At 43.7% G+C, this 72089-nt stretch overlaps 3 protein-coding genes across 11 annotated transcripts in view; 1 reads left to right on the top strand and 2 right to left on the bottom strand.

The window, feature by feature from the left end:
- The window catches only part of LOC125728232 (interleukin-13 receptor subunit alpha-2-like), a 9670-nt gene extending 4383 nt beyond the window's left edge, over nt 1-5287 (bottom strand). Inside the window, exons 1-6 of one of the 2 annotated variants that reach the window (XM_049005275.1) lie at nt 5138-5287; nt 4397-4508; nt 3868-4019; nt 2294-2447; nt 792-909; nt 1-20 (exon numbers count right to left, since the gene is read on the bottom strand). The exon at nt 1-20 is cut by the window's left edge and continues 165 nt beyond it. In XM_049005275.1, the coding sequence (XP_048861232.1) occupies nt 1-20; nt 792-909; nt 2294-2447; nt 3868-4019; nt 4397-4490 (538 nt within the window). In that variant the 5' untranslated portion in view covers nt 4491-4508; nt 5138-5287. The remainder of the gene's footprint in view (nt 21-791; nt 910-2293; nt 2448-3867; nt 4020-4396; nt 4509-5137) is intronic. The other variant, XM_049005276.1, reaches the window with a different exon arrangement.
- A 9786-nt stretch (nt 5288-15073) lies between these two features.
- Nucleotides 15074-25320, bottom strand: LOC125728231 (CMP-N-acetylneuraminate-beta-galactosamide-alpha-2,3-sialyltransferase 4-like). Of its 4 annotated transcripts, none has more exons than XM_049005272.1 (10): nt 25063-25320; nt 22796-22856; nt 21983-22060; nt 20891-20988; nt 20573-20636; nt 18655-18750; nt 17396-17585; nt 17157-17294; nt 15891-16043; nt 15074-15341 (listed from the first exon to the last, which is right to left on the bottom strand). In XM_049005272.1, the coding sequence occupies exons 1-10, from the start codon at nt 25133-25135 to the stop codon at nt 15255-15257; spliced, it is 1038 nt and encodes a 345-aa protein (XP_048861229.1). In that variant the 5' UTR covers nt 25136-25320; the 3' UTR covers nt 15074-15254. The 4 variants fall into 4 exon arrangements, with proteins under 4 accessions (XP_048861229.1, XP_048861228.1, XP_048861230.1 ...); XM_049005271.1 differs by having other exon boundaries at nt 22796-22859; nt 25063-25319; XM_049005273.1 differs by having other exon boundaries at nt 22796-22859; nt 25068-25101.
- A 22003-nt stretch (nt 25321-47323) lies between these two features.
- On the top strand, nt 47324-66455 carry LOC125728227 (CMP-N-acetylneuraminate-beta-galactosamide-alpha-2,3-sialyltransferase 4-like). 5 transcript variants are annotated; one of them, XM_049005265.1, is made up of 11 exons: nt 47324-47413; nt 47709-47777; nt 48864-48933; nt 49642-49722; nt 51867-51964; nt 52335-52398; nt 54649-54744; nt 57887-58079; nt 58185-58313; nt 65218-65364; nt 65931-66455. In XM_049005265.1, the coding sequence occupies exons 2-11, from the start codon at nt 47714-47716 to the stop codon at nt 66015-66017; spliced, it is 1029 nt and encodes a 342-aa protein (XP_048861222.1). In that variant the 5' UTR covers nt 47324-47413; nt 47709-47713; the 3' UTR covers nt 66018-66455. The 5 variants fall into 5 exon arrangements, with proteins under 5 accessions (XP_048861222.1, XP_048861221.1, XP_048861223.1 ...); XM_049005264.1 differs by having other exon boundaries at nt 47325-47413; nt 47654-47777; XM_049005263.1 differs by having other exon boundaries at nt 47347-47413; nt 47593-47777.
- Nucleotides 66456-72089: the final 5634 nt, after the last annotated feature.

The following is a 72089-nucleotide window of genomic DNA, read 5'->3' as shown; positions in this document are numbered from 1 at the left end:
CGCGTTCCATATTCTTGTGCCTGCGGGTGGGAAATTAATTGACGTCACATTTACTGTAAATCGTCATGTACGACATAGCTGATGAACACCACCAAAGTACTACAAACATTGCAAAAGTATCTTCCCAAAACTCTAAACAAGTGCCCAGTGAAAAATGATTGGTCCAGAGTTATAACCAATCAGATTGTAGAGGAGGTGGGTCCGAGCAACTAGAGGAGGCGGGACCAGTCAATCAGATGTCTCCTGCCTCCTCTAGTTGCATGGACCTACATCCTATACAATCTGATTGGTTACCGCTCTGAACCAATAATTTTTTTCTCTGCCTTCAGAACATTTCTAAGTAAGTAAAACGCTTGTGAGCTATAATTCATGGATAATGCTTTACTTCAGTTGTGGCCCACCAGTCAATTGTGATTGGCAAGGTCGATTGTAGCAAAAAACGGTTGGCCACTACTGCGATAAACTTTCAGGGAATTTTTCCACCTGAACTAGCCAGACGGTTTAGGAATATGTGAGGGTGTAAGGCTACTGTGCTGTTTATAGTATTCTATTTGCTTGGCAGCAAGTTGGGGGGTCACAGCGACGGGCAGCCACCTTGCAGCGCCCAGGGAGCTGGAGGCTAAGGGTCTTGCTCAAGGGCCTATGGACATACGACTATTCTGCAAAGACCCGGTTCAAAGCAGCGACCTTGCTATCATTGCCCGCTGAGTCACACTGCAACCGAAATTTGAGATTAAATCTTGCGAAGATTAGAAAAACAAGGGAAAATTGAACTGGCCAACAGTCCATACCAGTAGAAGAGAGACGTTTGGGTGGGTCCTGGCTGCTCTCCAGTCTCATTCCAGGTACATTCCATGAACTCTTTACGATGAAAGATACAGCCAAAGCCAGCGATCTTTGGCCCGTTGCCTGTGAAGTCCAAACGAACACAGGAAAATGGAGAGTAACCCAAACCATATTACACACGGACAGCTGCCTGCCTCTCAACTTTCCGCTGCCTTTGTTTTGAGAGCGATATTCATCTTCTGTGCACTTTAGTCCATGGCTTGAAAGGCAAAGAATCTGTCTCGCTAAATTTTAACAACCTAACCAAAAGAAACTTTGCACAAGTGGATAATTATTATTATTATTATTATTATTATTATTATTATTATATGGTAATGGTATATTTAAATGGTACTGTACAGGGACGGATTATGTGTTGTGTGGGCCCCTGGGCAAAACATTCGCGAGGGCCCCCCACCACCACAATTCAAGGGCCCTTGGCAGCCAAACGCCCTCCCTATAGGGTCAGAGGCCCTTGTAGGCAGAGGATCAAAGAATGTAGGCCCTCTAAAATAGACAAACGAAAATACCTTGATAAGCATTGCAAATTGTTTTGGGCTAGGGGCCCCACGGGTCCCCTGCACCCCAAGGGCCCCTGGGCAGCGGCCCCGCTGGCCCGGTCCGTAATCCGTCCCTGGTACTGTACTGTGCATTGAGTTGAAAACTGTTGAAACCGTGCAATGTTTTCACCAGTGTCATAAAGCAGTGCATGTATTCCTTGATACAACCTATTGTGTTTAACTTGAATATTTTATATAATAGGCTTTAAAGCAGTCCGTTTGTAAGTGGGTGTTGTCTGTATTGACATATTTAACCCGGGAACTGGTTGCTGTACTGGTTTGAAGAGTATTTGTAATAATATGCTGAATACGCAGTAAATTTAGATCAAAAATGAAATCGCATAAACACCCCCGCACTAGAACATTTCCCCTCTGGCTTCACACAGCCGGTTTCCTCCCTTTTCCTGGGAAAAGCCCTCGGTCAGGGAGAGAGAATCCTTGTGGACGGTGACCCCAGATCTTGGCGCGCATTGTGCTGAGGGTCACCGAGGCTCATTCTGACTCCGCGTGGGTCTGCTTCACTGTACTCTTGAGAGATGCAGCTTCTGCAGAATCTTATCCTCAAACATTTGCATAGATTTGTCACTGTTTCCATGGTGATCCCACCCTGGGATGCACTCCAGGCACACTGAGAGCGCAGATATTGGAGGGGAGGATAAATGGATGGATGTATCTATCTCACTGTCCATACCATAATACTGCTGATGATGGTTACCTGGGTGACGTGCTGTGTTGGCAAATATAACATCTTTATAATCTGAGGACGTTATGTGGCCGTGATTCATGATTCTTACCATGTACTATCCCCGATTATTGAATACTGCAGGTCCTACAGAACTCCCCCTTAGAGGCGTCCCTGATGCCTGACCTCTTTTGTGCAATAGTTCACGCTCAGATCTTGGTCTTACCTCCACCGGGAGGCTGCAGGACTAGCTCTGAAGGTGGGCTTAGGATTTCCGAGTTGTTGGTGCAAGACCCCCTAAGCAACGTGGACACCTTCACTTGCACCTCCTTCCCGAGGTCAAACTGGGCGTGAAAACTCAGCCGAGTCGTCCTGATAGTCTGGAAGAGATGGCAGGGAATCCCTCATTCAGCCACAAAGCGCTTGTCACATAGGCCCGGAGTCTGAATTACGCCCCTTAGCTTAATTCATAACAGCCCGATCAAGCCTAAGTGACCGAAAAGAACAAAGGTGGGACCCAAAGCTCTGGAAGAAAAATCGTACTTTTATGAGTAACTTCATTGTTCAAAGTCCAATAAATGAATACAGTGGGTGACTATGGGTGGAGTGGTTAAAAACAGCTGAAGGAATTCTTTTAATTCTCAGCTTAATGAAAAAACGGCAAAATCCAAAATCCTGACCGAGGGAAGAGAGTTGCACGACATTCCAGAGAAGGCAAGATAGCGGAAAATCAGAGACTGTGCGACACACTCATTCATGAAAAGTACGTTCATTTTTTATTTTAAGGACGTAACAGAAACGGGAATCTTTCTGATACTATGCAATGAATCTAAAGAGCGAGGCAACGCTTCAAAATGAGTGATGCTCTGTTTTTCACCACCTGCACTAGATTTTCTGTTGTTTCTGCGATTTGGAAAAAAAGCCATTAAGCGTAAGTGAAGCCTGGCTGGTTAATGCTTTCGCCAAGTCAGGATGTCCGTAAGCAACATTGTTTCCGTGTTAAAATTGTGAAGAAACCAAGGTCATGTCTGCCAACAGACTTCATTACTCAGTGTTCGCGGCTCTTTATTTATAGCATCAAAATACGCTAGAGGACATCACAGAAGGGGGGAGGCTGAGTCCCACCCCTCGGTGCGGCCTGTGTTCTGTCACACTGATTGGTGGGAGCATTCGAAGGTTTTCTACATGATGTCTCTCCAGCCGCATAAGCTGTTCCAGACCTGAATTCAGGAACGCGCCATGGAATTTCTTGCATTAATCGCCACACTTGCATGGATTCCGGCTGCAGGGTCTTTCATAGGCCATGGCAGCAAGATCACGTGAGTAAGGCGGAGGCAGAGAAACCGCTCATGATTTCGCATCACCACGTTGACCGATTGCCGAGATGATGCCTGACATCTTACGTAAGAGACACTTGTTACTTTTTCCTTTCAAGAAAACGCCAACCAGTCCCTGGAAGCAAGTAAGGCTTAATTTAACTCTGTCGACCATACGACTCAAACCGGAGACGTTTCAATCGGGGTTCTAACCCACGATAGCACAGATTGCTAAGGATGCAGAATGGAGAACCCAGAGAGGAACCGATGTCGTCACACACGCAAGGCGGATATTCTCCTACTCTGCTACGTAGATCCTCAGTGCCCAAAACCATCTCAGCTGAGGTAACCCAAAGGACCATAATTAGATGAATCACATTGCTAAGTACAAGCATGACCAGCTGGGAACAAACAAGGAGAACAAACAAGGAGTGCGAAGAATTAAAAGAATCTGTCCAGGAAAGCGGATGCCAGGTGTGCTTACCGTCCACCTGTCCTGGTAGGTGTTGAAATACTGAAGCTGGAAGCGGACGGAGCAGCGAGTGACGTTCCTCAATGTGGACGGCAGTGCCCATCCTACGCGCAGCCAGCCCAGGTAGCCCGGGTCTGTTATATGCAAGTCAGCTGGAGGATCGACTGCAGGATAACAGCAATGACCATATGGCTTAGCGGTGTCAAAAGGGACCTGGCCCACAGCACCTCGGGTGCACAGTGATGCTACCATTTCATTCAATTCGTTTTATATAGCGCCTTTCACAACACAGTCGCCTCAAGGCAATCTATTACTACATCATTTGCGGCAAAGGACACGAGCAACGGAGCCAGAAATCTGTCATCGGTACTATCTCATGCGCGTCATATGTTTTGGTTGTATATTAAATTGCCTTTATTTCTAGCCCATTCATTTAAAGAATAGCTGGTATGTTATGGGATGACAAGTCATGCTGGAAAAAATCTCTGGATTTCATTATTATTATTAAGAGTAAAAGCAGAACAGGTTAAATGGTTCTTACTTGTGAATCCACTTAATCCCAAGCAGAAGTTCCAGTTTCCAATGAAAAGGAACAAAGGCAGGATGCTTGCAGTCCAGTATCTCACTCTTATCATTTTTTAAAAACCAGTCTGCTAGGAAAGCAGGATAAGATACATACATATACAAATGAGTCAGACATCACTTGGATTAATTCCTCTTAGCCATTGCTATAATTTATTTTTAACAACTAAATATGAATTCAAGGCAACCCTATCTGTCGATCTAGATAAAGTCATGCCATATTAACTTTTATCTGTCCATCACATTGCTTGTTTATTAGAATACTTTCAGTCATAAAAATGTGAAAAAATAAGTGTAACATGTACAAGCAGTAATACCGCCTTTACCGGACCGTTGTATAGATTCATAGATTTGCATCCAGTAGGTTGCAGGTTTGAGTCACAACAATTACAACTGTAAATTTCCCCATTTGTAAATATTAAATATTTAACTTAAATATTTTAAGCATGTAATTCATAACTTTTGTATGAATATTATAATTGTAATAACAAAGCAAAATTTCTAAATACTATGTTATGTTTTGTTTATACATAAAAATTCCAAATTATAAGTATATATAAATTATAAATTATGATAGCCTAGTTATCCCCTTCATGAATAAGACGATGGAAGTAATACCGGAAATGAACAGTTTCTTTATATATATATATATATATATATACTATAAAAAAAACAAAACCGTACAACAGTTAATACTTACATACAGGATCCGAGACGCTGGAGTAGAATAACCCGGTGTAAACTACAGAATGCAGAATCCTTATGACGCGACGTGAAACCGTCCAATATATTTATCCGGTGGTTTGGAACTCGAAGTGCACCGCCACCCTATGGATATATTGGGAACAACTAAATGATCCCAACAAAACAAATTGACGTTCATGTCTCGAACGTGTCTCAACCAGACTGTTTTTTTTGCAACTTGCCATACCCAATTAAATAGACCTAATAAAAATTCCCAATGGCTCATTAAAACCGCACGTTTAGAGTTACAAGATTTTGTTTTTCTTTAATGTCTGCGCCAGTAAACAGATTTTGTAATATATAAACTCCACTGTTTAATGATAGGGAGCAGCATAGTATTGCAGCTGCTGTGTTGCCTCACACGCCCGGGACGGTTTCCTCCCCCACAGTCCAAAAGCATGCTGAGGTGAATCGGAGTTACCAAAATGCCCATATGTGTGGATGTACCCTGCTATGCATTCATGCCTCACCCTGATTGTTCCCTGCCTTGCGCCCTACAACCCCCTGCAACCCTGAATTGGCCAAGCGGTTACAGAAAATGGATGGATGGATGGAAGAATGGATAGATGGATGGATGGATGAATGGATAGATGGATGGATGGATGATGGATGAATGGATGGATGTTCAATGATATTTACAGTTATATTGTCAGGACAGAATCTGAGACATGTGGAGGTTGCCTTTTCCTGGGTTCGAGTAGGTTCTCGTTCATGCAGAATAAGCGAACCACTGGGAATCTGGGAATCTCTTATTCCAATGTTCTCACAAGCATTGCAGAATCAATGTCTTTTGACAGGGCTGTTGGTTACTGCATAGTGTAAGGTGGACTGTTAAAATCAGTCATTTCGGTGCATCAGCAACAGTGCTGGAAAATATTCACACTACTGACATAAAAACGGAAATAAAGCAAAATATTACTCCAAGTAAAAAAATATCCGGGGTTCCATTTATAACCCTTGCGTACGGTGAATTGAAGCTAGATGGTAGGAAAGATGTAAGTGGCATCGTTACACGTGTAATTATGTCTCGTGTTTGTGAATCATAACTCGTACATTTAATTTCACCTCATAGCACCGCATCACATAAATACATCTTTATCATACCTGTTTCATTTGTGATAATGAGCCATAATAATTCCTTAAGGACTTTTCAATAGTCAAATATATAAGCAGACTGAAATCTCGATACAAACTACACTTGTAATATCTCATTAGTGCTGTCTCGCACTACAGATGTCGAAATGTAAATGCACTCAGTGACAAAAAGAAAGTTCCCAGAAGTAATGGTGCGATTTGGATGTAATCTGTAACACGTGCAGACCAGCGATGGGTATGTAAATGGTTCGATTTGCAAGGAGTTACAGACACCAGACACAGAGGACGCCTCGTAGACGCATTACACAGCATTACCAGCTCGATGCAGTTTGACAGGGGTCGCATTGTGGGTCTGCATGAGGCCGGGTGGTTGTATCATGCAAATGCCCGGCCTGTGTGGCATGCGGATGTCACAGTCGCCCGATGTTGGAACCAATGGGCAGGTGAGGGCACCCGTTTACGTCGTGAAGGTTCCGGTCACCCGAGACAGACCACACCAAGGAAGGAACAGAACCCCATGACATCTGTGCCTGCCATCCGGACACAGGTAGCGGACTCTCTACAGCACCCTGTGTCATCCTACACTGTGTCTCGACGGCTGGCATCAGCCGGAGGGGGTTCAACTACAGGTTCACCATCCCATGCGTCGGCTGCTGTTAACACCAGTGCAGAGACGGCTGTGTTTGGAGTGGTGCCATAACCAGGAAGTATAGACTAATGACGAGTGGCGTGGTGTGGGGAGCCATAGGGTATGACATCATGGTGTGGGGCCATAGGGTATGACATCATGGTGTGGGGAGCCATAGGGTATGACATCATGGTGTGGGGCCATAGGGAATGACATCATGGTGTGGGGCCATAGGGTATGACATCATGGTGTGGGAGCCATAGGGTATGACATCATGGTGTGGGAAGCCATAGGGTATGATATCATGGTGTGGGGAGCCATAGGGTATGACATCATGGTGTGGGGAGCCATAGGGTATGACATCATGGTGTGGGGCCATAGGGTATGACATGGTGTGGGAGCCATAGGGTATGACATCATGGTGTGGGGAGCCATAGGGTATGACATCATGGTGTGGGGCCATAGGGTATGACATGGTGTGGGAGCCATAGGGCATGACATCATGGTGTGGGGCCATAGGGTATGACATGGTGTGGGAGCCATAGGGCATGACATCATGGTGTGGGAAGCCATAGGGTATGACATCATGGTGTGGGGAGCTATAGGGTATGACATCAGGGTGTGGGGCCATAGGGTATGACATGGTGTGGGAGCCATAGGGTATGACATCATGGTGTGGGGAGCCATAGGGTGACATCATGGTGTGGGGAGCCATAGGGTATGACATCAGGGTGTGGGGCCATAGGGTATGACATGGTGTGGGAGCCATAGGGTATGACATCATGGTGTGGGGCCATAGGGTATGACATGGTGTGGGAGCCATAGGGTATGACATCATGGTGTGGGGCCATAGGGTATGACATGGTGTGGGAGCCATAGGGTATGACATCATGGTGTGGGGCCATAGGGTATGACATGGTGTGGGAGCCATAGGGTATGACATCATGGTGTGGGGAGCCATAGGGTGACATCAGGGTGTGGGGAGCCATAGGGTGACATCAGGGTGTGGGGGCCATAGGGTATGACATGGTGTGGGAGCCATAGGGTATGACATCATGGTGTGGGGCCATAGGGTATGACATGGTGTGGGGAGCCATAGGGTATGACATCATGGTGTGGGGCCATAGGGTATGACATCATGGTGTGGGGAGCCATAGGGTATGACATCATGGTGTGGGGAGCCATAGGGTATGACATCATGGTGTGGGGAGCCATAGGGTATGACATCATGGTGTGGGGAGCCATAGGGTATGACATCATGGTGTGGGGAGCCATAGGGTATGACATGGTGTGGGAGCCATAGGGTATGACATCATGGTGTGGGGCCATAGGGTATGACATGGTGTGGGAGCCATAGGGTATGACATCATGGTGTGGGGAGCCATAGGGTGACATCAGGGTGTGGGGGCCATAGGGTATGACATGGTGTGGGAGCCATAGGGTATGACATCATGGTGTGGGGCCATAGGGTATGACATGGTGTGGGGAGCCATAGGGTATGACATCATGGTGTGGGGCCATAGGGTATGACATCATGGTGTGGGGAGCCATAGGGTATGACATCATGGTGTGGGAGCCATAGGGTGACATCAGGGTGTGGGGGCCATAGGGTATGACTTCAGGTCATCTCTGGTAGTGATTCCGGGGACGCTGACGGCACAGCGCTACGTCAGTGACATCCTGCATCCACATGTCTTACCCCTCCTGATACAGAATCCTGCTACAGTCTTTCACCAAGACAACACCCGTCCATACAGGGCTTATGTGTCAATGGACTGTCTGCATCATGTTGAGGTCCTCCCATGGCCAGCCAGGTCCCCGATCTTTCCCCAATCAGACGTGTGGGATCAGCTCAGACGTCACCTCAGACCCAGTGCCAATCTGCAGGATCACAAGGGCCAGTTACAACAGCTGTGGGCCGACTTGCCACAGGAGAGGATACAACGGCTGTACCACTCCCTTCTGCTCCATATCGCCACATGTATCCAGGCCCCGGGGGGTGGGGGGGTGCCACACCGTACTGACATGTGACCAGCAGTGTGCCCATACTGCCAACTCTGTTGTCCTTTTGATCTATATATCAGATATATCACTGCGATACAGTCACATGACATTTTACCACATGTAGATTCCTTTCATTTCCACCACTCAGTCTGGGTGCTTAGCTACTTTTTGTAAAGCAGTCAGTCTAATTGCTGGAACAATGCTGCACAATAGACTTTTATTGTTTTTAATGTAACAGGATCTGCAATGTGTTTCCACTGACTGCATCGTTATTTGTTTGACCGTGACAAGTAAATGTTTACCGGGGCTTAATTTGTATACATCGATATTCAACAGTCTTACGCACTGTTTTATAAATAAGACCCCTGGGGCCTCTTGTATAACGCCTTGCGTAGAATTCCCACTAAAACATGGCCTACAGACAAAACCAGAAATGTGCTTACGCAAACAAAAAAAATCACATGCGCCGAACCGCGTGTAAGCAGACGTGTGCGCCTATTTGAATATGCAAATCGGTATAAATAGCCCCAAAAGTCGCACTGTGCCTGAGATTAAAAAGAAGCGGTGAGATATTAAAGTTGATGTGAGACGGTGAGCTGCAGCCCACCCTCAGAGCGAAGGTGGCTTTATGGGACTTGAGCCCACCCACTGGAGGAGGTAGGGGAATGCTGGAGCTCACGCAGTTTGAGCTGCGATTATCGGGGAGACGCTTAGAGCAGGCGTTTTGCTAGTGGGTGAGGGGTATTCCCACATCACCGTGGGTGAGGGGTATTCCCACATCACCGTGGGTGAGGGGTATTCCCACATCGCCGTGGGTGAGGGGGAGGCTTTTCCCCCCACTTATCATTATCCGTACTTGTTTAATAAATATTTTGCATGTTTAATAAGACAAACGAGCAGGTCAGAGATGCAGTGTTACCGTTTATTCTGTTTCAGACAAGATGACCCCCCCGCCATCCGTGAAAGGGACGCGACTCAAGGCGGTGGCGGTGCTGCATCTTCGGCCGCCGGCTCCTGTGCCTCAGAGACCGAGGGGCGACCATCTGGCCGTGTGCTGATGGACGCTGTTCTGGAGTCACAGAATGCAACATGAAATGCGTTCTCTGCATTTTATCCATATATGACATAGCAGGGAGCTGATCAGCAGTGCTTGTGGGGGGGGGGAGGAGATACCTTGTTCAAGTACCTCAGCAGTGGTTGGGGGGATTCAAACCAACAACCTTTTAATCACAATTGCACTTCCCTAACCATTAGGCCACCACTGCCCCAGAAATGACAGGCTGCATAGCAGGGAACAGTTTCAATCCACCGACCTCAATCCACCAGCATTCTTCTGCTGTACCATTCCGCTGTGGATAGTAGATGCTGTAAGAGATGTGGCCAGTGGACTAAGGAGTATTGTGATATTTTGCGACATTGATCGCAAATTAAATGAATTAAATGGCACATCGGTCCGCCTGTTTTTACGTTCTGTCAATTACATTCAAAAGAAGTTCCCACGCTGCCTGATTTTCTGAACATTTGGTGGGTCAGGGCCATACTGCATCTCTTCATGTAAGCCGCAATTATGCAGCACGCTGCATGCTTGCGCAATGCGACTGGCTTTCTGTGGCCCATAGGGCAGCACTCCATCAGTCTTACCCAGGCAGCGCCAACGGACCTTAAGCTGCCCTACAGTAGGTTCTACCAGCGCCCGAGAGTGGAGGTCATTATAATATTAAATTACCGAGAAAGCAGCCGTCACGCACACAGCACCATTTCTGAGTTTTTTTCCCACCACTACTGTTTCTCAGAATAGAGACGCATCACAGATAATTAATAGAAGGGAAGTGCTTTCTATTTACATAAGCAAATTAATTCTATAAAGCTGCCTTTATAACAGCGTGCGTGCAGTCAGCCGCTCCGAATCTATTTGGGAAACCGGACGTTGTCGCGAATTGCACTTTGATGTTTGCCTATTCAACCACAGCGTAAGGAAATCTTGTTACGTGGATGAGGAGGAGATATTACCGTCCCATACGGCTGGCAAGGTGTGACTCAGTGAGGACGGAGAAATACCCGATCGGCCTCCCAGTTTACGTCGAAAAGCTCCTGCAGGCTCCAGTTCGGCACACGGCTCCATGAGGGTAGCTCTTGGAAATCTAAAGAAGCCAGTCATCATTATGGGACACGACATCAGCATATAGATAAATAAATAAATACGCAGCCTCTTCTAATTCTTCCATTTGCGATCTAACAACGCTAAAACAGCCATGGTAGTTGGAATAGTTCAGCCATTCTGTCCACCATTTTATAGCTACAGATTGTGATGTCCTGTTCCGAATTTTGTTGCTATAAATAAAGCGTTGTGAACACTGAGTAATGAAGTCTGTTGGCAGACATGACCTTGGTTTCTTCATAATTTTAACACGGAAACAATGTTGTTTACACACAAACTGACCAGTCAGGCTTCACGTGCGCTCGATGGCTTTTTCAAAATCGCAGAAACGACAGAAAATCAGGTACAATCTGTCCCGGTCCCATTAATTAATTTTAGTGTATTTGATGAACCCTGCATCATGAATGCGAATTTAAAACCGAAAGGGAAACCAGACAACAGTAGCACTGATTTGACCGAGCAGTCATGCATCAATGCGCGTGAGCGTGCATTTTTGTTCATACGCACCATTGATACGTGAGGCCCCTGGTGTCAAAAGTAGGCCTACTTGCCTAGAAAGTATAATACATTTAAATCAAGTGTTATAACAAAATGAAACCCATCCTTTAAAATTCATTGTAAGATATATAGTGCAGTGCAAGAAGGAAATCTGAGTTGCATATTTTCTTTTTATTCAGAAAAAGCAAAGAAACTTCATGGGTTTGATGGCACACATTAGTAAAATCATGCTTTTATCAGTGGGAAATAAAACATCGATTTACAAACATCAAACTATAACAATAATAACAGCAGCAATAACAATCATAGTAATAGTAGTAGTTACTTTACACCGGAGAAACATACAGCCCTAGAGCTCTGGAAAAAAAAACGTACATTTTTAAATCATGGTTTAATTGTGGTTCTGCTGGCTACGCTGAGCAGCAGGATGCTTTCAGGTTCAAAGGCAGCAGTACACAAGAATACGGCGAAGCGGGAGACACTGGGAACGACCAGAAACCCGCCAGGTAAAAGGCGGAGGCGACTTTCTAATGCCAGAGATGACCGTTAATTTATCTACCAGTTTCTTACGAATCGTAGGATGGCATCAAGTAACTTTCCAAATGAATGCGAAACATTAAGTGCAGGTGTGAAGTGCACTGCTGGGACAGTTCGTATCAGGCTGCTAGAAGCAGGACTGAAGTCCCGTAAAGCAACGAAGAAGCCCTTCATTAATGAGAAGCAGGGAAGAGCCAGGTTGGAGTTTACAAAAACAAAGTATATCTTACACAGAAGCATAGCCATAAACTGAGAAATGAGTGAAACTAAATATTTTGCTGTGGTCCTTTTTTCCCACAGCTGTATTTTCAGATACAGTCCCGTTTCCACATCTGTGTGTATTCTGAGAAAGTGAGTAAACGCGTCCCGCTGTCTGCCAGTTTTAAACTATTCCCTGCTATTTTTGATCTGAAGACAGGACAAACATCAGCGCAAGAAGATCCGCCGAGACTAGCGAGTTTCAGCGCGAGCCATCAACAACGTCCATTTTGTCGCCATGGGAACAGCACGCAGCACGGGACGCCCCCTTAATGGGATATGTGTATCCCCTGTTAGACAGTCAGCTAGAACGGGAGATGAAAATCATGACTCTTTTCATTCATTCATTCGCTACGATTTGTTCACTCCTGACACGCCCCGTCATATGTTTACATTTATTTTTTTGACGTTTATGTTGATGCTTATGTTTACACTTGATGTCAATTTAATTATATTAATCATTCTGACTTTCTCATGCGTTCCATTCTAACGTATAACGTTCAATATAAAGCAAAAGTGGGGGCAGGGACAGCACTTTACAGGGGCTCTTGAATACGTAAAATCGTACTAACGGCCCCACAGCAAATTTAACTGTGGGGACACTGGGTGGGGTTCCTTAAGTATTACGTTAAGAGGCCCAAAATTTCCAGCCACGCCCCTGCTTGGAGACTATACCTGTAGCTTAGGTTGTCTTTCGTTTCCCTCTTGTGGCTGCAACTGGAAGCTTCGCATGTGATTCTCGCAGTGAGACAAATTCTAATCATTTACTTCAGTCTACTTCGAAATATATCCATATGTTTATCTAGCTATTCATAATCATAAATACATGCCATCTAAATGCCAGGAAACAGGCAATTAATGTAGCACATGATGGCATTTTCTTATTTTTTAAATGGTTATTCTTAATTTTATTAATAATAATACGAATAACAATAATAGAAACACAACTTAATTTTTTTTTATTCTTAACATTAAGTATAAATAATATGCTATTTTATTTATTCTTAATATCACCACGCCAACACTTTGTTCTTGAACAGAGATCAGATTCCACGCCAATGTACCCGAGTCCACCCAGTTAATTTCACTGAAACCTAACCGAGTAATAAGTTCATTACGGTCAGCTGTAGACACTGGCTTTTCGATCTGAGAGGCGTACCACGAAGCGAGTTTACAGGCTTAACGAGGTTAACACCAAAGCCTTGTATACAGACCGCCACGGCAATGGGTGCCGACGATAAAATTAGCCGAGGGGTGGCATTATACAAATATCAAAGGACGATTCTTAGTTTAGGTGCAGTGATTAGCACTGTTGCCTCACACCTCTGGGATCCAGGTTCGAGTCTCCGCCTGGGTTACATGTATGTGGAGTTTGCATGTTCTCCCCATGTCGTCGTGGGGTTTCCTCCGGGTACTCCGGTTTCCCCCCACAGTCCAAAAACATGCTGAGGCTAATTGGAGTTGCTAAATTGCCCATAGGAGTGCATGCGTGAGTGAATGGTGTGTGAGTGTGCCCTGCGATGGGCTGGCCCCCCGTCCTGGGTTGTTCCCTGCCTTGTGCCCATTGCTTCCGGGATAGGCTCCGGACCCCCCGCGACCCAGTAGGATAAGCGGTTTGGAAAATGAATGGATGGATGGATTCTTAGTTTACAATGCATATATCGCCCCTTTTACGCGAACGAGCAGACTCCCAGCAATCCCGAACCAAGTGATTACACAACCACCATCGCAGCACCATTTAAAGCCGACTGCGGAAAGCAGGTTTAGTTAACCCGGCTGTCCCGTTAACTCCGGTGTAGGAGTTATGTAGGACTCGCGTCATAGTACACCCCAGCACTCATGCAAGAAATTGACTAAACTTGATATTATTTTCATCTAACTTTGTAGAGGACTCCTTATGTGTCATGGTAGACAAATATCTCTATACGACTATACAACTATCTAATAGTAATTTGTGCGCTCGAGTTACTAAACAATGCTCTCGAAAGCACGAATTGGTGACTCGAGAGCACGAAATACTAATTACCATTGCCTAAGGGGCTCCAATTTTTTTATTAAGTTAATTGCATAGAATACCTAAGTGCTTAAAAATTAAGAATAATATAAGAACAAGATATTTTGGCTGAACAAAGCCACGCAGAGGTAAATGACGGGGTTCAGCTACGAACGTTACGTTATCTTGGTATCCGGCTACCGACCAACGAAATTCGTAGCGCTTCACTGAAAACTTTCTTCTCTGATTATGTAAACAGGGGGCCGGCTTTGTATCTAGTGCGAATCTTGTCTCAGTTTTCACTCACATGTCCAAATGACGGATTATGTTGCTTAATCCATTTGTGGAGCTTTGGCAGCTAAATAACTGCTTATGTCTGTAGGATGACAGTTTTTTGTTTTTAGTTTCTAGGAAGGAAACAGCAGATTATTGCAAGCTGGGAATGGAAATAGCTCCATGGATCATAGAAGGGTCCCTCAAGAAAGGTGAAATGAGCCCTAAAAATGTGAAACATAATTGGATTGGTTTGGGTGGGGGATATGATATGCTCAGAATCTCAAACGGCACCTCTAATCGGCCATGTGCTGGCGGTCGAATTCCTGTGCTTATCCCAGTGTAGCCCAGAAGAAATTAAACTGCCATTAGATGAATAGAATAAAGCTTCAACCTGTTTAATAAATGAAATAAAACCAAGTCCATGAGCCCCCCCTCCCCCCCCCCCCCCCCGCTTTGTGTGTCTCAAAGCAGAGCATGATTGGATACACATCCCAATACATCAGCCGTCGTATCCGTGCAAGGAGCAAAAAAAAATTCATTCAAGAAACATGTTCAAAAACATTCAATAAAAGGCATCATCATATTATACGTCTCCTAGTCCGTGGTGGGAGTCTGGGACACATCTATCAGTGAGGATGAAGGTATACGATCGCACCAGAGTCTTCCAGTCTCTTCAAAGCCTTTGCCTCGTAGGAGACGTCATGACCAGAATTCTGGGGAAGAAAAATACACGTCACAAACCACGCATTATCGCAAGATGGATGAACGGAGTGTGGAGATAAACATATCTAATACTGACTACACCAAAAACAGATTCACATGCTCATTTTGATAGTTATATATTTAAATATACATACAATATATACACACACCAATCTAATCTAATCCATTTCAGTGTTTCCGCAACCATTATATTACGGGGGGCACCTCCCACTCCCCCTTGAAGGTCAAGGTCAAGTTATGTTATTTAAATTATTTACACAACAGCTTGTCATTTTTGTCTCTACACGGTCGTGCGTTTACAATTCTACTCTGCTCTCTGTATCACGACCGGCACAGGGGAGCACACTCCCACCAGCGGACAGAGAGCGCGTATCGGAAAACGTCGCATTTACCAGTTAAATTAATTGTCCGTGCCCCCCCCCCCCCTCAAAAAAAAAAAAGCTCTAAAGCTAGGGGAAACACTAATATATATATTACACTAATATATATATATATATATATAAAATAAAATGCCTGGTCTTCATGAAAGAAAGTGTCACCTTCATAGACTTCATAACAGTTTTTCCAAAGTAGTGGGTTGGGGCCGTCAGGTTTTGTATTGGTGGATAGCCGAACCCTGCGACGTGAACCATGTCGCAGTAATTCAAGGCCACGTAGATCGCCAGAATCCCTGTGGTTGGCCGGAGAGAGAACTGCACAGAAAAGGAGGACTGAATGTACCAGCAGATGCGGCACACGTGTCGCACACCAGCCTTGCAAACGACATAGAATTTATCACCCTCCATCTGAAACAACAGCCCTTCAAACTGAATGCATAACAATTGCACAATGCTTTATATCCGATCTCCTCAAACAGTTAAAGAAAATATCGTTAGTATTTTAAGAAGACACAGTAATGTCTGAGGCAGTCTAAAGAAATGTTTAAAGCTATTTATCTGGGTTTTTTTCCGGCAAGTGCAGAGCTGCTCAGAACGAAAAATACCCATTTTAACATGCAAATTAAGAGTTACACTATAATAATCAGTAAAAATTTCTTCTGCTCTTCAAAAAGTTACTGATATCTCGACGGATTGCTAGATGAACACCACGTTGGTTCCCAGACCTCTCCTCGGAAGAACCTCAGCCATTCCATGTATTTATTAAATTTAACCACCAACACATTTAATTACCTTAATTAGTTAAAAAGCCAATGAGATATCGATTAGCTATACGAGGTGTGCTGGTGGTCTAGTCAAAAAAAATATATGGATGTATTGTGTGGTGGCCGGAAATAATGGAGACGTCAGCAGAGGTTTTGAAACGGCTCCTTTAAACATTTTCTTTGGCTGCCTAATAATTTTGCACAGTACTGTATAGGTAGTAATTAAAACAAATCATTGAATTAAAGCGATTATTTTCGTGCCAGACACATAAGGCTGAATGCATTGATTACACAGAGGAGTGGGCTTATGGAAATGGAGGTTAATTACAGCTTTGTCAAACCTATCAATTAGCAACTTAAACTGTTAAGATCTTCCCAACCTATAAATGCTTTAGCTCACGTCAGACATTTGAAAACCTGTGAAGGAGAATTTCAGTTTTACTTTCTTATGAACCCAAAATGGTTAATTATATGGCCACAAAAATCTGGTTTTTGAGTGGCTTTTTGTGTTGGGTGTAACGCTTGAGGGTAAATTCTCTTCATTCAAGAGAGAAGTGGTCACGTTTGTCCGTCACTGGACGCACTTCTGGAGACAGTCGGAAATCTTAGAAAGACAGGGAAATAACTAATAATAATGTCACGGAGCTTGAAGAGGCGCCCTTACATCCTTCGTCTTCGATCGGAACCTGGCCCGGAGCAGCTGAGCGGCTGTGTTGCGCATGAAGAAGGGGTCCAGGATACGCAAATTACTTCTGTTAGCCAGCCACATCAGAGGCGGAGACTTCCAGAAGCCTTTCCTGGACTGAAAAACCAAACATGGACATGTCAGTGGCTCTCCAGCAGCCAAAAAGGATTACATCAGGATTACATCATCATTGTCCCAGTGTATTAAATACTGGGTACCCTCTTCTCGTCAAACAGGATGTTCCTAAGCCAGATCAGGTCCATTGGCTTGAAGGGTATGACCACCATGAGGGTGTCTGCTTCGTTGTCAACACTGGGGTTTTGGGACGCCGACTCGGGGTAGAAGAAGCGCATGGTGGTCTTGTTGCCTACATCCTTCTCGAAGCCTCTCACAGGAGCATCGTTGATCCTGGGAAAAAAAAAAAAGCAGATATGAGGGGGACCATTTTAGGAAAATGTCTCAGCTGTAAAAGGGACAAATAATCCAGTGTGGGACTGTGAGAGTCCCATTCTGTCACAGCAGCTTTGAAGCCACACGGACGAGTCCTACAGCAGACAAAGAGCTCTGTCAAGGGGCTAATATCCATCAATGTGGCTCATTATACAACAAAGTTGCTCAGCCTTTCACCTCATTGTTTAAGGCCTGAAGGATTTTTCAGCAAGATGCGGAGAGCGTTTATCGCACGGTTCAATTCAGCCTGCCCCAAGATTCATTCGCGGGGAACAGAAACTACACACTCACGCTCCCTTCCCTCCAAAGATTTGTGCTTTTCATTCTTCTGCGCTTGTCCTCTGAAATTTTACTCTGGCCAGTAAGAGTCAGTGACACATGTAAGGTCGTGATGTAAGGAAGAATATGATTGGCTGGAAACTAAACCTGGGACTGAAAGTATATGCCTACAGAGAACGAAGGACTGAGAGTCTCTAGTTTAGTTCTGAACGAGAGACCCGAAGGGATGAACCAGTCGTTGAACGAGAGAGAGAGAGAGATACCGAACAAGGGAGCCGTACCTCGATCATGACTGAAATACACCATCTTCTGGTGTAGTGTATAGCCTACATATGCAGTGATTTGATTTTTAGAGATGCATCATTTTCACAATTTAAATGGTTGTTAACCAAGGTTTGTTAGCGTTGCTAGCTGTTAGGGTTGCGTTAAACATGAGTAGGTACAATGTTGAGAGACTATGATTCGATATCACATCCTCCTTTTCTCCCATGACGTATTGGTTGCTGTTTTAGCATTAATCTTTAGCATTTTTTGGGAGTATATTTTGACATATCTTTGTCAAATCTTTTAGGTGAGCTATTGAAAAAGGACCTTTTCTGACAGTGTTTTGTAGTTTTGCAGCATTGAATTGTTAAGAGAACAATGTACGAGTTGTATAACTGACAGATCATGATGTTGACCGACCACCGTGACCCTGCGTACGTACACACACACACACACACACACACACACTCGCTCTCTCTTTTACCTGATCACCACATCATAGTGGTTGATGGTGTCCCCCAGGGAGGTGCCCTTGATTCCATACCCATTCCCAACAACTACGCAGCTTCTGCAGTCCAGTCTGCGGACAGATTAAAAATCCATTCAATCTCCGTCCAATATCCCCCCACAATGCAGAGTGAATACCTGCCGTCAACCTACTGGCCATTTTACTGGACTGTATATAAGAACATTTTCAGAATGAATAAAACCACCAGTACACCAGTACCAGTACATGGAGCTTCTTGCGACGGACTGGTATCCCTGTGCCTGATAGTGGTTTAAAAGCTGGATGGATTGGTAATTACAAGCTTTCACCCAGGTGTAGCCGTACAAAGATTAATGCACAGTGCAGTAATGTTAAAACACAGGCAGGGGCGCAACTACTTATTATTTGGGGGGATATGCAACAACAATTTTGGCGCCCCCCTCCAAAAAGAAGGTATAAAAAATGCCCGTTATACAGTTCACTTAGTGATGTTTAAACAAACTCACATATTGAATATATATATATATATATATAGCCCTAGTTGCAATGTACATTAGTTCATGGTGTCGTCGTGACTCGTCGTATCACTTCCATCCGACTTTCAGTCAGCCATGTGTTAGCCAGCTATCCATGAACGCTGATTACACGACGCTAAAATTAGCCACTGTTTAGAAATGCCAGGATTTCGGGTAAGATAGCATTAGCACACACAAGTGGGGTCGAGCTGTCGGTTTTTTGTCCCTGGCCCAGAGATAACAGGAGTTTGGGGGGCAGGGGCGTACCTACTCACTTTTTGAGGGGTATGCAACAACTATTTTGGTGCCCCCCCCCCAAAAAAAAGATATAAAAAACATGCCCATTTTACAGTTTACTTACTGAAATTTATTTAAACAGATTTCACATTTTTCACCATAAAAAAGGAAAAAAGTAAACAACCAGCTTAATGACTCTGCATACATATTGCACTTGAATCACACGTCTATCTGATGCAGTCTTACCAGTAATCATAACAAATCAGTTAGCTGAGTTTGTATTATGGTCAGAACAGAATACAGTCGTATCACTTCCATACGACTTTCTGTCAGCTATGTGTTAGCCAGCTATCCATGAACGCTGATTACACGATCAGCTGCTAGTCCGAGCGACGTTAACGACACGTTTCATTCACGATGCACGCACCACACTTTAATCAATTTGACAAACGGCTTCTTAATCCTTGCCTATAGCCTGTGTGCATCAGCAAGAAATCGCAATGCAGTTTCTGCTTGCCTAACCCAAGTAAGCTATAGCCAGCAGCAGCACCATATGGCCGAGTTTTCTGTGACGCTCATAGCCTAATCCCTGACGCTGGGCACAAGCTCACACACAAGTGACATTTGTTTCCATCACAGTTCATACCTGTTGCTGTCTTTCACCCGCATCAACATTTTTGGCGCATCCCCCCGCATACCTTCCCCTTTTCTTTTTTTCTCTTTCTGCCTTGAGCACCCGATAACTTTTTTGCTCTCTCCATCCTGCCGCAAGTAGACGCCCCACCACGTCAATGAGCGACAGGCTGCTACCGCTCTGGCTACTACTAAATAGACGCTCAGCAGCGTCCCCCCCCCCCAAGCAGTGAGGAAAGTAACGGAGACGGTGCCCGTCGCAACAAATAACATCGCTGCTCGTAACATCTACTGCCAGTGGCTAAGCCTTACGTTTCTTAAACGTTTTAAAACGTAGATGTCAATGAATTTTTTTTTGTCCTGTCCTGCTCTTGTTTTGGCGCCCCCATATGCACCGCATATACTGCATACCCCATTTTTGCGCCACTGAACACAGGTAACAGTACCAGGACCGCTGCTAATGTCAAATCAGGGGATTAGCCAGTTAACTACTGAGCAGTGAGTCTCAGGTTACGCTTGGTAGGACTTACCTGTTTGAATTTTCAGGCATGTCAAAGCTCGACATGGCGCTCAAAATCATCTTCAGCGTGTCCTCTGGGGGAGTGCAGATAATGGTGCATTGTGAATATATATCATAGAGCATTGATACGTAATCTTTAACTTGTGTTCCTCCAACACCATGGTGCGGATCAGACACGGATAACGTAACTCCACGCGTCAGAGATGTATTCAAATACAGCTCGAGGAACGAGATTTTCGATTAAAAAGGTAATAGGACTGAACGGGGAAGGCATTATGAGTCTTCCTTCAAACCGGCGTGAATTTGACGAAAGGGACGCGGCACGTACGACTGTGCTCCGTGCCGTAAGGCAGCGGTAAACTGGAAGGAATGTACCTCCAGATGAAGTCATTCAGCCTCAAGAAGAGACGCGTGTTTCTGCCTGTTCTGCAAACGCATGCAGGTGAGAGAACAGAATAAAGCGACATCAGTGACTGGCTTGAATCAAAAATCTTTGTCTCTCCCTCAGTTTAGTGACAATTATATTACATTTTGAATCGTGGGAGGATTAGAATTTAATTTCTGAGAAATACGTTATTTAGTTTAGGGACGTTTTTTATTCATGGATGTAAATGCAGTAATACCACCTCATAAAAGTAGTAACTGTACTACAAATTACTGATTTTTTTTTCCAAAGGAAAAAAGCAAAGAAATAACTGAATATTACTGATGCATCAAAATTATTAGAATGTACCCCTTAGCTGTTTCATTTATTAGATCTTATTTTCAAGTTTTTCAAAGGCTATAATTAGGCCTACGTTTACAGATTGTGCTCATTTTTTTTGTAAGACTCTCTAATGTCCATCCATCCATCCATTATCCAAACCGCTTATCCTATTGGGTCGCGGGGGGTCCGGAGCCCATCCCGGAAGCAATGGGCACGAGGCAGGGAACAACCCAGGATGGGGGGCCAGCCCATCGCAGGGCGCACTCACACACCATTCACTCACACATGCACACCTACGGGCAATTTAGCAACTCCAATTAGCCTCAGTTTTTGGACTGTGGGAGGAAACCGGAGTACCCTGAGGAAACCCCACGACGACATGGGGAGAACATGCAAACTCCGCACACATGTCCCAGAGGTGTGAGGCAACAGTGCTAACCACTGTGCTAACCACCCGGAATCTAACAGAGACAGCACATTTAGACCCACTTTCTTTTGTGAGTAGTACTTCTCTTTGCTTCCTCATCTCCTAGGATTTGTTACTGAAATCTTTCAACAACCAATCGCTACACCAGTGCCCCTTGTTGGTCGTAGGCCTGAACTGCAACAAGAATGTACCGATCTCAGGTTAATCACAAGTGTAGCCGCGAAATGTTAGTGTTCAGGCTGAGGAAAAGGACGCCAATCAGGCTAGCCAGCCACATCTGCACTTACTTGAAGCCCGTGCTGTTCCATGAGGTGCTGACACACTTCACAGTTCTGTGGAGGTTCGCATATGCTGTTTCCACATCGCTGAAAGAAAAAGATCAGCACCCAAGCGCCATGTTATTCTTCTGCATCTCCAGATGTCACGCCCCGCTCGTCCGCTCCTCCCGTGTGCCACGCCCCCTCGGTAACCTCGTGTGGAATCCCGCTTGTCATCAGCAGTTTCCTGTCATTTTCATTTAGTCCTGTGTATTTAATTCCGGGTTCAAGTCTGCTTTTCCCAGTCCGGTCATTGACGCTGTGAACAGTATGTACCTTGCCTTGTCGTTCCTCTCGATTAAACCCCGTATATCCTGAATCTCTTCGCGAGCAGGAGGAATTCCGGAGAATCAGGATCCGGGAGACGGATTTTTAATTAACAGCATCAATGACCGGACTGTGGGAACATAAGCCAGTAACCCCACTTCGTAGTACAGGCCCCAGGGGTCTGACAACAAGCAAGCGCAAAAACTGCTAATGAACTATACCACAAGCTTTAAATGTGATTTTAAATGATAATAATTTTGCGATTCCAAACTTGCGGTGCCATCTTAATTTAAAGTAAAAAAAATAAAACATCTATGACAAAGTATATTAATATAAACTAGGTCTACCCAAATCGAAGTAGGTATCACAGTCAAAATTGTATTTATTGCATTCCGTTCCGTTCCGTTAATCGGATGGAACAAAATCTGGTAAATACTGAGATTGTCAGAAAATGTCACTTTTGGTGATCGTGATGCTTTTAGCCCCAAAACAAAGATGAGGGTTGGTATACCTTACCTTTGGAATATGAAGTTAAATGATGTGATGAAGGTAACACAGAGAACCAAAATGGTAAAGCCTGCTGTAGTGGTGTGGTAGAAACAAAGAAATAAAAATCACATACAAGCTGTGAAAATACGACAGTGATCGAACTGCGTAAAACAATTGAATCTCGTTGATGAACTTGCTCCTATGGCCAACTTCCATTTGCTTAGGAAGAATAACAAGCTTACTGTGCTAATTTGAGCCGGGTGAGTTTTTCGAAGCTTATAGAACTTATAGAATAGAATTTTCTAAGGAGCATTAGGAAGGCTGCGGTAAACTAACCCCCGATTTGCATAAATGTAAATACTGCAGCACCTGCACTCATTTGTAGCTGTGCCAGTGGGAATAAAATTGATCATCGATTGCAAAAGCCACCGTTTTCCGAGATACGGAGATTTGCACTGTTGTCGATAGTGTTTTGTTTATAATTGTCATCAAAATAAGTTATGACATAATTTGTATTTTTTTCCATAATAACTGTGGCCATGTCAAGAGTAGTAAAACAGCATTAGACAAGAATACATTTTTTTTTTGTCGCATACTACTCCATAATGAAATTTACAGCCTAATGACACATTCAAGGCCAAAACTTTGAGGAAACAAAGCCCGCCGTGAATGTATTTTTGCAAGTTAAAATGTATTTTCGTCACTCTTCACCAGGTATAGGACAAACCGTATTTGGACGAAGCTGGCAAACTGGCGTGCCGATTTATTTCATTTTCCGCGGATCGAAGAGTTTCAACAGGTGGTAGCAGAACGGCGTTTAATACGATGCATCTAATGAGGCACTTACAGATGCTTCTGAAACATCATAAGGAAGAATACCTGGAAATCGCCAGGCTTCTCCGTTATCGTGAACCAGGTAAACTGGATCCACCAGCACATTCCACAATACTTAAAGCGTGCAGGTGTGGGATTCTTGGAAGGAATCACTGATTCAGTGAAAAGCCGAGTAACCAGACAAGTTATTTCGGCTCAATTGCTTCTGTTCTCAGTAAAGTGATCACTGATTTTTCACAGTGATACTGCTACTGAGATTGGACTAGGTCAGGGGTGGCCAGTCTTATCCTTAAAGGGCCGGTGTGTCTGCAGGTTTTTAGGATAACCTTTAGGTCAGCTGTTCAATCCCAGGTGTGAGGACTCTTCAGCCAATCAGTCCTTTAATTAGTAATCTAATTAGGGAGTTGCAAGGAAAACCCACATACACACCGGCCCTTTACGGATCAGATTGGAAACCACTGGGCTAGGGCAGATCATGAGTCATGTGACCTGGTAATGGGGTGTTTGGGGTCTTTCACACATCAGACCCCCTCACCTAGGCGACCTAGCTGAGGGTGATTGCGTCAGTTGTGTGAACTTGAAAACGCAAGTTCAATTGCTGCTTTAAAGATTTAAATAAATTCTGTTTGGATTTACTAATTATTTTAACTCATCATTTTACGTCTCTTTTAGCTTTCAGTCGCATTATGTAAGTGAATTTTACCGGTAAGAATTTACTTTCTTAATAAGGCTACATTGCACCATCATAAACCCTTCATGACAGCCGACATAACTTTACAAAAGCATTTATGAAGATTCGTTCCAACTTTTGTAGCGGTCATTAATACTGACGTTGGCAACTCCTGTGTCAAATTCACTGCCGGTCAAATTCATACAGCAAAATCAATTGCTCATCAATAACCGTATCTAAGGGATTTTCCTGGTCACGGAACACTCTTTTTGGGATGTGTTCATTTTCGCTGAGGTCTATTGTGCAACCATTGAGGGATTCCTTAAGTATAAGACCAAGATAAGGAGGAAAAACGAAAATACTTAACACAATATTTTAAGGAAACCTTGAGGAGGAGACTTAAATGTTTTTTTTGCAACCGACATTATTTTAAGGAGACCTTAACTCGGACTTCAAGGAAAATTTTAACTTAAGCTGTTTTGTGCAACCAGCCCCTGGATCTTGGTCTTTATCCAGGAGACTCGCAATCCCAGACACTCAGACTCCTCTCTCAGTCTCTCAAGAGCCCCTATCAGAGCCTCCATTCACTCCACGAAGATCACAGTATCATCGGCAAAGTCAAGATCAGTAAAACTTTATTCACCAACGGATGCCCCACAGCCGCTGGAACCCATGACCCTGATCAACACAAGCATTTTACAGAGCAGGAACAAGAACACACCACTGGTGAACCCCAGCATCTACTGGTAAGAACGCAGAGGTTCTCCCTCCATTCTGACAGAGCACTTACCGTACCAGTGTACAGGACGGCCATGGCATCCAGATTCTACTGGGGAATCTCGTGAAATCTCAGGATGTCCCATAGGGCAACTCGATCAAGGATCAAGGAATTTAGTTGCATTTCTTGGTATTTGGCCTGCTATCTCAGTCCATTTATGTTCAGTCAGTGTGCATATCTTTGCTATTTACTATGAAAGCTATTAAGACCCAAAACCAAAAATAACATCTTACTGTCTGCTCGCCAGCATCGCTGTAGCGTTGACAAACACTTTTACTACGTGTTACTTTTGCTACGTAGTTGACATTAAATTGCGGGCCCATCACCCAGGGGGGTGGGGGATTTGGACTGACTAGGTAAAATCTCCGGAGGGTAACTTCAACTTTCTACTTTATTGTCCCCAGAGGCCAATTGTTTTTTTTGTAGCAAGGCAACAAAAACAAACATAAAAGAATGTAAAAACAAGGGACAAAGGGAACTGAACACAACAACCTGAGAAGCGACAGTGTCCCCGACCTCATAACAGCTCTCATTAAAATAAAAAATGCAAAAGAAAGCAATCGTATGCAACATACCAATCATACTATTAATGTAATGATGAAAGGCCCAAGAAAAAAAATGATGTTCTAAAATGACACCAGCATAATCCGCCAAGTTACTGCTGGAAATATTAACAGTAAAGTTAAGTCGAATCATACGGACCACGAGACACATCCGTGACCACATGAAACATAAATCCCACGGTAAACCAACCCAAACTGTCTCCCTCCCTGATCCGAATTCAGCAGAGAAATGGCACTGGAGGCAAAGGAGTGTCTGAACCTGTCGGTCTTAACGGCAGGAAATCTGAAGTGGGAATCGGCAGGTAGTGACTGAGACCCGGAGCGAAGAGGGCGAGCGCTGACTGGCACGATGGGCTTTTTCAGGACACGTCTGCTATGCAGGTCTACGAGGCCTGCTTTGTCGGGCACGTGTGTTAATTTGGGCGAGCGCAGCTTTAGTCTTGACTCAGATTTCCGTCACAGCAGATTACAGAAAAAGTCAGGATGGACTCAATGTAGGATTTATAAAGCAAAGTCAGAATAGTTTTATCCACTTAGAACCTTCTGCTTTAAACAGGCAGGAAAGACGTTGCTGATTTTTCTTGCGGATCATTTCTGTGTTAAAATAAAAGTTCAGTCTGTTGTCAAACAGACTGCCCAGATACTAGTACGGTACGCCATCTGTAAATAGTTGTACTTCTATGAGATGTATTTACTGGTTAATTTATGTCATGTGTGGATTTGAAATGGTGCCTGCCCACACATTTTGGTTGACACAGCTCCCCGGTCTTCAGACGGTTAAATATAACGACTGTGAGGGCTACCCTTACATTAAGGATGACCGAAATTACTCTTCTCATTTTTGGGACACGGGTGGTTTGATTCAGTTCACCTCCAAATATTCGTACTGATTTGTTCACCGACTCGTTCAGTTGTACTTCACATTTTCATGAGACACTTGTGTTCCAATATGGGAAAAATAACCTATTATTTAAGCGAAATAGTGCTAAGGAGTAAGCTAATACCACCAATATAGGTCATGCGAGATAAACTGTATTCATTATTAAATTATAGTCTAAGTGCTGGCAACATTGTACCTGTTAAAAACACAAACCTAACAGCTCATCCCATTAACTAACAAGTCCAAACACGAACGGACTGTAAATTAAGTTCAAATTGTTTTCTAATGACGAATATGTTGCACCCCCTCCTGGAGCATGAACAATTATCCAGGGACCACAGTAGGGAAAAGATGGACCACCCTAGTGCAGCAGCACTCCTGGCCTCCCTGCCAGCTTCACTGTGGTCCACCAGCCCCACTGACGTCGGTGTGGTGCACTGCACTCCCGTGGACTTCCAACTGCGCCCCACAGCAGGACCCCTTTGGGTCAGGCAATAGCAACACAAACCGGCCGCAGAGGAAGGGATATCCGAGACTGTAGACGGTCTCTTACGGGCGGGAGTGTTAGAACCCTCCACTTCCCAGTGGAACACCCCTATCCTCCCAGTAGAGAAGGCAGGAACAGGCAAATACCGCATGGCACACATCTTGCGTTCTATTAACGACCTGCTGCTGATCCCCACTGTCCCGGTTCCTAACCCATACGTTGCTCTCACCAATCTTACTCCGTCCCAGACATGGTTCACGTGCATCGATCTGGCTAACACTTTCTTTTCCTTACCGCTGGCGCCCCACTGTAGAGACATATTCTCGTTCACTTGCAGGGGGTGCCAGTTCAGGTACACACGCCTCCCACAGGGTTTTGCTCTGTCTCCCGGAATCTTTAATCAGGTGTTGAAGCCGTCTTTGCAGGGCTGCCCTCTCCCTGATGGGGTCACCCTCGTCCAGTACGTCGATGATTTGCTTATCGCAGCTCCATCTGCGGAGGCAGCGCTTGAAGCAACCCGCTCAGTGCTCCTCCGCCTTGCAGAAAAAGGTTCAAGGTCAGTAAGGACAAATTGCAGGTGGCCAGGACTGTGGTGTCCTTCCTGGGGAGGGTCCTATCGGGAAAGGGGACGGGTCTCTCCCCAGCTCATCGCTCGGCCATCTTGAGTCACCCTAAACCTGTCACTGTGAGGCCTTACGGGCTACAGTCGAACTTATATTCCCGACTACACAGGTCTTACGCAACCCCTGAGAGCCCTGGTGTGGCCACATGGCCTGCGGAACCTCAGCGCCACTCTGATGTGGGATCAGCCTGCGGAGGCGGCTTTCATCACTCTCAGGCAGAGGTTAGCCCAGGCTGCGGATCTTGCGCTACCTGATTATTCTCTTCCATTTCATCTAGATGTTTCTGAAACAGAAGACGTGGTGAACGCCGTTCTGTTTCAGAAAAAAGGGGGAGAGAGAAGGGTACTAATGTATATTAGCACTAAACTCAATACCACAGAAAAACGACATCCGTCATGCACCAGACATGTGGCAGGAGTGGCAAAAGCCGTGCAGAAGATGGCACACATTGTGATGGGCCACGCCCTACACATCCTGACCACGCACAGAGTGGTGGCCTATGTGAACTCACAAACGTTCACGATGACGTCTCTGAGACAATAGAGGCTCGGCAAAATTCTAGAGGCACCCAATCTGACTTATGTCCATGAAGGTATCAACATGGCTGACCGGATGGGGGAGGAGGAGAACCACGTGAATGAAAGGCGAGGGTCAGGAAAGAGGAAAGGGTCAGGGAGGACCTCGCAGCCGAAAAGATAGAAGGAACGGAGGAGTGGTTTACAGATGGATGTCGTTTTAGAACAGACACCGGAGGGTTGCAAGCAGGCTTTGCAGTGGTAGCAAAAGAGAGTCAAGGATTTAAAACTCTGAAAGCAGAGAGACTAGAGGGGGCCCAGTCGGCCCAGAGAGCAGAGATCAGGGCCGTCATCAAAGCCTTGGAACTAGCAGAAGGAAAGGAAGTCTCCATCTATTCAGACAGTGCATGTGGAACTCAGCCAGTGGCTGAAAGCTGGATTCTTAACTGCAGGAAACAAACCGATTAAGCACGAGGTAGAAATGAAAGAGCTAGTAGAAGCATTGATGCTTCCTAAAAGGGTAGCCGTGGTAAAATGTAAAGGACATGAGGGGTCAGGAACGGTGATAGCTCAAGGAAATCAAGCAGCTGATGAGGAAGCGAAACGAGCCGCAGGATATGTGGTGAGCAGACAGATGGTCATGGTAGAAGAGGAACTGAAGGGAGAGGGTAGGCTGACCTCGAGCAGGATCCGTGACATGCAGAATCAAGCCTCCCCAGAGGAGAGAAACATATGGATGGAAAAGGGGGGCATTAAGACAGAGGGACTGTGGTGCAACAAAGAGGGGAAGCCAGCCCTCCCTATGGGAATCAGGCAACAGGTCCTGGAGGAGGCTCACGGCATGAGCCATGTAGGGGTGGGGCAAATGCTTAATAACTTAAGAGGATGGTGGCATCCGTTTCTGAAGGAAATGGTGCAGGAGTTTGTGAAGAGCTGTGAGATCTGTGCACTGCATAACCCGAGGCCCACGGTAAAACCAGAGAAGGGTCAGTTTCCAGCATGCTGCAGGACCGGAGAGGAAATAGTCATAGACTACACAGACATGGTAACCCCAGTGCGGGGAATGCGCTATGTGCTGATGTGTGTGGATGCCTTCTCAGGATGGCCAGAAGCCTGGCCCACGAGGAGAGAGGACGGTGCCCGAGAGGGGGAGGTCAGACAATGGGTCCCATTTCAGGAATGAGGATCTGCAGAAAGCAGAAAGGGCGTTGGGGCTAAGGTATGCTTCCGGGACAGTGTATCACCCACAGTCCCAGGGGAAGGTAGAGCGCATGAGCCAGACGGTCAAACAAAAATTGGCAAAAATCTGTGCACAGACTAAATTGAACTGGGTTGATGTATTACCTCTAGCCCTGATGTCAATCAGGTGCTCCATAAATCGGGATGTAGGGTTCACCCCTTTGAGCTGGAGACGGGGCGACAATTTCCTGGACCCCACGGAGAACTCAAGTGGGAACCAGAACAAAAAGGGGAAAGGAATGCCAAGGCGTATTATGATGGATTGCAAGTTCTCGTTACAGGTTTCTCCAAGCAGGTCCAGGAGGCGAGACCAGAGGTCCGACCAGCCAAACCACATACGGCGGAGTGGGTCCTTCTGAAGGTCATCAAGAGGAAGTGGTCAGAGCCCAGCTGGACGGGCCCCTTCCAAGTCACCGAACGGAAGTCTCACGCAGTGCGGCTGAAGGGCAAAGGTGAAACGTGGTACCACTGGAGCCAGTGCGCAGCGGTAGCAGAGCCCAGCAGATCCCTCTCCGAGATCCAGGAAGGCCTCACCAACAGCGCAGAGTACCTCGGTTCGAAGAAACCAGCACCTCATCCTCCAGCTGAAAGATCAGAACCAGGATGAATATAATCGAGATTAAAAGGGGAACTGTGGGGGAAAACAGGTTGTGTGTGAAATGTTGGTGTATGACTGGATGACCTCCATGTTTGGGCAGTGGAAAGGCTGTATGACATTATGCTTACTCTTGACCTACTGGGCCTAACAAGGGAAGGGGCTGCTGACGCCCCAGACGGGCTATATAAGCCAGACACAGACAACAGAGTTTGAGCTTCTTCGGGTATGTACTGTTTGTGCATCTGAGGGGCTCCCGGATCGCGATCTGTGCAAGGAATAAAGAGAGCTGACTTACAACCATCCTTCGCCTCCAGTGTGCATCTCTTTCCTCATCAACGGACTCGGTGGAGTCTAACTCCAACAGTAGCCAGGAAAGAGTAGACGAACACCAGCGGAATTTCCCCAACTGCTTGGCTCTTACATTGGATGCACGCGTTACAACCAACACAGCCTTGGGACATGCTCTTCAGCGAGATGGAGTGGACGGGTAACTCCAATTCTAATCCCCTTTATATAGTTTGTATGTATTGTGTGTGGGTGAGGGGCTGTAGTGTAGGCCATCGTGACTGCTAGGGCCTTGTATACATTTCAGAAGTCTGTTTTTTATCACGTGTGTATCTTCCTGGTCAGGATTGCGATGTTGATTGCTGTGTAGACTTTCTTATCGGTGCCGTGCTGTGATGAGCTGGAATGATTAATTGCTTTGAGAGCGTAACCTAACTTATTTCACGTGTGCTGTGCTGTTTTATCAGACGCCCTCGGTGTATGCGGGGGAATTGTGTGCTGCGAGGCATTCAGCATGAGCCCACTGATTAATGAAATAATTGAATAATAAAATATTGTTATTGCTTTAGCCCTGCGATGGGCTGGTCCCCCCATCCTGGGTTGTTCCCTGTCTCGTGCCCATTGCTTCCAGGATAGGCTCCGGACCCCCCACGACCCAGTAGGATAAGCGGTTTGGAAAATGGATGGATGGCTGGATGTTATTGCTTTAGTTTGTCTGATTCTGAGTGGAGTGTTCTAACCTACCTGACCAGACCAGGATATAATTAAAGGTGGTGGCAGCTGAACCTGTTGTTCACCGAGGTTCCAATATCGCCCTCTAGTGGAGAGGGAAAATCGATTATCTCTGCTGTACAATATGTGCTTAACAACACCAAAAAGAGTCTGCCTGTTGTCCTTCTCTACACCACTCTCCTTACTCTACCGTCTGCTCCGAATGGCTTGTAGCAGGCGGAAGGAGCAGAGGAGCTGTGTTGCATTCGGTAAGGCTTGGTCTGTAAGAAACAGCTGAGGTCCAGCTCCCCCTCTGCCAGCAAAAACATTCTCTCCTGAACTACACTGAAGCAGATGCGGGGGGGGGGGGGGGGGGGCATCAGCACAGGTGGGAGTCAGCAGGAGAATATTCCACTTCTCCCTGTCTATTTCAGATTTTTTTGGAAATCATGGATGCTTCGTCCTCTGGGCTAAAGAAGAGAGGGGGACCATCCAGCTTGTTATCAGCAGACAGTCCAAAGCCCATCATCCATGATGGCGTGGGGGCGCATATATCTATATGGATATATAGATCTCCTTATATATACGGTCAAAGCTCGGATTGCAAGTAACTTGATTTGCGAGTGTTTTGGGAGACGAGCAAACTGTAATCAATTTAATAACAAAGTGGTAAACATGCCCCTGTCCCAACTTTTTTGAAAGGTGTTACTGGAATCAAATTCAAATTGAGCATATATTTCTCATAAAATGATAAAGTTTCTCAGTTTCGACATTTGGACATGTTTTTTCATAATTGTAATTAGAAATGGGTTTATATGGTTTGTAAACCTATGTGTGGGACATAGGATAAGGTTTGATTTAATATCCATGGATGAGGTGAAATGTAGACAAAGTGTTGTGGTGTTAAAATGCCCCAAAACCTCTACTATGTTTAGACACCTGCAGTCTAAGCATTCAGTGCACAGAGTGTTAATGTAGACCATACTGCTGGCATTTCCACTGCAACAATGCCTGCTGCTGCTCCACAGCTACGCATGTCCAGCGCTGACCTTTTCCCATTCAGTGGTTGTTTGATCAACTTTGTATAGCCTAGTAATGCTATAGTGCAATGTTCTTTGGTTTATATGACAAGAAATTGCAACCATTTTAGCAGATATATCAGGATATTTGGAATGCATGACAGTGCACAACAATATTAGCTAGTTGTGATGAAAATATATAAATTGTTAAACTGAATTGCTAATTATGTCGTGCCCTGCTCAACAGTGACATCTGGTGGGGCCCTGGCCCCTGATGTAGGGACGCAGCTGCAAAAAAGAATTACGGAATAATATGTATTTAAGTTTTGTGTTTGTTGTACAGCCAGTAAAAAAAATATAGCTGGATGATGTACTGGTTGAAATGATTGTACACGACTGTCGACCATTTTCTGAGGTGGAGGAAGAGGGGTTCCGTGTTTTTTTTTTTTAGATTGTGCAATATTACACATCTGTTTGGTATTGAATGTTTGTTTTATCCCATCATCACATGCTGCTATCTCAATTATTCAAGGCACTACACTAAGACACTTTTCATTACCACGTGCACTAATAATCTGTTATTTTATTATATTTGTTATAGCTTAGTTATAGTTTTTTTTTTTCTTTGTACAGAGTATGAATATTTATGAGTATTTATATAGTTATAATACAAAGTATTACTCATAGTTATTTGCACTATTATTTTCTTTACCTTACCTTTATTCCTTTTGTTGCACTGAGCATGTAAAGGACAAAAGAATTTCCCTCGGGATAAATAACGTTTTTTCTTATCTTATCTTATCTTTTTGCTGCCAAGCAGAAACACACTGAAGCAGATGGTCAAGGAAAGGTACACAGAGGGGGAAGCTAGCAAACGCATTACTCGGTGTAACTAAGTTACCCCAGGCAGATGCTTTAGAAAACCTTAAAGCTTCAGTTATTTCATTGCATGCTTCAGAAAACCTTAAAGCTTCAGTTATTTCATTGCATGCTTCAGAAAACCTTAAAGAAGCAAAGGAAAAGCTCAAATCTAAGTAGGGCCCCCAAGGGAAAACAAGATGTATTATCACAGACAATGCAGCTAATATGATAACATGAACCCAACTAATGAGAATAATGCATGTTCCATGTTTTGTTCACACGCTGAATTTAAATATAAGGCCATAGAAGACACTCCTGTTCCAGGGACGGATTATGGGTTGTGTGGGCCCCTGGGCAAAACGTTCGCGAGGGCCCCCCCCCCCCACCACCACCACCACCACCACCAGCACCAGCACCACCACCACCAGCACCAGCACCACCACCACCACCAGCACCAGCACCACCACCACCAGCACCAGCACCACCACCACAACCACCACAATTCAAGGGCCCTTGGCAGCCAAACGCCCTCCCTATAGGGTCAGGGGCCCTTGTAGGCAGAGGATCAAAGAATGTAGGCCCTCTAAAATAGACAAACGAAAATACATTGTTGATAAGCGTTGCAAATTGTTTTGGGCTAGGGGCCCCACGGGCCCCCTGCACCCCAAGGGCCCCTGGGCAGCGGCCCCGCTGGCCCGGTCTGTAATCCGTCCCTGTCCTGTTCTCATGTTCAGGGGCAACTTGGAATACTACAGCACACGCTGCTCTAGGTCGTAAAGACACGCTAGAACAATACTTATTTACTGCTTCAGTGTCTCTGTGACCAGAAAGAGCCAGTTGAAGATGCTCTGCTTCTTGAACAACTTTTTTTGCGGCAAAGAATGCTGAAGCTTATGTTGAACTGATCCAATTCCTCGATGATAAGTTTGTCCCTGGTCATGCGAGAGGCTGTGGATCATGGGCGTGGAGCACTCAAGATTCTGCGGGACTATTATGCTGGCAAGGGTAAGCCCTGCATTGTGAGTCTCTATGCAGAATTGACTTCCCTGCAAAAGTTGAGTAGTGAGACTGTGACTCACTATGCCATACGTGCCGAGACCTCAATCGCAGCGCTGAGGCACGCTGGAGAGGTCTTGAGTGATGGACTATTAATTGCAATGGTTTTGAAGGGGCTGCCAGATTCATTCAAGCCATTTTCCATTTTTGTCACTCAAAGAGAGGAGACTCTCTCTTTTGCGGATTTTAAGACAAAATTGTGGAGTTATGAGAACACCGAAGGTATGTGTACAGCATAAAACTCGAAACACATTCTCATTCATCCAAACACATTTTGCGCTGTGGTGAACATTGATGCAAAATAGAAAACACAGGCCGCAAAGGTTAAGCGCAGCCAGCACACAGTAGTCATTTAAACACGATGACTCAAAACTGTTCGCACACATTTCTAGAAGAAGCCAAAGAGTGACTAGAACACAGAATATGTGCCATAGGTGAATAGGAGCTGAATTTCGACGTGAAGGTACAAATGGGTCACACAGAGGATTCTTTCTTTCCGTGACTCTGGCTTGGCAGTTGCACAACATTTTGCTGTAACATGCCTCTCATTTGTTTATTTTTTGGCTTTGTCCTTTACAGTAACTTTTCTGGAGTACTGAATATGGAAAACGTTACATATTAGTTAGTCATAACTGTACAGTATGCAAATATTTTTGGTAGACGACCATACTTTTTTTTTTAAACTAAAGTCTTACAGTTTCTAATTTACATGCTAACAACGGTTTGACTGGTAGTGTTTTCATTTTTTTGCGAGTTTAGCTTGAATTTTAGGGTTTGTGCTTATTGGTTTGATTAAAGTAGAGGAGATGTTAGGAAATGTGTTTTAGCAATTCAGAAAAACTGTAAAATGTCAAGGCATGTCAGACTACTTTGAAAGTGGGTGAGAGGCCTCAGATTCCAAAGGGTTACAGTAAATACTTATTATGCTATGTTTCTTTTATGTTCCTCTTTTTGAGTCTGGTACTATGACAAAAAATTCCCAATCTATCTATCTTGTGCTACTTCATCATTCCATCCTCTTTGTGCAATGTAGTGACGTAAAGTGCTGTCAGCAAAACAGCATGATACTACCACCACCCTGCTTGATCATTGGTTCAGTGTTCTTGGGTTAAGAAAACAACCTCACCCCCTGCAAACATATCTCTTTTCATTGTGGCCAAGCAGAGAAGTTAATGACACATTCACACGTCATTGTGACTGCCCCCCACCCCCACCCCGTGAATATGCAGCCATCAGCAGCCTTTTAGACTGTTAGCCAGACAGAACACACTAAGAAATGTGTCTGTTTTATTCAAGCACAGTACAGAACCATATGTTTTTTTATTTTTCAATTTCCACTCTGTCCGCCTTTATTCTCCACAATCAACCTTATTACTTTGTTATTCCTGTAATTAGTCTGTTACACACATCTTGGGTCACTCTCCTCTCCCAACATAACTCTATTGCTTGGACACGCTGCTGCTTTGTACCTGACTTGGCCTCCTTGCAGATGAAGTATTTCATCATGTACCAAACAAGCTCGATGGGCTTCATCCATCCATCCATCTATCCATCCATCCATTTTTCAAACCGCTTATCCTACTGGGTCGCGGGGGGTCCGGAGCCTATCCCGGAAGCAATGGGCACGAGGCAGGGAACAACCCAGGATGGGGGGCCAGCCCACCGCAGGGCACACTCACACACCATTCACTCACACATGCACACCTACAGGCAAAGCTGAAGTGACTTACCTGAAATCCTGAACTCCACTGCAGAAAATGAAAATCTAAGCAAGTATAATTTTCTTACATTTAGACAAAATTCCAATTTCATTAATAAACTGACTACGCTGCAATAAATGGCCTATGAAATTGAAACATTTTTTTTCTGTTGTGAAGCAAAGATGACGTAAAACTAGCTAAATGTGTTTTTAGTCAGTTTTTTGATGAAATTAGGATTTTACTTCACCTTTTGGAGATGAGGCGGACCCAAGATGTGTGCAGTATAATAATTACAGACCTAAACAAAGTAGTAAGATTGATATTGTCAAGCAATGAGGGACAGTGTGGTATATGACAGTTAAACAAATTTGAAGCCCATCGAGCGGCATGGTGGTGCAGTGGTTAGCACTGTATGGGGCGGCATGGTGGTGCAGTGGTTAGCAGGATAAGTGGTTTGGAAAATGGATGGATGGATGGATGGATTTGGGCAGACTGAAGAATTTTCTGATACTGAAGTATCGCTTTTGATGAAGGTGTGACTATGTCACAGCAGAGTTATGTTGGCAAATTGTTGGAAAGGTTTGACATGCAAGATTGTGAACCCAGATCGTCACCTTGTGAACCAAAGTTAAATTACACTGACGGTGATGAAAGGCTGAGTGACCCCAGGAAATACAGAGAGGCAGTGGGCAGCCTAATCTATCTAACCTCGTGCACTAGACCTGATCTGAGTTATGTTGTTAGGAAACTGTCATTTCAGTATTTCAGTGAGCCAACAAAGGAGCAGTAGACAACTGTAAAGCATGTACTGAAATATCTGAAAGGCACAGAGATGTTCTGTTACAGGAAATGTGATGAAGGGTTAGGGTTGTTTGCTTATAGTGACGCAGATTGGGCAGAAGATGCAAATGACCGATGCAGTAGATCTGGTTATTGTGATAGCCTTTGCACCAATGGTCCTCTGATTTCCTGGAAGACTAAAAAGCAACCAACTGCGAGGCTGAGTACATGGCATTGGCTGCCACCACACAAGAGTGTTTGTACTTAACTCAACCGCTTGAGCATCTCGATGATTATCAGTATGGCGTACCAATGATCTATGAAGACAACCAAGGTACAGTTGCATTGGCAAAGAATCCTGTTAGACAGAGATGTAAGCGTATTGATATCAAATATCATTTTGTGAGATCAACGGTAAACAATGGTGAAGTGTCTTTGGAGTATTGCCAAACAGATCAGATGTTTGCTAACCTTATGACTAAACCAGGTACAAGAGTTAAGCTACTTACCTTTTCTACTTTCCTGTTTGGGTTATCGCCAAGCTAAGATGCAACGCAGTTGGTTTCCATGATAATTCTTTGTTTTTGCTTATGATGATTGTAAATAATGTGTGAGCAAGTGGGGGGTGTTAATTGATTGATTGGCTAATGGGTGTGCTCCTAATTATTGTGGATTTCTCTCATGTGTCTGTCATGTGACCATGCCATGTGATTTTCTATTTAAGATGCACCATTACCAATAAACAAGGTTTGGGTGCTCTCGCCGCATCCAGTCTCCCAGCATGTTTATTCCCTCCAAGTTTATGGAATGTTTTTGCCCGTCTCTAGTCAAGCTCTGATTAACAAAAACCATGGGAACAAAATCACGAATAATTATGGTAAATGATATAAGACTCAGTTTAGGTTCAGATTGACTGTATTGACCCCAGGGGGAAATACTGGTGCATACAGACAAACATGCATATAGTGCCATATGCTTAAGACACAAAGACCGTACACAGTATAAACAAAGCAAACGCACTACAACGGATTTAAAAAGTACACAGGATATAAATGGATGATCTTTAGGAGCAGAACGTGAGACTTAAAATAAATATTCAATGTTGAGAATAATAATTATGTGCAAATAAATTATGTGCAGTTGGAACATAAGGCACCGTAATGTATTGTAAGATGAGAGGCTGCTTCCTGCCGTGTTACGGCTGTAGATGGGGAGCGGCACGTGGGAAGAAGGCGTGGCGTTGGGTCGCCTGTTGTCCGACGGCAGCAGGCAGGAATAATCGCCTGGAGCGTTTTTAGCGCAGAAAGGTGGAACATGTCGGTGGGTAAACGTGCTCCAGGGTAGCGGACACTGAAGCGGATTGGCAGACTTATTCATAAAATTGTACAATTTTACTAACATTCTCTTCCCTGCTAGTGATATTAGTGAAAGAATGGCATTTTACCCATGCTCAAGAGAATTTAATAATGCAACATTTTATAGATTCATACTCATTGAATTAAGGTTGGTAAAAAATTGCTAAAAAACATGCTAATTGCTCATATAAGCTACCTATGACAGAAAATAAAAATAATCGACATATATATTTATTATGCACATTATGCACAGATCGGTAGAGCCTCGTTACATTAAAAACCTGCAGCGGTGTTTTCGTTCTAGCGTAGCTACAGCCGCAGTTCAGGTTTTTGCCAACAGGACGTGCAAACGCAGTGTTTTGAAAGGTTTCAAAGCGTTCCGAAATACTGGCCGTTATAATTCTGTCGAAATTGTTTTGATGATTCGAAATTCTATAAATAACCTTCATTGTTCGGCTATTATTGTTATTTCAAAATAACAAAAAGTTCGAAAATTATTCGAATATAAACATTTTTTATCATTCCAAGTCATTTTCCGATCATTATGTCTTTCAAAGAAATCTATATTAGCAATTAATTACTGACTTAAAGTTAACCTTTTTATGGTAATATCCAATTTTCACTCTAATTTGGTTCTGGCACAAAATGATCAGCTAACATTATTTCCATACAATCATATCATCAGTACAGGGTAACATGTGAATGAGTAAAAGTCAAGTTAAATGACTCTATCATTCTGACTGATTCATAAGAGCAGAGTGATTGCTATAAAAGGAGGGCAGAAGTGCTTGAAATCATTGTACTCTTGTGCTATCAATGGTGACCTTCAAAGAACCATGTGCAACCATCATCACTTTGCATCGAAAATGACCTCACATGCGAGGAAGTTACCGCTAAGAATATTGCACCTGAAAGAACTGTTTAGCGGATCATGAAGAACCTCAAGGTGAGAGGTTCACTTAGGTTGAAGAAAGATTCAGGACGTCAAAGAGTGTTCGGCAAGCGTCAGGACTTCCTGACTCCTGGCGCAAATAGGAAATTGTCTGTAGGCCAGACCGTCCCATTCGGCAATGTTTTCGGTTCCACCTTTGGAGGGTGCAGCCTACAACAGCTACACCTTCATAGACCCCGTCCTTTGAAGGATGCAGCCCCTGAATTTGGACACTGCCCCAGTCATGACAGGGTGACCGTATATGTCCCTGCTGACAAAATCAATGTCTTATGTCAACAGGACAAACAGCTAGAGAAATTATTATTTAGTTATTTTGTCCATTTTTTTTTTGATCCCACAGATTTTGAGGGATATGCATACGGTATAAACCAACGCAAAATACGCCGATCTTCATATTTCAGTTCAGGGTGAACCAAAGCTACACAGAAACATAAACAGTACAATTTACAAAGGTAAACATAAGGCATGTGGACACACACTATTCTGTCCGGCCATCTGTCCCTGCGTAGTTTATGCTGTTCTTGTGCTTTACGGGTGAGTTACTGTGTGAGACACGTTCTCACCAAAATCCAGGAACTTAGTTTCTGGGCCGTCCTGACTGGGAACTTTATTTTAGCTGCTGGACACTTTTGTGTGTTGCTTTCTCAATGCAGGGCTGCTCACTTTGGTCAGTTGGCTAGAATGACATTTTCAATTTGAGACAAGTCTTGATCTTGTCAGTCGTCTGAAGGGTTTACAGATCTACCCCAGTGCTTTAGATGTAGCTGCTTTTAGGTTTGTTATGGAGTAATATAGATTTGCTGTTAGATGAATTGCGTGAGTGTGAGAGTCTGAAAGCGTGAATGTTGGCGACCATGCAACAGGCGCTGGGAACTTTGGGCTGAACAAGTATGGGAGACGCGAAATGCTTGTAGATTAAACTTCACCCGTAATTTCGTAAGAAACTACACCGCCATCCCAAAACAATGGAGGATGAAGAAGTTGTTTTGTTAGTTATTTGTTGTATATGTGTAAATTGTCATTCCAGTCGACTGGCCACCCTCGCAGGACATATTCCCAAACCCTGGACAATGTCATATCCTCGGCTGTCCAACGTCCGGTCTGGTCATTGTACAGGGGTCTCTCCACTTTGACATCCATCATTAAAACATGATCAGCTTTTATGGTCTGGTGGACAACCTCAGGGACTGGCAACCGGCTTAAGGCTTCAGTGTTGGGGTTGTTTTTGCCTGGTTTGTAGAGGATGACGTACTTGTAACACTCACCATCTCTGCACTCTAAGGGAACCCATTTGTGGATTATTATTTCTCATTGAAGAGAGACATTAAAGGCTAACAGTCTGTAAAAATTGTAAACCGTCGGCCATACAGATACTTGTGAAATTTCCGTACGCCAAATATCACAGCCAGACCCGCCTTATCTAACTGGGAATAATGTTGGCAGGTGTGAGAGTGATACACACCTGATGGGCTTTTCACTGCCATCGTCCATTCTATGGGACAGTACTGCACACATTCCATAGGCTGAGGTATCACATGAAAGTACAAGTTCTTCATCCATCAAATAAGGTACTGATACCGTTGCTGATTGCATCAGTGCCTTGGAGTTCTGGAATGCATCTTCTTGTTCCTTCTTCCGCTCCCAGTGTCCATCCTTCCCTAAAAGCTTATGCAGTATAGCCAGTAATGTCGGCAGATTTGGTAAGAAATTCTCGTAATAGTTCCTTAAGCCCAGATAAGGTTTTAACTTCCATTTGTGGGTGATGAGACTGCTACAATGACATACATAGCTGAAGCACGTGTGTTTTCACATTGTGCCCCAAGTAATCCACCTCATCTTGCAGAAATACACGTTTGTTATGCTTCAAGCACAATCCTGCATCAGACAACCTCTTTTGCACTTGACTCAAGTGTCATGGATGTTCCTCCAGTCCCACCACGGTGACAGGTACATCATTCAATTACAACGTCACCTTTATACCTTGCAGAAAACCCTCCACGATTCTTTTAAAAATGGGCGGTGCTGATGCTATCCTAGAAGGAAGGAACATTCCTTTCTGAGTGCTCACTGTCAGATATTTCCCGGACTATTCATCCATCATAAGTTGCTGGTATGCAAGGTTCATGTCTGGTTTTGGAAACTGCATACCCCCCAGACAGTGTTATAAGAAGATCTTCTAGGCATGGTTTGGGGTACTGCTCCAAAGGAGCAGTTCTATTCACTGTCAGCTTGTAGCCTCCGCAGAGTCTTATGGACCTGTCTGGTTTCACCGGAGCTGCCCACTCTGCGCATTTCACTATATTTTTTTCTTTGCCCCAGATAGTTAACATCAAAACATCAACATGAGCAGTTCGTATTACTTTAATAGGCTGACCTGTGCATATCTCAAGTTCAATGTCAGTCATCTTCAGTGATGGGCTTTTCTGCTGCATATTCGGTAACAGTTTCATTGGCGAGAACGCGAGTCAAATTTATAACGTTCACGGTTTTGAGTGGAAAAGGTTCTTCAAGAGATTTGCTAACCTGAAACTTTTCCTCTTTCGGCTTCTTAGAACTGAGGAGGTTACGCGTCAAATTGTACGTCTTCAGTCCTACTTTAGACTTAGCAGAATAATCATCGTCATCACCATCATCGATTCTGTTCGCTTCAAAAACTGCTCCAAAATTTTTGCAATATTCATCCAACATTTGAAGTTCTACATCAAACATTGAACAAACGTTCCCTTTTTACATTTTTACGTCTCATCGCTACAAATGAATGTAGCTGTATGTCCATCAATTACACATACCAACCACATTCTATATACATATAAGGTATACTATATAGGTACACATATAAAGTACACTATATAGGTACACATATAAGGTATACTATATAGGTACACATATAAGGTATACTACATAGGTACACATATAAGGTATACTACATAAGTACACATATAAGGTATACTATATAGGTACACATATAAGGTATACTATATAGGTACACATATAAGGTATACTACATAGGTACACATATAAGGTATACTACATAGGTACACATATAAGGTATACTATATAGGTACACATATAAAGTATACTATATAGGTATGCTATATAGGTATACATATAAGGTAACCAGAAGTGAGCAACAGGAATTAATGATATATCTTGTATTAATTCATCCATTAAATAATCATGAGTGATCAATTAGTTAAGCTTGACTTAAGTATATGATTTGTACCCTTACTATACAGGGTTACTATTTTAATATCACCATGGCATGACTGTAAACCAAATACTTCTTAGAAGAAGACATTCAGGTTTGACGGACTCGCCCAGTAATGCGAGATTAGCCATGCCATAGATATCTGCCATGTAGCCTCTCAGTGTAGTTTATCATGTCTGTGTCATCACTTTGACTCCATTTATGTTGCTTATTGTATTTCCTGCATGTGTAAATAATCGTTGCTAAAATTAAGGTTAGCCTGTCGCTTAGGTGCATCATTTTACTTAATACGGTACACAATAACCAATTAGCGTGAATTATTTTTTCTTAAGGTATTGAGTAGGGCTGATCGAGATTACAAAAGGATCACATTGCGATATTTAGGAGTTGAAAATTAACTATATAAACCTGTGTAGTACTTATATACCTTCATTTAACTAATTATCTACCAGCAGTCTATCAGATAACTCGGTTTTGTTGAGAGTTGCACCAATAAACACGAAGCAGTGCCGACAAATCACTTGGTTGTCACTAAAATACAAAACATTTTCATACAGCGAAATACGAACCACGTGGCCAGTTCTCCGCCTGTCACCTCTTCACTCATTTTTGCTCAGTTTCTCACAGACGCGCCGCACAAGCTATGAACCAGTCCAACAGGACGAAAATTATATGGTTGGCTCGGAGATGGCATGCAGAGATCACGCAAAGGCAGCGGCAGTTAACTCCAGACAGATTGCTGAAAATTAACCATCATTAAAATGGCAATGCTTGCCAAGTTTGGTTTCCTGTAACTAAGCAAATGTGTTAACGCAATTTATTGATGGTTTGAAACAGTGACGGAACAACTGCACACAAGGCTGGGCAAAACACCAATCGGTAACCCCCCCCCCCCTCCCCCGCGCACGTGTATGTGGTGTATGTGAGTTAAAAACACAACAAATGGTTCACGAGGCATCATTTTGGTCATCAAGTTTTCATATAAAGTGTGAAATCCACATATTAGTATTAAAGTGTAGGTGCAGTATCACAAAAAACTTAACCAGAGAAATCGACTGTCCCTCACAAAAACTGTAAAGTTTTACTGGCCAAATTGCATTTTATACGCCTTTTCAGACAGGATGAGATTTGTTTGGCCTACGCCTAAAAATTTTTTATACAATTTACACAGCACAGAATTATTAATCATTAACTTTAACGCATTTATTTACACAACCACATATTTCCCACATTTTCACATGAGTGATGCAGTGAAGATACAGTCTCTTTATTTCTTGACGCCAGCCCAACTCCTTAATCCGGGTTTGGGACCTGCACCTAGTTGAGCTGGTTTGCTCCCTTAAGTGGCTGGGTTAGGCTAAACTATATACATAAAGACTACAATAAAACATCCCGAACTATATAGTATAACAAAACGCAGCTTATAGAAGGCTGAATTGCAAACAAACAAATGAAAAGGCCCATGGCATATAATCAGGGTATATCCAACAAAAAGCAGTTTAAGAACGTAGCCTACATGGCGAAACTGCAAACAAACAGAAGGCCTGCGGCATATAATAGCCAATTAGAACAGAAGTTGCTCAAAGTTATTTTTTCTTTTTTCTTTTCCTTCCTCTTTTGTGTCCCACTTTTACTTTTAAACATGTTGATTTACTTTCTGGACCAACAGACGCAACCAGGCATGAACATTATCCATCCATCCATCCATCCATTTTCCAAACCGCTTAACCTTCTGGGTTGCGGGGGGTCTGGAGCCTATCCCAGAAGCTATGGACACGAGGCGCATGAACATATACACCTTCCTTCTTGAGGTATGTTTGTTGTATGGATTTTACAGATTTTTTTTCTAAAAAAAAAAATTATTACACCTTACACCCACCATAATAAGAATGTATACAAAAAAATGACACATATATAAAATTGCAGGTCACAAATAGAGTGTAAATTATGTTCTAGCTATCAGTATAACTTGTGGGTAAATGTGTATTTAGTATATGGAAGGGTCCTCTTTTTGCTGGAGGGAGGGCCCTCTACGATTCAGGGGAGGGCCTGGGCCTAGGGCCGGTGGCCCCGCCCGCCCCGCCTATAGCTCCGCCCCTGGTTTGAACCCAGCAGACTATCGCAGTCCTTTCAATGTGACGACTGCATGTGCATGAAAGCACAGTGTGGCACTGGGAAGCGCTGTCACCGCACACCGCCGCTTGCGTGTGTGTGGAGTTTGCACGTTCGTCCTGTGTGTCGGTGCCTTTTCGGCAGATCTGACGATTTCCTTATAATGTCCAAAAACCTTGAACATAGGTGGATTGGAGTGCCTAAAAGGACCATATGTGTGACTGAGTGTGCACCCTGCAATGTGTGGCTGGTTCCTGCTGTGCGCCAACTGCAGTGCATAATTTAGATTATTTTTATATTATATTATCAACGATTACTCGATTATTATTATATTCCATAGTGACAGCACTATACAATAAGTATGTCATCGATCTTAGTTGCCCAGAAAAGGACCATATAACTTCTTATATCAATGAATTGATCACAGACTTTAAAAATAAGCATAGAAATCTCATGTGGGAAAGCCTGGGAATAAGAACATTCGGACAATAAACGTAAAATAGATTCAGTTTCTGAAACACAAAAAGGTCAGGAGAGTGAGGGATACACCAGTTGCAAAACCATCATGGCCGAGACAAAAAGACTCGGGAGGAGTTTCTATCCTCAGGCCATTCGACTCCTCAATTAGGACACGCCCCCTTTTTTGACAGTGTAGTATTATGGTATATTATTATAGCACTTTATATAGGCTTACGGTGATGTGGTTAGCACTGTCGCCTCACACCTCTGGGTCCCGGGTTCGAGTCTCTGCCTGGGTTACATGTGTGTGGAGTTTGCATGCTCACCCCATGTCGTCATGAGGTTTCCTCTGGGTACTCCAGTTTCCCCCCACCGTCCAAAAACATGCTGAGGCTAATTGGAGTTGCTAAATTGCCCGTAGGTGTGCATGTGTGAGTGGATGGTGTGTGAGTGTGCCCTGCGATGGGCTGGCCCCCCATCCTGGGTTGTTCCCTGCCTTGTGCCCATTGCTTCCGGGATAGGCTCCGGACCCCCCGTGACCCAGTAGGATAAGCGGTTTGGAAAATGGATGGATGGTCATGGATGTCATGCCCTGCTCGTCCTACCCTCTAGTCGGCCACGCCTCCTTATCTACCCCGTGTTCATCGGCTGTTCCTCGTTGTTGTGATTAGTCCTGTGTATTTCAGTCCGCGTTCCAGTACGTTTCCCCAGTCCTGTCATTAACGTTGCGTGTGCTTCACTGCCCCGTGTTGGGAGTGTCTTCCTAATATACCCTGATTCTGAGCTCGAGTTAGTGCTTCCTTGCTCTGTGCCTCCCTGTGTCATGACACTACTATAGTACTATAGCATATTATTATAATATTATAGTATAATATTCTATTCACGATAACTAGACTCATTTCATATTGTCTCCATCATATTACTGCACTGTCTTTGCTACTACATTGTCACTCAGGCTTCTACTGCTTAAACGTATGACATTGCACAATGCATTTTAACTTACAAATTATAACTGCATATCGCACATCTATAAATCTATTATATTCAAAGCTCTATTTTAAAAATTTTATCTCTCTTTTTTCCATACACTTGTAACTATGTACTCGTGTTTGTTCCTTCTAGTTGCACAGTCAAATGGGCGGTTCAGGATACATTTCACTGCATATGTTGTACCTGTATAACTATGCATGTGACAATTGAAAGAATCTTGAATCTCTGACTGAAGAGACCGGTATTGATCAGAACGGAATGACGTCAGTTTAATGTTATAACGGTATGATACATCAATGATCCAAATCTATTCGTGGAAGCCAAATTAGCAAGACTGGTTCTACTGAAACCATAAGTACGGTATTTTTACGGTGTTGAGATTCACCCATGGTAACCATTTACAGAGAACACGGAAACGTGCGAATGACTGGCACAGATCGAGGAATATGCAGGTAAACACATGCTAGGCTCTCTATGCAGCTATGTGGAGTCATCTAACCGGCGCTACGTGACATGGTTATAATTTATTATTATATCTGGCCAGCAGGCCGATCTTTTCCACTGAATAAAAAAACGATGCAACAGTGTTGTGCATGTACTGTATAGTTCTTGCACTTTAAGACGATTTGATATCGAAAATAGCCGCTGTAGTAGCATAGAAACTGTGCGACGCGTCCCGAACAGGCTGTGCGCGCTCCCGCAGATTGTAATCAGATTCTGACAGACAGTGACTTTTTGGCACAACACCTGCACCGGCAATGTTGGACAAAAGTAATGTTGCGTGTAATGTTTTATATGAAGTGTTGTAAATGCAGGTGTGCGTGGGCCCACCGTGTGTGTGTGTGTGTAGGGGGGGGGGGGGGGGGGTAATAGGGGCAATTGCACGGAGTGTGTGGGTTGTCAGTGTGAATAGTACGGGTGCAATAAAGACCACCTTGTAAAAAATGTTGTTGGTCTGATTAATCGTACCAGCGACATAGTTCACCGACCTTTGAAGTGCATAAGTCATCCGATGTTGAAATATAGAGACGCAAGCAAAAAGGTACACCATCCATACATCTTCCGAACCGCTTATCCTACTGGGTCGCGGGGGGTCCGGAGCCTATCCCGGAAGCAATGGGCACGAGGCTGGGAACAACCCAGGATGGAGGGCCAGCCCATCGCAGGGCACACTCACACACCATTCACTCACACATGCATTCCTACGGGCAATTTAGCAAGTCCAATTAGCCTCAGTTTTTGGACTGTGGGAGGAAACCGGAGTACCCGGAGGAAACCCCACGACGTTGGTGTTTTTAGTTTTTTGATTAGTCACCGATTTTTATAAAACTGAATTTCCCCTTAACAGTGACAGCAAAATCAGTGCATTAACCCCCAGAAGTCACCTTGCAGTAGCCAATAATGTTAAAACTATCAATAATGTAATAATGCAAATAACTTAACAAGTACATGAATCGGTTCCTTACGTAATACGTTGATAATGTAATAGCTGTTCAATAATGTAACAAATAAAATAAATATAAAATAACTTTGCATTATTACATTTGAATTATTATATTGTTGGCAAAAAGTGGTTACGTTATTGTTCACAAAATGTATTACATCATTAGCCAGTTATTACATTATCGACTTTTATAACTGTCCATCTATTCATCTTCTACCGCTTTTCCGGGTCGGGTCGCGGGGGCAGCAGTCTAAAGCCAGACTTCTTTTATAACATTAATGAAAATTATTACGTCGAAGCTCAAATATTCCAAAACGTTAGTTTACTTTATTTTGGATTTCGTCTTCACCTTCAACTTCACGTTCAGAAACCTGAAGAGGGGCGTGGTTTAGTGACGTTACATGGGCACGGGAGTGGGTTTTATTCCTGCTGGGTTCGTAGAGGCATATATACCTCCAGACTGTGTGAGTTAGGGTGCAGGAGGGAGGGCAGAGAGGTCAAATCCGTAGTGACGTAGGCTGTGCCGGTAAGTTAATGACTGACAAACAAAATCCGGCAGACTTTGCCAGGTCTGACCTAATGAGAATCATTAAAATACAGTGTATGAAGAATGTCAAAGCAGTTGGTTACTCACTTGCGGACAGTATGGCATTCTGTCACCGAACGAGTTTTCCTTGGCATTAACAAATATAATTTGTAACGCAGCCAAGTGTTAAACATGAATAATTACAACCAAACTCGACATGGGCGTCCGTCTTGCATTAAGATAAAGTGACCGCGACAACGCAGCTCAAGAAAGACTGAAGAGGGATTTATTTCAGCCCCGATGCCTTCCCTTGAAAAGGAAACTTCGGTCAGTCCGGAGAAGATATGTTGCAAGAACACTAAAAGTAAGCTTTCCCGATTGGCGCAGTACACACTCATGCATGCTCATTTCGGTAACTTTTTTTCTTTCTGTTCCTACTTTTCTGCTTGCATCGGTCTGTTGGATATAACGTAACTGCAGATTGCCAGTTACTGGACAAAGAATGTGTATTTTTTTCTTTTGCATTGTATTTATTGACACGGTTGCGACGGGTTTGCGTTTAAAAATGTTGTATTTCGAATAAAATTTGTTGTGAGTTTGTGACCTACTATATTGACCAAAATAATTTTATTTGGACGATTATATCATCCGGTGTTTCGTTATGGAACAAGCAGTTCCAGCTTTGCAATAGGGACTGTAGAGGCAAATATATATCATGTAAAATAATCTTGATAATGTTTTGGCGCTTTACAGAGCACTTAATGAATACGTAGAGATCAGCACGTAATTGTAGACATTTTGGTTATCTTCATTCAGAAGTTTTTAGTCTTAGAATACCAAAACCCGATTTTGCCCAAAATAATTTTGCATTACTTAGAAATCTTTTGTAATGGCAACTTTTTTTTTTTTTTTTTTTTTAAGACGCCGGTAAGACTTGCTTTAATTTTACCCGAGTTTTGTATGGTGTGGACAGGGCAAATAGCCTTTTGTGAAGCAGATGTAAAGTTACACCACTACTCGCTGAGAATCTTTCATGGACACAATGACTTGTATAAGATTGCATGTGGCTCGTTATATGGATCTTAGAAGGAAAAAAAACCCCTTGTTTGCCTTCGTGTAAGCTAACCTATGTTTTGAATTTTATCTAAAAAACGGAAAGAGGAATCCTGCTTTCTCTTTAATTAAACTGGTGGGCATTTTCTGAAGTCTGTATCGAATGGCTCACATTACTGGGTCACTGCACGCGGTAAAGAAAGCTCACTCGATCTCTATATTCTGTATGTCTGATGTTATTGGGCAAAAGCAGTGCCAGTATCCACATTTGCACATAATTTAGAAGGCAGACTAGCTTCCTGTGCAGGGCTGATGGTCAGATTAAGAGCAGAGCAGCACAATAGATGCATGTGAAAGATGAACTGGAAAGAGTTGTAATCACCCCTGTTCTTCCCAGTTTGGCTCATTAGACTGATGTTGCTAGGAATAACCTTGGTCTCCTACCAGTTCTTCTCCATCCTGCAAAGGTAAGGAACCAGACCTTTCTTTCCTTCCAATGCTGCTACATCCATTTAATTAGGAATTAAGTCATGAGTATTTATGACCTGAAATGTTACCCAAGATTCCTCAGCCACTGTTTGGTTTTTCCAGATTAAAATCGAAAATTCCACATTCGCATAACTCGTGTGTACCGCCAAATTTTCGGTTAACAAGCTACAACACTTATATCATGTAACAAGAGGCCGAGCCTGTCTTCATCTTCTGAGCATCTCATTAAATTAATATTTTTTTTATTTTGATGACATGGTAACGTGATTCTCATTTACATCCCAAATCCCATTTAAACTTGATCGTTTCATTTTTCCTTGCTGTGATATCAAATGGTCTTCATGTGGTTCTCATTTGCCGAATTATGGTTTTGAATCCTATATAAATCTCATGCTTGTAAATGGTTGGAAGACAGTGGTCGCCTCCCACTTTGATGTTCCAATTTATTCACTTTTATGGGGGATCAAACCGACCCGGAAACAATCAATCCTCAGAGCATTTTGGATTGCAGTTATTAGTTACTCTTTAATATTTTATGGCTCCAGGTTGTGGTTTACAAACTGGAATGTGAATAGATGGATGCCAAGGGAATCTGTTCACTTTGCTGCATCTGACTGAGAATATTCTCTTCTGAGTCTCTCTTTTGCCGAAACATGGTGAGCATATTATCTTCTCTACTTCTCCAGTTTGGAAGATTCCAGCACGTCCCCATCTATCTACGGAACGGCATGTAACAGCTTCAGGTTATGGGACAGCCTGAGATTAAAGTGAGTGTGGGGGGAGAGCCACTGGCAGTTTCACGTTACCAGCAGAGGTCCAGAAGGTACAAATCCAGACCAAGGTTCTGTCTCAACCAGAGGTGCACCGATCTATTCCTATTGGACGGATCAGCTTTCAGCCACATGTGACCGATCCACATCTGATACTTATTCAGTTTTCGTCAGTCTGTAAAAAGTTGGCTCCTATTTCTTCTAAGCCTGTGTGCCTGTAATCAGCAGGTCACTCGTTCAAACCCCGAATCAGCACGTCTGGGTTCTTGAGCAAGGCCCTTAACCCCCCAGATCCCTGGGTGCCGCTATGGGTGGCTGCTCTTCACAGACAGCTTACTCTACAAAACAGAGCAAGTTGAGGGCGGCGTAAACACGATTTCCCCACGGGGATCAATAAAGTCTTAATAATAATAATAATAATAATAATAATAATAATAATAATATTTATTATACAATCAATCACATGACCCTTTCCCATTTTAGATGTATTTTTTTGCGGCATTCAAGCTGATTGCTACCAATGCCACTCAGTCTTTTTGCCACTCAGTGGGTGTGAGCACAGAGACTTCCACCTGCTGTGACATCATGCACATACCTTTTGCAGTAGGGGGAGGATGAGAACATCAGATAAGAGGGCGACAGTCATGAAGTACTTTATCCATTTAACAACAACGAATAGCACGGGGATTTGCAATCTTTGTAAAAAAACAAAAACAAAATTTTGAGAGGTGGAATAGTATTTAGTGGGAATTCCCACAACACGGCGCACGCAACTGTGCAAGACAGCATGAGTAATATGAAAAAAGCAACCGATGATTTGGGAGTCACTAGCTTGGGCTGTTTCGCACACTCGCTACAGCTTGTGATGCATGAGTGTAAGTGACACTGTTTCCAGTGGGAGAATGATGGTGGGGCGTTTTAAGCGTTGTGTGTCCTCACTTGGAAGATGTTCAGACAGAACTGCAAATACCTCAAAAATGCTTCAAACAAAATGTACAAACGAGGTGGAACAGAACGTTACGTATGTTTCTAGTAGCCTAATTACCTTTTGGCATCCAGTTTTGTCATTTGAGGTTACTAGTTTAAAAATATTAATAATAAAGTGTAGATATATACTTGTTATATTGTTAAAGGGCCTGAACTTTGCACCTCTAATTACCGCTTACCTCTGCTTGCTGTACAAACTTCCTCTGTTCCCATGAATATCATGGAAAGTTAGCTGTTGTTTTCACGGCATAACCAAGAGCTGAAATGTAGTAGTGAAGCATGCTTTTATGCTTTCTTTGTGAAGTCGTACTTCAACCGGGTTTGATCATGAAGTCACACATACCTGAAACCATGTGGATGGATGGCTTTCCCAACTGAGGGTGTGCTTTACTGGAAAAGAGAGAAAAAAATCACTCTCACATACACACACTTCTGGAAATAGTTAAGAGACCACTCTATATTTTTTTCTTAAATCTGCATTCTTTAATCTTGGTTTAATCCTGGTTCTTCTGGGAGAAGACGGGAGACATGGGAAAATACCAGCAACCAGCCAGGTAAAGGGTGGAAGAGACGTCCTAATGCCAGAGATGACCGTGAACTTTGGTCTTCAAAGTTGGTCTTCATGAAGAATGGGAAAGATTAAGCGGTGTGAAGTGCAGAGCAAGGACAGGTTCTTATCAGGCTTCTCGAAGCAGGACTGAAGCCCCGTAAAGCAACGAAGAAGCCCTTCATTAATGAGAAGCGGGGAAGAGCCAGGCTGCAGTTTAAAAAAGGAAAAAAAATTATATTTTACCCAGACGCATACTGAAACTGAAAATTCTGCTGTCGTCTCTTAATTTTTTTCCCAGATGTGTGTGTCCGTGTGTCCAATCAATAAAACATTGTGGCACCCGAGTGGCGAAGAGATAATGAGGTGGCAGCAAAACGAGCGGTAAAATGAGCGAGAATAAAGAATAAGCTCACACACAGAGCTGGGGAGAGTTTGAGACAAAATTAGATACACGCGTGTATAATATACACGCTGTATACACATGTAGACATATATGGAACGTTGACGTATGTATTAATGTATTTTTTTCTTTAGATTTTATATTTTAAAAGACATGTCAATTGTGATTGTGCCTTTTCCCTTTTATGCCGCATGTGAAACCCAGCGTGAGCAGAAACACCCGTCTCTTTCTGAGGCTGAAGCAATTGTTCTGGATGGACAGTTCACCCAGTTTACCGCTGCCTTACGGCATTAATGGCAGTGGTACGTCACCCTCTGTCCTCCAGTGCTGGTCAGAAAGTTACAATGCACTACCCCTTGCTTGGGGTGGGGGGAGGTTAACCTCGTAATTCTACTAACTGGTTAGTAAACGAATTTCAGGGGTGGAGATTCAGCCCCATTATTTTACGACATGATTACAATCCTGAGCCAGAGCAGTTCTCTAGTAAAAAGATTCATTAAATTTCATTCAGGAGCCTGACATACTGGAAGTAGCTAACCCAACAGGTGTTGCTACCAATACGTGGAATTTTCCACCACGTGGTATTAAAGACATTAATCATCAGATATAAATATGATAGTTTGACTCTCTGAGAATGTGCAAGGTCAAAATGCATTATCTCTCACTCCCTAGAGGACATCTTGAGGGACATTTTTTCAGTCCTGCCCTATGATGACATTCCTGAACATCTGGAGAGGTAGGAGAATGCCCAGTGCTTTTTAATGATAGTATGTTACCGTGGTGATGGGGCTTTGATTGTGACACCATGCTGGTCTTAGTCTGTATCACCCTGTGGGGATGAGTAGGGGCTGCTGTGCTGATTCCAGGTGAGGCTGAATTTGGAGATATTGGTTATATACGCCTGTTTGTTAGTCTAAGGCCAGTGTTACCGTATCTTCTGAATATGAGTCGTTGTGACATTTATAAGTTCATGTAATGGGATGTATGGGGAAATAAAACCTTAAAACAGTTGCTAGTGAGTCTTTGGAGAAGAAAACAGGATGATTTCAGTCAGTGTCCGTTTACAAGACCAGTCATCGGAACAAAAAAGTAAAATCTACATTACAATTATGCAGCTAGTGTCTATTCAGCAAATACTTCTATCCACGGTGGCATACAAATGAGGAAAGATTGAGGTGAGAGGGGATTACCCAGGATGCCTAGCGCTGATAGGGTGGAGGGCCCTACTTAAGGGCCTAACTGTGCTGTGATTACTCTGCCGATTTGAAGCTATTGAACACTGGCACCACGTGTTGTTGACTGATCCCACATCCCCTAGTGTGCAGTGTAGTTCTTTCAGTTTCTCAAAGAAGAATTTGGCCGCAGCAACATTTTTTCTCAAACTCATGTGACACAGGAATGCAATGAAACCGGCCTGAAGAGAGAGCTGCCAGACTTGGCTTTGTGAAGCACTTATTTTCCCATTGTTACCTGTGGTAAATTCAAAAATTCTCAATGTTTTTTAGTACTTAAACACCAATAAAATGTATTGAGAGCAGTCCGCTTATCAAGTAAGTAAACTTGCTAACAACAACCTACTGAGACAATTTCATTGTGACTGAAATGAGGCCGCAGTATTTCTATTGAACAGCGTCTAGTGAAATCTGTCAATCTGCCTACTGAGGCCCCATTTTCTCCTGAAGTTATTACCAAAGACCAAAGGAAAACCAGTTTATTTTGGCATGTGTAGAAATGCCTTGTTTCCACCATTGAGGTGCCGGAGATGGTACTGGACTTTTTCTCAATCCGGAACTGGTTCCGCGTGTTTCCACCCAAAAAAAGCAGGCCCTGTGTCAGAAAAAACGGCTCTAGCACAACACCATGGAATAGCTGGTCTCAGAATCTGGAACCGTAATGCCAATGAAAGTAGGACGGGGTATCGTGTAAAAGCCTTATGCATACCCAGAAAATTCAATCCATAACCGATATAGTTCATCAGTGAAGCAACTTCCCTGCCTGTTAGCGGAACAACATTAAATCATTTTTTTTTTATTCTGTGGAAAATAAAAGATCATTGTGCTGGCCAGATTTAATAATAAATTATAAACTGGTTGCAGATTACATAAATAAAAAATTGTGGCGCGCAGATGGCGAAGAGATCATGACACAGACAACAAAGTTCCGGTTTTAGCAGACTTTATTTGCGCGATAAAATAATGAGCAAGAATTAGCTCACTAGGACACACAAAACTGGAGAGTCTTCAAGGAGACAAATGTGGATAGAGGCAATAGAGACAGTACAACGAGTCATGCTCTGAGAACCTTCTTTTCCAGCTCGGCAGCTTCTAAAAACTTCAAATCCGAAAATGATAAAAATAAATAAATAATAAAAAAAACGGAATACATATGAACCATTATTTTCACTTCCGCATGCATAACTTTTTCCATTCCTTTCTTTTTTGAAACTGGTGGAAACACGGGCACCAAGCAAGAACCAGGCCGGCACCAGTGCTCCATGTTGGTAGAAAAGCGGCAACAGACAATTGTGCATAGTTCAGGACAAAGTGCAAAGGCACGAAAACCCCCCACAAAAGGTTTCACTGTGGCACTGCGCAAGCAGGAGTTCCCCACCCAGTCCTGTCACAGGCATGTGAAGTAACTTAGTCATGGCCGTACCTATGGGGGTGTGGGATGGGAGGAACTCCAGTATGAAGGGCTAGAAAAGTAAACAATCCCAGAATCATCAGGAATATGCTGGTATCATTGCCACTGGCCACAAATCCTGCCACCAAATATAAATACGTACCGTCTGCATTTTCTTAAACATTTAAACAATTAACTTACCTGTCTAGGTACTTTCTCTTAAACCGAGTCCACTTTTTGAAATGAATAATAGTTATATATTTCATAGTTTCTCCATTTTGTAGCTTCAAGAAATTTAACATAAATGGAAGAGTTTGTGAACACTGTAAGACTATCACTCACTGTTTTGGGTCTGTCTCTGCAGCTCAAAGTGCAGAACCTGTGTGGTCATTGGAAATGGGTTCATCATCAAGAACACGTCCCTGGGGAACACCATCAACCAGTACGATGTGGTCATCAGGTAAGAATGAGTGTGAGCTTCCATCTTTCAAAGCATCGGCAGTCACAGGTAGGGATGGGAATCTTATTGTTATTGTTGCGAAGAAGCGGAATCGCACATCTCCGATGCCTCTAACGATTCATCTGGACTTTTTGTGTCGCGCGAAATGACGCCACACGATGGAGCGCAGGAAACGGTCCACAGCATGGCAGCATTTTACAAAGAAGGACGACCATTGTGCAGTGTGCAACCAATGCAAAGCCGTTGTCACCTTTAAGGATGGTAACACTGGTAATACGCTTAAGCATTTAAGCTGTCAGCATGGCATTACATTTAAAGATTGCCATGTGTTCGCCACTCCGCCGAGTACAAGCTCCGTGGTCTCCATAGTCACAGTTAACTAAATTATGGTGAATGCGTTCAGGGCGTATTGAGAGGAGGGGAGAGGCTGCGCGAGTGTGTGGGTGTGCGTGTGTGCATGCGCGCCTGCATTGTAGTGGTGCTGTGTGAAGTGCAGCGAATAAGGCGGAAACCCTACTGTTGGTATCAATAATGGTGAAAATTAGTATCTAATCATATACTATTTTTTAAATATTGATTAGTACCTGAGATTCGATTTTTTTGGCACCCCCAGTTACTCATTATTTTCAACTCCAGCGGTGCAGCTGTGCCACTTTCCGAACGTTGTGCAGGCTATTTAAACCGGTACAGTCGTCCCTCGCCACTTCGCGTTTAGACTTTCGCTGCTTCACTCTATCACGGATTTTTGTATATTCATTAAGAAGTTGATCGAGACAGTGAAAATGATATATCGCTATGCATCGGAAGCATCTTTACTCTTCGTAATTACGTGCACAATAATAATAATAATATGATATTTGTAACGTAATATGTCTTATTTTCGCTTATTTTGTCTAATATATTGGGTAATACGAGTGTAATTGTCATGACCTACCTGTACGATCCTCTTGTGCGCCACGCCCCCTTATTAACCACGTGTGCAGTCCCGATCGTGACCAGTTTTCTGTCAGTTTGATCCGTCCGGCGTATTTACCTGTAAGCCCAGGTTTATCATTGACGTTTTGATGTTACATGTTCCTGTGTCCTGCTTTTGGAGTGATTCCACATAAACCTTTCGATCCTGATTCCTCGTCTCCCCGTTTCTGTTTCCGTGTCCAGCAATAATAACAGTAATGGTAACTAAAGGGTGTTATTTCATGTCTAATAATGTGTTTTTAAAAAAACGGATTTACAAGGTCGTAAACAGGTTTTTATGCTCTAACTACGAAAATATTCGATTTATAAGTAAAGAATCCTCGGCACACGCCTCCTCTTTACCCCGACCTGCAGAACTGTCATAAACGTGGAAATGAGTTGCGTTGTGAATCTGCGGTCGATTACTTTTCCTTAAGGACCCGGTTATGTGTCTCAATAAGTTGAAATTGAATTTATGAACTGAAAAATTTCCAGGTAGGATAAATGCAGTTTCAAGTTATTGGAATTCAGATTCAAACTAATGAATTCAGATTCAGTTTTGTAATGGCGACAACTGCAGATTCAAATATACAAAATTCGTAGTCTGTTTCTAGTGGAACAAATATCAGCCCATAGGTTTGCACCCTGGTACTGGTAGTGAAATGCTTTCATTAACTTTGTATGTCAGTACTTTGTAAAGCAGATGTGTAATATTAAACTAGGGTGTTGCCTACTTCAGGAGTATTGGTAAGTTTTGACACATTCAAGTGTTAGAAAAATGGCCTGGTTTTGTGGTAATGTGCCTGTGTGCTCGTTACTACAGTCTTGCAACAAATATTTTAAATTTATCGTTTATTGTTCATATCACACTACAGTTAATAAAACAGCTGCTTTTGGTACGGAAAACTGCATAGAACTACCGTGTTTATTTTGTAAATATGTAGCTGGCCAGGTCTAATTACATGTCCACAAAATTATAATCAGTGATAAATTAATATTTTGATTATTTTTACACTGATTAGGAATTGATAAGGGAATCGATAAAGAACCTTCTGATGTTGCGTTCACAATATCTGCCAAGTCGTCTTTGTTTACCAGTCGAAGCAATGAGGGTGTGTTCATGCTTCAGGGAAAAACGCTCTGCTTTCGTTCACCTCCAGGTTTACGTAGCTCCAGAGTTAGCTGCCAAACAATACGTTTCATGACCTACGCACACCAGATGTAGCCTGGTATGTCTGGATGTTTGATGAATTGAAAGACATTGTGTATAGAATGTAACGTGTATTCATGCTAACTGATGAGCGGGATGATTTTTGTTTTAGCTGGCAATATTGGTAGCTAATGTTAGCTTGTTACTGCACAGATGTACAGGCATGCTCTGAAAGGGAAGTAGCAGCAATGATTTGTGGGTGTGTGTGTGTCTGAGTAGGATGTTGGTCCTTCAGCAGTCACCAGGAAACATCGGTGCACCTTACCTTGGGCCGCGCATACGTCCTGAGTTATGCTGGAAATTCGTCACTCCTTCATAATCAGTCCCTCTGTTTGATAAGAGGGTGACGGCGGGACTTTATGCCTCTGCGTCTGGGCGTGTTCTAACCTCTGGCACTTTCCTGCCTGTGTGGAATTTCTATACAGGTCTTGTCCAGACACTCTTGCAATCCAGAGACATGCCTTTAGAAAAATTGGTGTCTCTAATTCAGTGTTTCCCAACCCTGTCCACAGGTACGGGGTGATAGTCCACATTTTTGCTCCCACGCCTTCCCTTATACACATGCTCCAGGTATTCAATGTGCTTGATTGGCTGGGAGGGAGCGAAAATGTGGACTGTGATGGGGGTCCGTGCAGGGAACATTGCTCTAAACTATACATAGTGCATGATAGTGTTTCAAGTGTGCGTGCCATTCCATGGACTGGCATCCCACCCAGGGAGTCCCCAGCCTTATGCCCTGTGCTGCCTTGGACAGACTCCCGACCCTTCAGGGACCCCGACTGGGGTGCGCAGGTGGAAGATGGTTGGACGAATGGTGTGTCTTTGTTGTTCAGGTCTCCAGCAGATCTCAAGATGTTCAAATGTGCCGAGATCTGGTGCCTGGGACAGCCATCGTCGTTTACATCACTGACACGGCCTGTGTGCGTCTGCGTAAGTAGCTACCTTACGATCTGTTTTTTTTTTTTGGCCTGTTTGCAGGATCAACGACGGTCCCGTGAGGGGCTTCGAGAAGGATGTAGGCAACAAGACCACCATGCGCTTCTTCTACCCCGAGTCGGCCGTCTCCGATCCCAATGTCCACAATGAGCCGGACACCCTCATGGTGCTTGTACCCTTCAAGCTAGTAGACCTGATCTGGCTTAGGGACATTCTGTACAATAAGAAGAGGATAGTAAGTATTTATCTCCGGACGAAACATCTAGCTGAGGAATTTATATTTCCTTGTTCCTGGAGGACAAAGTGTTTGATGTGGCCCTACTTGGGTTTACTCAACCAGGTACAGTTAGGCTTCTGGAAGCCACCGCCCCGGACTTGGCTGGGCAGATCGTCTCAATTCCGTATACTGGATCCCTTCTTCATGCACCACACAGCCAGCGATCTGCTAGGGACTCCCTTCAACCCGGATGTAAGTGAGCATGTTCTCCCGGGTGCACTGTCATTACCAGGCGAATATAATCACAGGACCCAGCCGCAGCGCTTGTAACATCAGCAAAAAGGCGAAACGAACGAAGACCTAATGTAAACTATATATTAATTGCGTTACTAAATAGGTAGTTGAGATTGAAATTTCATAGTAGCTGAACATCCAACGACTTTACTTACACTTTTTTTGTGATCGCAGCCTCTCATGTATCACAAGCTGCAGCGAGTGCACAAAACAGTCCAAACCAGTGACTCCCACATCATCCAGTGCTTTTTTTTCGTATTACTCCCACTGTCTTGCACAATTCCGTGTCCTTTGTTCACTAGGATTCTCTGATGGCATCTGAAACTGAAATGCTGGTATCTGATCCACGAAGTTCTTTAATAGTGAAAGTGATTAGTTGTCATTGACATGCTACAGAACAGTGCACAACAGTGAAATGTGTCTTCTGTATTTAAGCTACAGTACAGGCTTTCTGCTTTGCACACTCTTGGCATTCTCTGAGCTTCAAGAGGTAGTCACCTGAAATGGTTTTCCAACAGTCTTGAAGGAGTTCCCAGAGGTGTTTAGCAAGTGTGCAAAGCAGTAATCAGAGCAAAGGGTGGCTATTTTGAAGAAACTAGAATATAAAACACGTTTTCAGTTATGCCACCTTTTTTTGTTAAGTTCATAACTCCACATGTGTTCATTCATAGTTTTGATGCCTTCAGTTAGAATCTACCAATGTCATGGTCATGAAAATAAAGACACCACATTGAATGAGAAGGTGTGTCCAAACTTTTGGCCTGTACTGTATGTGTGACATAGCAGGGGGCAGCTAAATCAGCATCCAGAGAGCAGAACCTTATTCAGAATACCCCCTAATGGTACAGACATGGACAAATCTGTTGGTACTGCGAGAGAAAAATTGACGAGAGGGATATTTTTGTAATCCGCTTTTAGAATGTTATATAGAACTTCACCACTTTATATACTGATGCAAGAGTGCTTGTGTGTTAGGTAGCTGACACCCAAGAATGTAAGCTCAGGAGAATTAAGAGTTAACCTTAGTGCAGCAATATGTGTTTGAACATGGTGCTCTTTAGATAGGAGCAGAAATGCTGGCCAGTGAACAGAAGTGTAAGTTTGGAACATGCTTATCAGACAGAGCGGGAAAAAGCCCCAGTTGGGTGGGGGCTGTATGCAGGTGGGCAGGCCTATGAAGTAACTGTTGTACGACAAGTGCATATGCTTCATTTTGACAAGATGCATAAAATGTATGTGCCTCATGCCAGCCAGTTTGGTCCACTTCTGGAGGGGAGGGGATGCAAGCTGTCTGCCTACCACTATAAAGGGGATGTTAAAGTTCTCCAAGCATAAACACGGAGGTGGCAGCGAAGTGCGTGCTCCCTGAATCCAGTAAGAAAGCGACGTCATAATCTGAAGCGCAGGCTGTTTTGCAAATTTCTACCTCAGATCCCTTCCACAAAACACTGCGTCTCTGAAATGACTTAAAACTGACAAAAGGTTTACCGGCATCCCTTATTGTGTATTCCATGTTTAACACAGATCAGACTTTGCTTTTATTGAGTCGGTTGAATATTTTACATAATTTAACAACTGGACAAAAAAAGATGGAACCCTTAATTTAATATGTCGTGGCTCCACCTTTTGCAGCAGTCACTGCCGACAAGCGGTCTCTGTACTTCACAGTGAGGCGTCTGCATTTGTCAGCAGGTGGTCTGGGCCACCCTTCCTAAGCAAACTGCTCAAGCTGTCTCAGGTTTGAAGGGTGGCGTCTCCACACTGCGGTTGTCAGATCTTTCCATAGATGTTCCATAGGATTAAGATCTGGGCTCACGTAGGACCATTTAAGAATAGTCCAGTGTTTTCTTTGCAGCCGTTCCTGAGTGCTTTTAGCTGTGTGTTTCGGATCGTTATCCTGTTTGAGGACCCATAACCTGCAACTGACGCTGAGCTTTCTGACACTGGGCAGGATGTTTCGCTCCAGGATGCCTTGGTAGTCTTGAGACCTCATTGTGTCCTGCATAGATCCAAGGTTCCCCATGTCAGATGCAGCAAAGCCACCCCAAAACAAAACTGAGTCTCCACCATGTTGCACAGCAGGTGTGGACATCTTCTCTTTTTAATGTTTCATTTTTCCTTCTGTAAACATGGTGTGGTACCTTCTGATTGGAAGCATGCTAATACAACGCCCATATTTAAAAAGGGGGATAGATGTAATCCAGCAAACTATAGGTCAATTAGTTTAACTTTCATAACTGGAAAAGTAATGGAAGCTATAATTCAAGTGAAGATGGTAGATTATCTGGATTCAAATAACATTCTGAGGGATAGCCGACATGGATTTAGGAGAGGTAGGTCCTGTTTAACTAATCTGCTTGTTCTTTGAGGAAGCTACAAGCAAAATTTGATTACAAAAAGGCCTACGATGTGATCTACTTAGATTTCCAGAAGGCCTTTGATGTCCCCCACAAACGGCTCTTGCTTAAGCTCAAGGCTGCAGGGGTTTTAGGAACTGTAGCAGCTTGGATCGAAAACTGGTTAACAGACAGGAAGCAGCGAGTAGTTATTAGAGGCACAATGTCACAGTGGGCCTGCGTTCATAGTGGGGTACCGCAGGGTTCAATTTTAGGACCACTATTGTTCCTAATTTACATTAATGATATTGACACCAATACATACAGTAAACTGGTTACATTTGCAGATGATACTAAGGTGGGTGGTGTAGCAGATGCTGACCTAGCAGCACAGAGGCTGCAACGGGATCTTGATTTAATTAGCGACTGGGCTGATACCTGGCAAATGAAATTTAATGTAGATAAATGTAAGGTAATCCATGCAGGGAGCAGAAATATAAAGTACAGATATTTTATGGGTTCCACTGAAATAAAGGTAGCTGATTACGAGAAAGATCTTGGTGTGTATGTTGATGCTTCCATGTCCCACTCTCACCAGTGTGGGGAAGCAATAAAAAAGGCCAATAGGGTGTTGGGTTACATCTCTGGGTGTGTGGAGTTTAAGTCAAGGGAGGTGATTCTATGATTATACAATTCCTTGGTAAGACCCCACCTAGAATATTGTGTGCGGGTTTGGTCACCATACCTTAAGAAGGACATTGCTGCCTTGGAAAAGGTGCAACGTAGGGCTACAAGAATGATTCCTGGTCTTAGAGGAATGTCTTATGAGGAGAGGTTAGCTGAGCTGAATATGTTTAGCCTCGAGCAAAGGAGACTAAGGTGGGACATGATCCAGGTTTATAAGATTCTAACAGGTCTGGATGCTGTTCAGCCAAATGGCTACTTCAATATTATTTAAATACTAGAACTCGTGGCCATAAGTGGAAATTAGCAGGTGAACTTTTTCAAATGAATTTGAGGAAGCACTTCTTTACACAGCGTGTAGTTAGAGTATGGAATAGTCTTCCTGTTGGTGTAGCACAAACTAAAACCCTGGCTTCCTTTAAATCAGAGATAAGATTTCAATAACTCTGAGCTATTAAGTTCTCCCCAAACGAGCTTGATTGGCCGAATGGCCTCCTCTCGGTTGTAAATTTATGTTCTTATGTAGCTGCTGTGACTGATCAAAAAGCTCTAGTTTTGTCTCATCCATCCAAAGACATTTTTTTGGGGCTTGTCAACGTGCATTTTGGCGAATTCCACTCTGGCTTTTTTATGTTTTTCTCAACGGTGGAGTCCTGCTGGGTCGTCTTCCATGGAGCCCGTTATTGTTCAAAATGCGACACATGGTGTGATCAGAAGGTGACGTACCTTGACCTTGGAGGTCAGCTTGAATGGTTTTGGATGGTTTCCTTGGCTCATTATCTACCATCCGCACTATCCTTCTGATGAACCTGAGGTTGCATTTCCTCTTACGTCCACATCCTGGGATGTTCGCTACGGTCCCATGAACCTTATGATTTTTAATAATATTGGTAACTGTGGTCACAGGAACATGAAGCTGCTTGGAGATGGTTTTCTAGCCTTTCCCTTTTGACGTGTTTCTCTATAATCCTCTGTCTGAGCTCCTCAGACGGCTCCCTCCTTTATTTTCTCTGGGCCATCTTCAGTGTGGTGCACACAGTAATAACAAATGCAGTAGCGTGTTCGTCCCCTTTAAACGGGCTGAATGACTGATGAAAAGCTTGAAGGCACATTTGATATTAATTAAGGTTAAACAGTTTGAAACATCACTGTGGTGCTACACTGTAAAAAAAAAAAAAAGTCCGTTCAATTACTGGCAGCTGTGGTATCCAGAATTTCACCGTAAAAATTACAGTAGTACTGTTTAATGTATAACGGTGTACCTTGTTTCCATTAACTGTAGAACTACATATTTAAAACTGTATTTTAACACGTATTCTCCAATCTATTGGACACCACTGTAAAATTCAAATTGTGTAGTTTTTACATTTCCAGTGAATTTAAGGTATTTTACAGTATTTTACTGCATTTAAAAAAATTGTACAGTCAAACAGTGTATTAAATACATAAATATTTAGTATATACTTTTACAGTTCTTTCTATATTTGAAATATTTTTACCGGAGTTGTTTTTTTACGGTATTATTCTATAGAATAAATAGTCTCTTTAGGGCTACCAAGAATTATTTCCATACAATTTTAGCATATCTTTGGTTACTGTCGTCACCCTCTTGTCCGATTTGTTCTTGTGCTCCTCACCTTCCATGTGACGTCACAGCAGGCGGACGTCACTGCCCTCACAGCAAAACACAGAAAGGCAACATTAGCGTTCAGCTTGCGTGTTGCAAAAAATGCATCTAAAATGGGAATGAGCTTTCATGTTATTGATTGTACAAATCGATTTACCAAGGAATGGCAGCTCTCTCTTTACGAACTGCCGAAAACTAAATAAATAACCGATAAGGATCGGTGACACATGGCCGATACCCAGTCCGTCTAATTGGGCAAGAATTGGTGCCGATACTGACCCCGAATATGGGATTAGTGCACCTCTAGTGTTAACCTCTATTCAAAAGCTGTGTGACAAAGTGGACAACATATTAGAGAAATGTTTCCATAACCAGGGGTGGCCATCCAGAAAGGGCCAGTGTGTATGCGGGCTTACTCTGCAACTCCCTAATTAGGTCACTAATTAGAGAACTGATTGGCTGAAGAATTCTCACACCTGGGTTTGAACAGCTGACCTATAGGTTATCCCAAAAACCTGCAGACACACTGGCCCTTTGCGGATAAGACTGGCCACCCCTGTAAGCCAAATTTAAACAAAGCAGACAGGATCCTACCCCCGGCCTGCAGGCTGGTTTCGGTTTTCTGCCGGTTTTCTCAGCGCATTTTATCAGAATTATCTATCGATCGGGGCTACCCTACCGAAACATGCTGCTGTCTTTTTTATGGGCTGAAACCAATAGCGTATAGTCCTAAAAATTAACTAAACTGAAAAAAAAAAAAACACGAACTAATTGTCATGCCTGGCCCGTGCGATCCTCGTGTGTGTGCCACGCCCACTCCTGCTGCAGCTATGCCGAGGCTCCTCTGTAACCCCTGTCACCCTCTAACTTTAACCCCTGTAACTCCTGTTCCCGACCCCACTCAAGCCCGGACAGTCTAACCATCGCTTCTCCCTCCTTGGAGGTGGAGGAGCTTGAATGGGACCCCTTGGGGACACTCCTTGTCACTGCTCCGCCCTCGCCCTGGCGAGCTTGACCCCGGCTAAGGGTCCTAATGTCTGTGTCCAAGAAGGGCAGAGGACATAGATGCAGGGCTGGGGTCCCTCCCACCCTGCCCCCTGGCTCGCCCTTCCTCGCTTGCGCTGGGGCTCGGAGAGCGCCTGCGGGTCCCCCTCTCTCCTTACCTTCGCCGGTGTCCCCTTCAGCTTCCTCGTCCCCTTCCCTGGTGCTCCCTCCGAACTCCCTCCTCGGCCCCTCCGTCTGTCCCTCGCCCTGCCTCCTCAGCCCCTCCGAGGTCCCCTCCTGCTCTGGCAAGCACCTAGGCATGCAGACTGCTTCTACAAACATTTGCGAAAGAATGGGTCGCTCTCAGGAGATCTGAATTCAAGTGTGGTACTGTGATAGGATGCCACCTGTGCAATAAGTCCATTAGTAAAATTTCATCGCTACTAAATATTCCATGGTCAACTGTTAGTGGTATTATAATATAGTGGAAGCAATTGGAAAGAACAGCAACTCAGCCACGAAGTGGTAGGTCATGTGAAATCAGGGGTAAAGCATGCTGAGGCGTGCACTGTGCAGAAGAGATTTATGCTCTCAACTTTGTGGGAACAGTTTGGGGACGGCCCCTTCCTGTTCCAACATGACTGCACACCAGTGCACAAAGAGAGGTCCATAAGGACATGGATGAGCGAGTCTGGTGCGGCGGGACTTGGTTGGCCTGCACAGGGCCCTGACCTCAACTGGATAGAACATTTAAGGATGAATTAGAATGGAGACTGAGAGCCAGGCCTTCTCGTCCTACATCAATACCTAATAAATACTCTCCTGGAAGAATGGTCAGAAATTCCCATAAACACACTCCTAAACCTCGTGGACAGTCTTCCCAGAACAGTTGAAGCCGTTATAGCTGCAATGGGTCGGCCAACTCCACATTAGGAGCTATGTATTAAGAATGGGATGTCGTTAAGGTTCATGCGTGTGCAAAGGCAGGTGTCCCAATACTTTTGGCAATAAAGTGTATTTTCAGTGTTTTGCGATCCCTCACGTTTGCGTGCTCTGTTCACATCTGGATAAAAGGAAATGGTTAAACTTGTGAAATTAATGCTCAACCAGCCGAAATCCCCAGGGCTTTGATAGTGTGTGTGACGTAAGGAGCGCAGGTCAGCATGCCCCCTACTGGCTTGAGTTAATAACTCCTGTTTGTATTTTGTGATTTCTCCTCTCCCGCTTGCAGAAACCTGTCTGCCCAACCTCTGGGATGCTGGCTGTCTACGTGGCTTTGAACTTCTGCAGTGTGGTGCACCTAGCGGGATTTGGCTACCCCAGCGACAAGAACGACTTGATTCATTACTTTGGGAGAGACACGATGGACTTCATGATTGTGAGTGGAAGTTTTTGGGTGTGGAATAAAAGAAAAAAATTTTTTTCTTGTGAATATGACACACATCCTGTGGTTCTCACCCACAAAAATAACATTTAGTCAGTAACAGGTTTGTTAACATGCTCATGTTTTAAAGCTATAGAGTCTCACAGCTGTAGTTTTTTGGTGGATCATTCATAAGTCTTAAAGGTTGCAAAATAACTGAAAATAGCTTTTTTTTTTACTATTGGATATTAAATATGAGGTGCTTCCTAAAGACCAATTCAGTAATTACATCCATATAAGTAGAATATAATATAGAATCATTTATTAATTTTTTTTTTTTTTTTTTTACATATTAGGGCTAATTTTATACAACAGGCAGGTGTTTGGCAGGTGTTCATTGGAAAGTATCATTGGAAAGCTCTCTCGATGTCCCACAACTTTGCTGTGTAGAAAGTCCAAGTTTCTTAGCCTCTTGAAAGGCACTATATTAGCCCGCTGCCTGAGTCTTTCAGATCTTGGACATCAGACATCTCTGACGAACCTGCCTTCATCACGACCTTGCTTGTCTGCCTCGTTTCCAGAACTCTGAGCACAACGTCACCCATGAAGCACAGGTTCTGAAGAGGCTGGAGGACCATGGGGTTATTCAGTTCCTTCACCCGCACTAATGACCGGCACCCGGTCCTCTGGCATCTGGGCTGTTACTGGAAGTGGGGGACCGCCTGGATGTCAGCCAATCAACGGACTCTGGTCATGCGACTGTTTGGCTTGTGGCAGAGACACTTACTGCCCCGTTCATCTATTCCCTCTGCACCTGTGAGTTTCACATTCATGGAGTATGAAAGGGCGCCACCGAGTGGCTCATGTTACCCACAAAACCAGCTCATCCATTTCCTCTCGGCAGCAATGACTATGAGACGGGTTCTTTTCAGATGCTGCACACAGACCATAATGGCAGGCAGTGAAATCAGGGATTTAACCTCCTAAGTGCCGATGTACTGTTTTGATTTGATTTTCGGATCCTGGTTACAGAATAGCTTTATTTTATGTCTCTCCCTGTTTTGTGAAAATCGTCTCCAAAACTGCACATGAATAAAATGCAATTTCCACAATCTTCCTGTCACATCTCCCTGGCTGCTTTTGCACTAAATGTCCAAGCTGTGAAGCAGTTCTTGTTGTTTCAGGTGGGAGTTCCCATAGTGGCCACTAGAGGGAAGCAGAGTGCAATGCATACACTGGATTTCACGAGATGAATTGAAGATCTTTCCAATGCACCCTTTCCGTAGCCATCAATAATGAAGGAGAATAACTTAGACATTCTCAAAAGTGACCCTACATTAACGCTGATGTAACTGTTACGGATCACATCAGTCTTATGAGTGACGTCATTTCCCTTTTACATGCTGACCCTGTGATGCATGGTCCATTCTACAAACACTTTTATATACCTTTAGAGACCCAGCATATAAAATAAAAAAATCAAGCCACAAATGGCCATGACTCGGCAAACATTTACCGAATGTTTCTTCCATAATTACTTTCTGAACATTTTTTATGTTTTATAAATATTTTTAAATTAAATGAATTCTTAATATTTCATACCCTAGGCTAATAATAGTACAGACGCTCCTCTACTTACGAACGAGATACGTTTTTGAACGGCCGATCGTTACTTGAAATGTTCGTAAGTCGTCAGTCAACATCATTTTAAGAGTGTACGCAAGTACAAAGAACTAGGATGCTGAGAGTAGAGACTCTACGCTGCTGCGCGGTGGGAGTAGCGGCCAGAAGTCATGCTAGGCGGAATTGGCGCATAGAAGAAAAAAATTTGATGCCCCGGACAGGGAACGGGAGCCCAAGGAACATAGTTTGGACTTACAGTCCTGTTCGTTCGTATATCTGAAAATTCATAAGTTGAAAGTTCGTAAGTAGAGGAGCATCTTGCATTATAAATGTATTTATATAGTAACAATAACTTTAAGTCTGATAATGTGTTACTCAGTACAATAATCACAAACTGCAGTGACATTTTTATTGTCATTCCAACATGGCTCCTGGCGGATGCTAAAGCAATCCACCGTTTGGCGGACCGGCGCGGATGGTCATATGGGGTGCACCTCTTCGTCTGTGTACTCTTTTATAAACGCACTATCCAAAACCGCGATATATTACAACGTAACATTATCAGGTCAATAGTGACCAAATACCATTCTCACAAAAAGTCGTAGTAAACTTTTTCTTTTTTTTTTCGCTGGTAAACCGTTACAGACTAAACATACCACTGATAACTCGAAAACTGCGGACTTCACCTTCTGGTCAGTAGTTTCCCGGCAAATCAGCATATGGACGTTTTTTGAAACACTTTTACATACGTTGAGTCGCTACCGACCCGATAGCTTTTACGCCAATAGTGATAAAAGAAATTGAATGCCATTTCTAATGTTTTGGGTAAATTATTACAGATGAAAAATATGATACATATCTTAAGAATTGAGTCAAAACTGCATCAAATAATGTTAAATATGTAAAACGTGACATCTCGGGTCAAGGCATCTAAGGGTAAATTTTGTGTGGTTTGATGAAAGTATTTTTCTAACTAGATCAGAGGATAATCTTCCCCGTAAATCATGCAGGAATCCACAGTTGCCATGCGTGCAGTGCTCTTTATAAAGACGGTCCCAAGCCCCTGCAGAGGTGCAGCGTGTTCAGGTAAGTGTGAGACTGTGGCAGCAAGACGGCTCACCAATACATAATACGTAATGTTTTCGTAGTCTCTTGTTTGCTTTTTCCCCAGTCTTCTCCAGCACAAGGAGTCCTGAGACATTTTAGCTATATTTCCTCGCTCATGGGGGTGGAGGGATCTGTACTCATTTTGCACCCGAACAAGCTACTAATGAGCTATTTTTAACTGACAGTTTCTTAAATCCTACATGTAATCATCCATTCGTGCATTTATTAGGCACTTCTGTATGCTTTTGTTGTTGTTGTTGTTGTTGTTGATGGTGGTGGTGGGGGGGGGGGATTATGTGTTTCTAGGCAGTGGTTTTATTTCTATGGGGGCAAGACAGATAGAAGGACATGACCCTTGTCCCTCAAGCTTCTGAACCAAATCCTCCTACGTTAATTGAGTAAAAAAAAAAAGGTTTCTCCGCTCAATATGGTGCATTGGTGCCTTTTAAATAATGCAGGTTTGAGGGGGTGCCTAAATCGCAGGGTCTACTCCAGACAGCACCGGCTGCCAGACGTGGTACATCCTAAACACCCCAAACGCGTTCGCAGGAAGGCGACCTCTGCTTTAGCCGTTCACCGGGCACCTCGTGAAGGTGTCAGGAAACCAGCCCGAGCTTCGTCAAAGCATTTATATATCCTTCCCCTAGGGGGCGCTGATGTTACACTTCATATTTTACTCTGGCCTCGGTCAGCCTGGCTCTGAAGTTCACAGGTGCAGAACAAAATAGTCTTTATGGACTACGAATAATAAGCTTCTTGATGATGCCCCGAGGTGGAGTTCGAGGGTGAGGTCGTCCGTGCACTACTGCCTAATTCCTGGCACTTATGGATCATGAGCTGTTGGTTTTTCCACCAGAGGGGTGACTTTCACGGCAGTCCTTATGCGTTCATTCCCTGCACTGGAGCAAAGGCGACCTGCTCACTGCCATGCAGTTTGTCCGCGGGAGGGCAGTTAGACTGGAAGCTACTAGCACTTGTAACCAAAAGGCGCTACGAGGTCACATGAATGATTCTGCTGTTGTACCCTTGAGCAGGGTAATCGAGGTGCATCTCTACAAAGCCACACGTCAGCTGCCACTGTACCCCTGCCGGCCTCAACTCTCAACGAAATCTGTCCCGTTGTCTCTGCGGGCCCCTCCCATTCCCCGCACCCCCAGGTGCTTTACCGTTTATAGCTGGCAAACTCCCTGTCAAACCCCACCAGGTTAAACCAGATTACTGACGTGCCCTGAAAACACCTTCTAACCACAACTGGGAAACAGTGCACATCCGTGTGGTTACAGTGCACATCCGTGTAGTTATAGTACACGCATGGATGAAAATTTAATTTCACTGGTGGGGACACACACACAAACACAAAAGATTCCAGCACAAGTTGTACTTGTATTAAATGTTTATAGAAAAAAAACCCTCATTATTACATGTACTAGATAACTGACTGGTAAAGTTGCATGTTCAAATGTTGTAAATATGTTATAAAGTCATTACACTGGACTAATCCAAGTCTACTTTGGCAGCTTTACTTGAAGATAACCCTCAAAATAGCACAGTTCTGAAGGCAGTAGAGAAACCTCAATGAATAACCCAACTAAATCAACCAAAATATTCTTTAAAAATATTTATTTATTGTATTGTTTTTCTAAACGAGATACGTACGATTATACCACCAAATAAAGGTCTCTCCTTTCACTGTTTACTTTGCCTAATGATACCATTATGTTAACATTCCCATAAGCAATTAATTCTTTAATGAAGATTTAATCAAATTGCCTTTGAAATTACTGTGGATTTTTTTTTTACTTACTTGTTTTACGTGTTGACATTTTGGCTGACTGACAAAACACACAGTGAGTGTGCAGGTTATTTACAGTAGGAGAGAAACACCCCTTAACTGCTGTAAAGTTAATGAAGCCAAAGATTCACCCATGAAGCAACACAGCTGACAGGTAGCAGTCTGCTTACGAATGTAAATGAGTGTTATTCTACTGAGTGGCAGAAGTAAAGAAACAAATCCTCTGTCTTAAGTTAACATTTGCAAAGCCGCTACTTGCTGGTGGTCAGCGAGTACTGAGCCACGTAATGGCATTCAGAATAGCAGGCAGTGGATCAAACCACTGTGAGGGACGGGGGTCTTTCGAAACTTAAAAATACATTGGTTTGCATGCAAAAGTGCTTTCAATAGATATTAGTTATTGCTTAAAATGACATAGTTTTACAATCATGTATTGGTGGGGGGGGGGGGGGTGGACAGGCCTCATGAAGGAGGGGTTCTGAGTCCCCCCCCCCCCCTCAGGATTTATGCCTATGAGTACATTTCTGTGTGGATACAGTTGATGTCTGTGTGGTTACAGTGCACTTTAGTATGGTTACAGTTGACATCCATATGCTTACCATGGATGTCCTTGTGCAGGGGTGGCCAATCTTATCCACAAAGGGCCGGTGTGTATGCAGGTTTTCACTGCAACTCCGTAATTAGGTCACTAATTAGAGGACTGATTGGCTGAAGAGTCCTCACACCTGGGTTTGAACAGCTGACCTAAAGGGTATCCAAAAAACCTGCAGACACACCGGCCCTTTGCCGATAAGACTGGCCACTCCTGTCCTTGTGGTTACATTGGACATCTGTGTGGTTACAGCTAATGTCTGCATGGACACAGTGGACGTCCATGTGGTTACACTGGATTTTCTTGTGGTTACACTGCACATCTGTGTGGTTACAGTGCACATCAGTATGGTTACAGTTGACATCCATCTGGTTACAGTGGATGTCCGTGTGGTTACAGCTAATGTCCGCATGGACACAGTGGACATCCATGTGGTTACACTGGATGTTCCTGTGGTTACACTGCATATCTGTGTGGTTATAGTGCACATCCATCTGGTTACAGTGGATGTCCTTGTAGTTACACTGGACATCCGTGTGGTTACAGCTGACATCTGCATGGATACAGTTGACATCTCTGTGGTTTCACTGGATGTCACTGTGGTTACACCGCACATCCGTGTGGTCCCCTGTCCTTATAGTCACCAGCTTCTTAAGGTCTGCTTAAGTTCTTTTATCCATGCATGATTTGCTGCAGTCATTTGTTTTTGCACAGGCTAACAATTTAAGCAAATGATTGTAAATGATTATGTCGTACTGTTACTCAGTGTTTGCCAGCTGCTGCCTTATGGATAGTGTGCAGTGGTAGACATACAGTTGAGGTACACTGACTTAGGTGATATTGTGGGGCTGTATCCTGAATGCTTAGTTAGGCTCTGTTCTCTTCTCCTTGCTGTCACTGTGATTTTTCATCCGGAAAAGGAGCACAGGTTGATAATTGATAGTTTACTAATGGTGTTTGTTTTACCACCCGTGAGATGTGAAGCCTGCTGACCAGCATCACCCCCCCCCCCCTCCGCCCCTCCCCAATGGAGGTGTACCAGCATTTTCCATTGGCCTGTAACCCGGGGGACTCCGCCGCTGTGACCTTGAAGGGGGGGATTCTTTGAGGAAAGGTCACAATGACATTGAAAAGGAGACCTCTTCGTGTGCCATGTGGGAGTCAGCATTGGTGTGAATGACTCTCAGGGTGCCCACAGGAGTCACCTTCTTGGACTTACTCTCTTCCTCTTTTTTCTGCTTTGCTGCCAAGTCTATTTAAACGTTTGATCTCCCTCCGTGTTCATTTACGATGGGAGAAGCCGTCGCCGCTGTCACTAATAGCCAGGATTCCCTACATGTACTCATCTGCTCGGGTGATGCCCTCAGTGAAAAGGACTAACTCATTAGCAGTTTGGGGCACAATCCATCTATGTATCTAAAAATCAGATAAAGGGAGTGCTGATAATGCGTAAGGAAACGGCTCACAAATAGGGTGCAACAGTAGCTGGAAAAGATCATATAAGATAAGATAAGGAGACTTTATTGTCATTGAATTGCTGAGAATAACAAACAATACAATTACAATGGTAATTTATAGCCTGTTAGCCGTACAAGTAAGGAACATTGTAAAGGAAACGTGAGAACT

Source organism: Brienomyrus brachyistius, unplaced genomic scaffold (genome assembly GCF_023856365.1).
Source record: "Brienomyrus brachyistius isolate T26 unplaced genomic scaffold, BBRACH_0.4 scaffold212, whole genome shotgun sequence".
NCBI classification, from domain to species: Eukaryota; Metazoa; Chordata; class Actinopteri; order Osteoglossiformes; family Mormyridae; genus Brienomyrus; species Brienomyrus brachyistius.
Note: the sequence above shows the minus strand (reverse complement) of the source record. Positions and strands in the feature narration are given on the sequence as shown.

Excerpts from the sequence above, each read along its gene's own strand:
- LOC125728231 (XM_049005271.1), bottom strand. The coding sequence starts at position 25,135 with ATGGGACATCCTGAGATTTCACGAGATTCCCCAGTAGAATCTGGATGC. Across the intron at positions 18,751-20,572 it reads ATGCCTGAAAATTCAAACAG|ACTGGACTGCAGAAGCTGCG; the intron begins GTAAGTCCTACC and ends ATCTGTCCGCAG. Across the intron at positions 16,044-17,156 it reads TCCGATCGAAGACGAAGGAT|TTCTCTCTCCGGCCAACCAC; the intron begins GTAAGGGCGCCT and ends TTTTCTGTGCAG.
- LOC125728227 (XM_049005265.1), top strand. The coding sequence starts at position 47,714 with ATGCCTTCCCTTGAAAAGGAAACTTCGGTCAGTCCGGAGAAGATATGT. Across the intron at positions 58,080-58,184 it reads TGTACAATAAGAAGAGGATA|GTACAGTTAGGCTTCTGGAA; the intron begins GTAAGTATTTAT and ends TTACTCAACCAG. Across the intron at positions 58,314-65,217 it reads GGACTCCCTTCAACCCGGAT|AAACCTGTCTGCCCAACCTC; the intron begins GTAAGTGAGCAT and ends TCCCGCTTGCAG.